The 72,089-nt window shown below is 37.4% G+C and overlaps 2 protein-coding genes, 1 long non-coding RNA gene and 1 pseudogene across 6 annotated transcripts; 3 read left to right on the top strand and 1 right to left on the bottom strand.

Moving 5' to 3' along the window:
- The first annotated feature begins 30,140 nt into the window (after positions 1 to 30,140).
- On the top strand, positions 30,141 to 34,890 carry LOC104886783 (hypothetical protein). 4 transcript variants are annotated; one of them, XM_019247840.3, is made up of 6 exons: positions 30,141 to 30,694; positions 30,781 to 30,855; positions 32,170 to 32,539; positions 32,627 to 32,724; positions 32,957 to 34,324; positions 34,413 to 34,890. In XM_019247840.3, the coding sequence occupies exons 1-5, from the start codon at positions 30,656 to 30,658 to the stop codon at positions 33,977 to 33,979; spliced, it is 1,605 nt and encodes a 534-aa protein (XP_019103385.1). In that variant the 5' UTR covers positions 30,141 to 30,655; the 3' UTR covers positions 33,980 to 34,324; positions 34,413 to 34,890. The 4 variants fall into 4 exon arrangements, with proteins under 4 accessions (XP_019103385.1, XP_048494954.1, XP_010669597.1 ...); XM_048638997.2 differs by having other exon boundaries at positions 30,142 to 30,694; positions 32,170 to 32,724; positions 34,533 to 34,890; XM_010671295.4 differs by having other exon boundaries at positions 30,142 to 30,694; positions 32,170 to 32,724; positions 34,422 to 34,890.
- A 4,510-nt stretch (positions 34,891 to 39,400) lies between these two features.
- Positions 39,401 to 47,849, bottom strand: LOC104886784 (auxin response factor 19). Its single transcript, XM_010671296.4, has 14 exons — positions 47,157 to 47,849; positions 46,556 to 46,668; positions 44,608 to 44,706; positions 44,449 to 44,505; positions 44,200 to 44,355; positions 44,040 to 44,124; positions 43,741 to 43,831; positions 43,402 to 43,566; positions 43,143 to 43,265; positions 42,881 to 42,956; positions 42,648 to 42,786; positions 40,203 to 41,962; positions 39,938 to 40,128; positions 39,401 to 39,801 (listed from the first exon to the last, which is right to left on the bottom strand). The coding sequence occupies exons 1-14, from the start codon at positions 47,212 to 47,214 to the stop codon at positions 39,666 to 39,668; spliced, it is 3,249 nt and encodes a 1,082-aa protein (XP_010669598.1). The 5' UTR covers positions 47,215 to 47,849; the 3' UTR covers positions 39,401 to 39,665.
- Positions 47,850 to 62,156: 14,307 nt separating this feature from the next.
- Positions 62,157 to 63,552, top strand: LOC130590613 (uncharacterized). The gene is made up of 2 exons (XR_008968457.1): positions 62,157 to 62,333; positions 63,371 to 63,552. It is a non-coding gene; the product is annotated as an uncharacterized LOC130590613 (long non-coding RNA).
- Positions 63,553 to 65,779: 2,227 nt separating this feature from the next.
- Positions 65,780 to 69,420, top strand: LOC125494847 (uncharacterized; annotated as a pseudogene).
- The last annotated feature ends 2,669 nt before the right edge of the window (positions 69,421 to 72,089 follow it).

The raw sequence follows: 72,089 nt of genomic DNA, 5'->3' as shown, positions 1-72,089 counted from the left end.
CAATACCCGCTCCGGAGCAATACCCGCTCTAACACATAATGAGCAATATTCGCTCTATGAATGTTGTTCGTCACTGCTTTAACAGCTTCTTCCCCTCATAAAAACGGAATCATAAATTTCATATTTTCGAAGATTCAGATTCATAAATCTCAAATTCTCATAATAAAATCAGTTTCGGGTATTAGATATACCCAATTTAATTTGCTTTGCAAAATATTCTAGTAACTTGGTATAAATCAGTCTTTATGGAAATTCTTTGGCTAAATCCCTTTTAGTACCGACTTTAAAGAAACTATGCTTCATTTCCATAAAGGATTCTCCAAAACAAAACATTGCTTATCAAAAGGTCATATCTCCAAATTAGAGTTTCCATTTTATATATATAACCTTATATCCAATACACAAATGCTCCTTACGAAGAATAACCTTTCCATTTAATCCTATGTAGCAATCTATCAACTCACAAACATCTCCAACATATATTTCCTATTTCTACAAACCCATTTTCAAGGATTCGGAATTCTCCAAAGACTACATCTGAATAATGTGATATATCTTTTAATCCGAGGTTATCTTCCTTCCCAAAACACATTCATAAAGCTTACTTATATTTTTACAAATGCATACTAAATCTAATACCTCAATGATTTATTGTTGGCTCCAATAGCATCATAAATTCCCTACGTATATGAAAGTTCCTTCGAGAGAATATCTAAAGGTGCTTCTAAAGAATATAATTTAATCATCATCTGGATTTCTTCCCCTCACAAATATATATCATGATAATTAGTTTATGAATTTAGAAACTCTTATTCCCCGAAACCGAAAGATACAAATCCTCAAAATTTATATCGGAAAACTCCTTCCTTTTGAAGACTCATCTGATAGTCATAATGAATCGCATCACAAGCATCTATCTATAATTTACATACACAATATAATTTCATAATTTGTCTAATATACATATATATTGATTATCCTCGACATCTCACTCTAGAGTCAAATCCATTTATAACTTACATGTACTTGAACTCATACGCCTAATTTAGTGAAAACATAGTCTAGTTCATGAGCTTGTTAAGCACTTTGAAATTATGGCAACTTACTTTTTCCCTATAATGTATTTCATAAACTCAACTTGAGAGGGTTATATATATATACTAATAAACATGTCTGAACACTCCGTCGTATAACTCATTTATATATAACAAAACACAATTTTACTATTAAATCTCAAAACAACATAACTAATAGCTAATAGAACTTAACATGTGATTTAGTTCTACTTTTGTCTTAAAACTCATAACATGTATTTCATAATCCATATAGTACACAAATCACATTTTTCCTAATACAACATAATTTTAACTTATGAAAACATATCAACATATATAATTTATATGATCAATCGAAATATCAATAAGATATTTGGAAAGTGGAAAGACATGTGTGTACCTCTTTCATTTTCCCCAAAGAATGCTCAATTTCATACTAATCTTCAAGAGTCCAACATTTCCAAATTCTTTATCAATCTCCATAGCCATACTCCAACATTGACCTCAAAGCAATAGCAACAACCAATAATTATTCTCACTAAACTCGAATAAGGAAGCTAACTTGACTAACTTTCTTAATACACCTTTTTTCCTAATTCAAATAGTCCAATATCTCCTCACCCAAATTATATTTGAATTCCAGAACAATTCACCTTATAATAATAATGACCATTAGTATCCATCTTCGTAACAATTCAATTAAACAAATTTAACTTCTTATATTACTTTCTAACTTCTTTTATGAACTAACCACAACCTTTTATATACAATTATTTCACTAATCAATTTACATGATAGCTCTAATTCCCCATTCCAATTTATAGAGAATATAATCAAACAACGTAATTTATATAAATCAGATTTATAATCTTACTTAAAAAGAATCAATTCATACTATAAGCTTCAATGGATGAAGTAAAGATAAAAACAAATTCAATCTTTAAGTTTGATAAACTTTTACCATAATTGAGTTTACAAATCAACAACAAGATTTAATAATAAACTTTTGGTGGAAGTCATTATATAATTAAAAGCATAAAAACCAACTTCTTGATTGATGAAATCACGGTAAAAACTAAAACCCAAACTTTATACATTGCCAAAGGAACTCAAAACTGAACAAAACTCAAAAACAACACACACAACCCCATCAACACCGACTCACAACAGCAGCGACAAAGCGGCGCACAACCACCAACAACACGCCGGCGACGACAACACATGCAGCAGCATTAGCACTACAGAAATAAATTTGAGGAGAGAGAAAGACACATTACCACAACAATGTTGAAAAGAAGATGAAACAAAACAGCAATACGACGACAACTCGCCGGCAAGGAGCATCGAAACAGCAGCAACAATTACAGAGGAGAGAGAAGACAGAACAGCACCGACACACCAGCAGAATACCGGTGGCAGCAACACCGCGACGATGACGGCAACAATTCCAGCGAGGCAGAAAGCAAGGGACGAGAGAGAGAGATTGGGAATTTGGGGTTTCAATTTGGGGTTTTGAGAAACAGAGGACACGAGAGAGAGAGTTTAAAGGGTTTGAGTTTTCCTTTCTTTGATGAACAAACATGAGGGTTTGACACATAACAAGTATGTGGCATTTCCCACATATGCCACCTAAAAGTACATTTCTTTTCTTTTCTTTTTTTTAAAAAAATCTGAAATTTAATTATCAATTTCCAAACATTTCTAATCCCAAAAATTTCCACAACACAATTTAGAATACAATAATAAAATTCTCAAATGATTTCTTATTGATATAAAGTTTAGCTAAATTAATAAACAATGTTACTTAATTTAAAACATGCTTAAAAATACGGACTGTTACAAATGCAGATTGCCTTGTAATCATCCAAAGTTTCTAAAAGAAATTTAATAAGTTGGTTCTTTTTAAGTTCTGATAACTCTTCTTCAATAACATTAAAACACACCTTGGTGTTGGGCAAGTCACCTTCGTCTAGCCTTTCTCCCGTAGTGTTCATATCTACCAGGTACTAGCTCCTCAGTGTGATAAGTGGACTTTAGGTTCACTTATTTGCATTTAGTCTAGGCCATTTAGATTCATTTTAGGCTTATATAGTTTCCTTTTCTTCCCCTTTTTAATCATTTCTCATATTCTCATACTTAGCATTTCGTTTTAGTTCGTTTGCATATTGTTAGGTTGCATATAGGTCATTTCATTTGCATGTGCATCCCCCCTCCCACATCTAATATTTTCTTGGAGTGTTTTGAAGCTAAGATAAGCAAGGAAGAGGCTCCAAACAGGGGAGCGGGCGCTCCTAAGGAAGAGGAGCGGGCGCTCCATATGTGAAGAAACAAAGGCAAAATGACAGTAGCTTGGAGCGGCCCAGGAGCGTTCCAGGAGCGGGCGCTCCATGTTGCAAGGAGCGGGAGCTCCGTCGTCCAGTTTTCCTAATTTTTATCTCGTCTTTTACAATTTTGCCCTTATTTCTACAGGGTATAAAACTAATTTTGTAATAATCCTAATACTGAGCTTTTAATTTCTGAATTAATTAGTGTTAATTAGAGAGAGTTTTTAGAGAGAGAAGTAGAACTTAGAGAGAGAAACTAGATCTAAGCTTTTGAGTGTGGATGATTGAAGCTATTTCAATGGAGTTTTGGATTTGATTTCCATCCATCTTTGAGTATTTCTTCTATCTCTTCTCTTTATTTACTTTTATACTTGTTTTATCTTGCTTTAGTATTGATTAGTAGTAATTAGTTGATGATTAGCTTATTAGATATGATTTTCACCATTGTTGCTTCAAGCTTTTTATTTATTACTTTCCATGGCTAGTGAGTAGATTAGTAGCTAGGGGAAGAGGATGACCTTGCTAATCATGAGTTGACCTTGAAAGTCAAGCTTGGGGGTGTGATTTGGGTGAGATTGTGTTGTCTAGCTAATTTGATTGCCTTGTTTATTTGATTGATCATCATTTGAACTTGTTGTGGAAATCTAAGGTGAAGGATTGAGAAATGAAACCTTAGATATACCTTTAGCTAGGTTTTAGGTTGACTTCACCATGAAAATAGGTGATTGACTCCCTAGGACGTTATTTGGACCACTAGGAGTTTTGGAAATGTTTGATTAATTGATTTTACCATGAGAATAGGTAAAATCGATCGATTAAGTCCTCCTAATTAGCTCGAGAGAGTAATTAGGAAACATTTGAGTGACTTAGTCCCCTAATCGACCCTAATGAATCCCCTTGGCTTGACAATTTGGTTAATTATCCGTTAGCTCGTGAATCCCCTATCCCTAGTGTCCTCTTAATATAGTTTAATTCGAATCATTTAGTCTATTTGTTAGTTTCTTAGTTCCTAATGTCTTAGTGGTTCACTAATCGCAAAAACCCCCCCAAAAATAGGCTTAGCTCGTGGATTCGACCCTTTCTTACCCTATATTAGGCTAAGTTAGGTATTTAATTTGGCACGTGCAACAATTGTGTCACAGTGTTAACTGATTTTGGAGGAACCGGGCTCTGATAGCAATTGTTAGTCTAGTATAAACACTAGATCAACTACAAGAGGGGGGGGTGAATTGTAGTTGGGGAGAATTTCGATCTTTTTGCGGATAATATAATTTGAAACCTAAAGATGAGAAAAGACAATAAGGAAGAACACAAGAAGATCCTTTTAATAAGGTTCACTTCCTCAATTCTTTAGGAAGAAACCTTGCTCTTTTATTTATAACAGTTATTACAACTTATTATAAATCAATTCTCACTCAGTTCCTCTAGGAACCAGTTCCCAGTCACCTTGTTCCCCTTAAGCACGTGATTTTCCTCACTTGACTTCACTAGAAGTCTTCTCTTTCTCTTTCTCTTCTCACTCTTAATTACAAGATTTTGCTCTCTAAATCTCACTCACCCAACACTCGAAAGTATTACAAGAATAATTACTTTGAAGAGTATTAAAAACGAAATAAACTTTCTTACAAACAAGACAAATAAATATGGGAAGTTGTTAGTTTATTCTGGTTCATTGTTGAGCTATATATAGGAGACCACAGCAGCTCCTAATTTCTTTCCACTAAGCAGACATGGGTGTTAAAAGTGGCCTATGATCTAACCGTTGATATAGCAATTTTATCCATGATCTTCTCCCACTAACTCCACATTCAAATCCACGTACAATCTGCCATTACTTCCATATTTAGCGTGAAGTTTGATGTTGAAGCTGAATATTTGGGAGTTAGTTAGATCTCCTGGATTCTAGGAACTGACTAGCCAAATAGTTTCCAGTCTCCCTAGCATCTATGAACTGCAGCCTGATGTGCGTTTCCTTCATTATAGCCCGGTTTGTTATTGGTTTTCTTCCATAGTTTAATTCTTTCACTCCTGTAGAATAACAACAAACACATACTCCAACAAATATCATGGAAATTTTTTTTATTCAAAATAATAATCCATGTTATTAGATTAATTCAAAGCATTTTATAACACATAACATTTCGAGCATATGAACTAATTTATTTAAATAACTTGACTAGGTTAAACTCATAACCATTTCTCCACAATTTATAATTAAATAAATTAAACTCAAGATAATATGAATTTATGTAAAAGAAATTCTAAGTTACATAATTAATTTCCTAGACTCGACTTATTTTCCTAGACTCAATAACATTATTTGTTATCATTAAAACCGTGAATACAACAACATGTTCGATGTTTCTTTTGAGCTAAGGAAAGCCATCAAAGGAAAAGTTCTGGCAGATTTTATAGTTGAGCTTACTCGACCGATAGTGGAGGCATGATATCTGATCCAGCCGGAGGAAGGAAGCACTGGATGGTCATGGTAGATGGATGGTCCATTATCAATGGATGTGGGGCAGGAATCATTTGTCAATCTCCAGAAGAAGATAAGTTTGAATATGCACTAAGGTTCCCGTTCCAGGCGTCCAACAATGAAGCTGAGTATGAAGCGCTTCTAGCTAGGATTAAGACGTGTAAAGCGGCTGGGGCTTTAGAGATTGAGGCCAAATCAGACTCTATCTTAGGCTTATTCAGTCAAGTCAATGGAGATTTTGAATGCAAAGAAGTACCAATGAGCAAATATAAGAGTCTGATCAAGGATAAGATTGAGCCATTAAAACGATTTGTTCTCGACCAAGTACTAAGGTTAGAAAATCACCAAGCTGATGCTCTCTCAAAATTAGCCCGCTCGGCGAATCCTGATGCACCAAGAACAGTATTCTGAGAAGTTAACACGAAAAAGAGTATTGAGCAGGTTATGTTTCTTAGCGAGAGGAAGTTTGGATGTAGCCCGTTATAAAATTCAAGAAGACGGTGGAGGCCAAGTATGTAAAGGCCCAAGACAAGTGGTTTGAACTATGGAATGTAACCCTCTACAAGAAATCATTCAATCATCCTCTTCTGAAGTGTATCACCATGGAAGATGGAATAGAAGTACTCAAGGAACTCCATGAAGGAGCTTGTGCATCCCACATGGGGGGGGGGGGGGGGGCTTTGGGAGAAAAAGCTCTAAGGACTGGGTATTATTGGCCTACACTGAAGGAGGATGCTCTGGTATTTGCAAAGAAGTGTGATAGTTGTTGGAAGCATGGGAACTTGCAGCAAAGACCATCCAATTACCTAACTCCCATCTTATTCCCTTTTCCTTTTGCAAAGTGGGCCATGGATATTCTGGAACCCTTTCCTGTGGCCGCTAGGCAGAAGAAGTTTTTCATTGTGGTTGTGTACAACTTCACTAAATGGATGAAAGTTGAAGCAATGCGGGGTATAACAAAAAATGATGTCAAGGGCTTAATTTGGAAAAACATTATAACTCGGTTCGGCATGCCGCAGTCCATCGTTTTTGACAATGGACCACAATTTGAGACGCCAAAGCTGAAGGATTGTTGGAAGAAAGAGAAATCAAAGCCCATTTTACTACAGTCGCCCACCCACAAGCCAATAGGCAAGTAGAGTCGTTAAAAAAATCATGTCAAATAGCATCAAAAGAAAGCTGGACAATGCCAAGAGACTATGGGTTGAAGAACTACAATTGGTATTATGGTCCATTACAACCACGACCAAGAACTCTACAGGAAAGACATCCTTCATGTTGGTCTATGGTACTGAAGCTGTCTTTCCCATTGAGATTGAAGAACCCACCCTGAGAGTCATGTTTAACACAGAAAAAACCAATTGGGCTGCTTTGCGCACGGCCTTGGACCAAGTACCAGAGGTTAGTGGAAATGCACTACTAAGGATGTAATTGTACAAGCTTCGAATAATGGCTTGGGACTTTAACAATAGAGTCGCTAGACGACCACTCAAAGTAGGGGACTTGAATCTGAGAAAGATGGAAGATGTTGGAAGAGCCAAAGAGTTGGGTAAGCTGACACCAAATTGGGAAGGGGCCTATTTAATCGTCCACGAAGTGCGAAGCGGGACTTTTCATCTCTAAGATATGGATAAACGTCCAATCCAACGCACCTGGAACTCAGACACATTGAAGAAGTATCACGTCTGATTCAGACAATCGACATTAATACTTGGTAGTTTGTAATCTCATAAACAAGTGCCACGACACAAAGAAGAAAGATAGATATGTATACATGTACCTTGGTGTTTAGCCAAGATATGTATTTAATTTGGGGTATTTTACCACCAATCAGTCTAGTGGTTTAAAAGTGACATTAACTCAGAGAAAGAAAATAAAGAAACTTTGAAACGTCCACAATATAATTAAGACATGGACATCATAACAGGGAACTACCATTTCTCTGACGCACATTGCTTCCTCATGGAGGCCGGCCAAAATGTAACAAATCTACAAGATAGATTACATATTTGGGTAAACAAATATTGATAATCTCCAGTAAGAGAAACATCAGTCTCCTAAAGCAAACCAACCAGAAATAAGCAAGCCTTAGTAAAAGAATCTTACTTTCAATTGTAAGGTCAACCAAGTAGTAACAACCTCAGTAAAGGAAAAAATTATTACAAGTTAAATACCACTCTTTAAGGGAAGTCGGCTGAGTTTATGGTCAGCCCATAACTTAAAGGTTGGAAGTCCTGCCCTTATTTAAACTCTCCCAACCACGGAAATTCCACAATAATTCAACATTCTACGACTGTCTTCCTTCTTTGAACCAAGTTGGCTCCAAACATTATGACCAACTTCGTCCCAAAGGGGGGGGGGGGCGGAACATAGAGTGTTCATCGTCCGAGGTCAATACGAGTCACATCTGAACTTATACTTTCCATAAGTTACCCATTCAAAGCTCGTCCAGCCATTCAGGACGAGTTGCTATTGACTTAAATAGTTTAAGGTTTGAAGCTCGTCCATAGTTTAGGACGAGTACCTTTGGTACATGGTAATATTTGAGTGAAGATGAAACTCGTCCACGGTTCATGACGAGTTAATTCCGAACTTATATTTTCTGCAAGTACCCTATTCACAGGTCGTCCAACCATTCACGACGAGTTCCTATTATGCTTAGATTGAGCAAGGTTATAAGTCGTCCATAGTTTAGGATGAGGTATGTTAATACTTGTTAATTGTCGAGTAAAGTTTGAAACTCGTCCATAGAATGTGACGAGCTACCTTGGTACTTGGCAATAATTGCGGAAGTTAGAGGATTGTCTATAGATTAGGATGAAACTTATTTAAAAGTGTAAAAATTAGACAAAAGTCATTCCTCTATTGATTTGTTCAAAAGATTACAAACTAAACTAGGGGGATGGAGAACCAAGTTACAAAATGGCCATTTGCCAATATATAACAAAAAAGGAACCTATAAGGCTAGGTACACTATTCAGCTGGAGGAGTATCTTGACCATCCATCGGAGTCTCTTCTTCATCCTCGAACTCTTCCTCTGAGGAATCCTGGAAGACGGGGGGATCTTCGGCCGCCACCATCGCTCTATGAAGGCTCTCCTGGAAGTCCAACAGTGCTCAAAGCGAGGAATGTCCTTTGGCTCGGCCAGCATCTCAAAGGCCTTCACGGCTCAAGACTTGGAGGTGTCAATAACCTCAATGGGAGCCTCTTTGACATCATTAAAGGCTTTGATCGTCTCTTCTTTCAGAAAATGGTTGTTGGTCCTTAGGATGATTTTTTCTTTCCTAAGTTGGAGGGTGGCCATAAGAGCAGTGCTCTCTCGTCCTTCGGCTCGACCGAGATTGTGTCCAAGGCCAGCTTTAATCCATCCCTTTCTGTGAAAAGGTTATTGATGGTGACGAGATACTTCTTATTTTGAGCCTCCAGCTCGGCTGACCGTTTCTCCCAGACCTCTCGAGAGTGACGATGAAGAGTTTCCGCCATCTAAATAATGGCCTTGTCCCCGACCGTTGTAGCCTGATGGACAAGTTTCTTGTTCTCCTTTCTAAGCACTTTCTCCCAGTCTTCAGTTTTCCATGCTGGCGAGCAAAAAGCTGACAGGACGAAGATTAACTTAGTCAATAGACGACTACAAAAATTAAAAAAGTTACAAGTACAAAACCAAGATGGCAAAGTAAATGTACCTCGACAGCAAGCTGAGACATGTAGCCTACATGCCAAGAAGATGCACCCCTCCAGCCCTAATGTAGGTTTAAGGGAAGCAAATGAAGAGCTCCTGCTTAAGCCTCTCTCAGTCGGTCGTCGTCATCCAAGCAAATGCGGCAAAGGACTTGTCGTCCAATCTTGCCGGAGGAGCTACAGTGGCGCCAGCAGTAGATCCCTTGCCCTTATCTGAAAGAGGAGATGGGTCAGTGTCTTTGATGGGGATGACTACTGCTAGTTTATTGGACAGACTCATCGGACGTTCACCAACCCACACTGTCTGAACTACATTTGAGTAATATGACTCACCCGAAGACAGGGAAGCAGATCTGTAAGACGTCGACATTTGAGCCACCACGCAGGCAACATGGCCGCTATAGGCCGAGCCTTCCTTAGCAGCCGCGTCCGGCTGATCATTTGTCTCCTCAGCCAGCTCAGGATTGTCTCCAATAATATCAGTCGCATCCAGCTGCTTAGCGACTAGAGAAGTGGGGGTTGGGGCGTCATCCCCGATAAAGGGTATGATGGCCGTTGAATCAACCATCTTCAGAGGTTTGTCAACCTTCTGAGCAGATGGACGGTCTGCTTTCTTTTTTACTGTGAAGCCTTTGGATTTCTCCGGACGGGGTTGGTTCCTAGTCGTTGATGATCGTTTCTTTGCGGCCGTCTGTTTTCCTGCCAACGGCTTGGACGTTGGGGCATTTTTCTAAAACAAAAAATAACAAGTCAAGAACATAATCGTCTAAGAGGAAAAAATAAAACAATAAAAATAATCTTGGGCGCCCCTTGATTGCCTAAGGAAGCCGGCCTAGGAAGGGTGATCCCAATTATTCATCTAGCTGGGTCATCCGAAGAAGGAAGATGGCCAAGAATAGTCGTTTCCCTTCCATTAGAGGGATGAACGCCGTCCAAGGTAGGGCCAATTTTCCAAGGTTGGATGAAAGGTGCTCGAAGAAGGAACCCGGTTAAAAGAAATCGGGTCGTTCTAGCCATCTTCCTTCTGCTAGAAACCCTCGTCCTGGAAAATAAATTCGACTCTGGATGAAGGTCCCTCACATAAGGAAATCGGCCTATTCTGGTCGTCTTCCTTCTGTAAGAAGCCTTCGTCTAGAAAAGAAATTCGAATCTGACGAAGGTCCCTCACAAAAGGAAATCAACCTGGTGTGGTCGTTCTCATTACGCAAGGAAGCCTCGTCCATACTAGAATTGAATAACGGCCACGGCTGGCCGTCAAAAAAATATATATATTATTTTAGACTAACCAAAGTATGTGTCTCTTCTCAGAGCCGGTCTTGTTGAATTTCTTAGAGAGAATCACTAGTAGAATGAATGCTTATTGTTGCGATCATTAAATGGCCTATTGCGGCGGTTTTGGCCGCACAACAATTAAAGATGTAGCAATAGGTAATTAATATATTGTTGCGGTTTTTAACCGCAACAATATTTTAACATATCGTTATGGTTTCTAGCTGCTGCGCAGCAATATATTTTATATTAGCAAAATTGAGTATATTGCTGCGTTTTCTAGGGAAAATCGCAACAGTATACTCTATTTTATAATAAATAATAAGCATATTGATGCAGTACCTAGCCAAAACCACAGCAATAGGTACAGGGGTTGCATTTTGCCATTAAATTCGAAAGATGAACAAATTTCAGAAAAATAGCAAAAATAAACTTTTAAGAAAACTAACTACAAAACATAAAAATAGAAAAAAAAAAATGAAAAGACAAACTTAACATTACATTAGAAAAACTTAACATTGGTTCTAACACATAAACAAAAAAATGAAGAGACAAGTTGCGTTCAAGTCATCCCAGTTTATCAGCTCCCATGAGAGGCCGACCAAAAAAACAAACAAAATGAAGAAAAAAGAAAAAAAAAATATCTGAAATAAAGAATAAAAAGTAAAAAAGCATATCTAAAATAATCAAAAAAACGAAAAAATAAACAAATCTGAAACACGACAAAACGAAAAAAAACAGTCCGAGAGTCTTCGATCTGAAATCTTCGAGTCTGAGAAAAACGAAAAAAACAGTCTTCGAGTCTTCAATCTTCGAGTCTTCGATCTAAAATCTTCGACTCTTTGATCTGAAAGGAGGAAGAACGGTCGACGAAGAAGCACAACTGATGAAGAACGACGAGATTGAAGAAGAACGACCGCCATTAAAGAAGAACGGCGAAGAGGCACGGCTGATCTTGACACATTGCATGGAGATCGAGACCATTCCGCGCTGTAACCATCTATCATCCCATATGTGAACTTACCATTACCCACCAGCCAATCCCTTCTCGATGACCCACCTAGCCGAAAGCAGACTCCGCCAGGGCAAAGACATCAATCTTGAAGAACGACGGGATTGTCGAAAAAGAAGAACAAGCGATGAAGATGCTGAGAGATTAGAGGAATTCGAGAGCCGTCATTAAAGAAGAACGATGATTGAGGAGAGAGGAGAGAGATCGCGTGAGAGGTCTGGTTTAGGGTTTTTTATGAGAGTGAGGGAGGCGCATGAGTGATGGAGAACTGAGAATAGGGTTTGGTTTTTAGGAGAGTGAGGGAGGTGTCTTATGTTAGATTTATTAGGGTTTGGTTTATATTGTTGCGATTTCTTTAAAAAACCGAAGAAATAGATTAAAATATAATATTTTAATATATTTCTGCGGTTTTTTAAAGAAATCGCAGCAATATATTTGGTTAAACAAATTTGAAAATCTCTCATTGACATCTATTGCTACGGTTTTCGTCCAGAATCGCAGCAATAGGTTAATTTTCGATTTTACTTTTTTTTTTACATGGTTTGTTGCTGCGTATGGGTAAAACCGTGGCAATTCAGGCGCAGCAATAAGCAATTATTCTACTAGTGAATCTTTGAACCTAGACATACTGATGTCTCCTGTCCAAGATCTTTTCAGGACGGACTTGGCGGTGGCTGCAAAAAAAAGAGAAACCCACACAAAAAATTAGTAAAGCATAAATCCTGGACGGTATGTTTTACTTGGGAAAATTTGTGTTATACCTTTATCTTTAACGATACTGTTAAAGGGAGCCCAGTTAGACGTCCCCTTGAAAGATTAGTTGTTTAGTTTAGAATACTCCGCTATTCTAAAGTATTCCACCAGCTCCACGTCAGAGTTGTTGTCCAGATCCAAGAAGGATGTTGTTCGTCCGGTGTTCGAGGCAGTCCGGCTATTATAGCGATATTGTTTAGCAACGGCTTCATTGAAATCTCAGACAAATAGGAACTCGGCTTTCCACGTATGCATCTTGGATGTCTTATCCCAAGACGTGAGAAAACTGTGACAATTTCATACGCTGAACCACGCCTCTTATACTGTTTCCGGGACTTAGATACATAATGTATCTGGGTAAAGGCTGGCAAAGAAGGAGAAAGCCACGCAACTCACAGACAGCAAGAGGTCAGAATATTCTGCCATGAGTTCGTGGCCAACTGGTTATGGTCGATACTGTAATACAATAACAATCGACCAACAAAAGGGTGAAGGGGAAACCTCAACCCCGCGTCTAGGGCTAGTTGATAGACGACGAAGTGGCCGTTTGGGGCACTTAAAATGGTATCGTCCTTACCCGGAGGACAAAGGTGTAACCCGACATGGGCATAGCGAAAGACGGGTGACTAGGGTCAGTGCCCACTTTCCCTAGCCAGCCATTATTGGTCTATATAAACTGTGGATCATAATGGGGACCTAAGCGTCTTCTAATTTCTAACGAAGTGGTAGAAGGGTCATCCGAGTCATCAGAGGAGTTAGAATCACTCTCATTGTTATCATTTTCACCTATCTCAATACCCTCCCAGACGAACTAGCTTCTGGGATTATCTATTCAGCCTCATATTCCTAGACATTATCAGGAGAAGAATGCTCGGGCATTGGTCGTGCACTCTAAATCTCGCATTCCCCATCCTCGGGGACCCGTCCTGTTGATGCCTCCATATAAGAGCTAGAGGCTAGGAGTACAATTCCACGTCTGAGACGGGCGGTTTGCATGACGTGCGCCAGATTACCCTGAATAGGTAAAGACTGGGTCGTCTGACTTTGTCGTCCAAATCAATAAAAAAGAAATGCATTGCCAGCCAGAATAGGCCTAACCATTGTTGTTAAAATCCCGATCCGGATCTTACGATCCTACGATTCTACGACCCGGAAGGACCTCATTGATCCCAATCCTACGTAAGATCTTAATTTTGTAAGATCTTTCGATCCTACGACTCTACGATCTGATCTTATTGTAAAAAAATCATAAAGTAATTTCACATATTATATTTATCCTATTAGATTTTGGTTGCATGTTACTTCAATCTTATAGTGTTGACAAAATATTACCATTTGTTAATGAAATAAGTCATTATTAGTTTCTATAAATTTTTAACATGAGTTTCTCACCATATTCTAACATAATTATCTCTATTTTGGAATTGTAGGATCTTACCATCCTACAATCTGATCCCACCGATGCGATCCTACCAACCCCTACAATCCAAAGTAGGATTCTGATCCTGATAACATTGGGCCTAACCCTAGTATGTGCCGAAGAAGAAAAGCTATCGGTTCTAGCATCAAGGCAAACTCTTGAATGGTCGGGATCATTTGACGAAGAAGAGGAATTCATTTTTATTGATTTTGTAAAGAATAAAAGAGAGCAAAGAAGAAAAAGGGGATACTTCAAGAGCGATTCGGACGTTCGGTGGAGAAAGTGGAAATTGGACGAATTCACACTCTCTCTAGAAATTCAGAACGAAGGCGGAGTCTCTCTCTAGAAAAAATCTCTAAAGGTGTGAAATCACTAGTAGAATAAATGCTTATTGCTGCGGTCAAAAAGTGGCCTATTGCTGCGGTTTTGGGCGCGCAGCAATTAAGAGGGCAGCAATAGGTAATAATTATATTGTTGCGGTTTTAAACCGCATCAATATTTGAACATATTGTTGCGGTTTCTAGCAAAAACCGCAGCAATATATTTATTTTATATTAGCAAAGTTCGATATATTGTTGCGGTTTGTCCTACAAACCGCAGCAATATACCCTATTTTATAATAAATAATATGTATATTGCTGCGGTTTTTAGTCAAAACCGCAGCAATAAGTAGGTCAAAAAAAAATTTATCATAAAATTCGAAAGATAACAAAAAAACAAAAAAATGCAAAAAATCATAAATTTTCAACAGAATCTAACTACAAAACATAAAAAAAGAAAGAGAAGCTTAACATTACAAACAAAATGGAGACAAACATAATATTATATCAGAAAAGCTTAACATTAATTCTAACCCATTAACAAAAAAAAAACAGAGACAAGCTTAATATTATATCAGAAAAACTTAACATTAATTCTAATACATTAACAAAAAAAACTAAAGAGACAAGCTTAACATTACATTAGACAAACTTAATATAAACTATCAAAATAAGAACTAAATAATGTAAGTTTTTCTCGTTTTCATCTGCGTTTCAGTCATTCCAACCTTCATCAACTTCCTAAAAGAAAAAAAAACAGCACCATGAGAGGCCAACCCCAAAAAAAAAATGAAATAAAAAACAGATCTAAAAGAAAGAGAAAAGAAAAACGAAAAAAAAAGATTTTAAATAATAAAAAAATGAAAAAAATAAACAAATCTGAACAATTGAAAAACGAAAAACGAAAAAAAAAAAAAGATCTGCGAAATGAAGAAAAGAACTATAAAAGAAAAATGATAAAACAGATCTGAAATAATAAAAAACGAAAATATAATAGACGATGAACGAAAAAACCAGAAACAAAAATAAAAACGAAAAACAATGCTGATGAACGAAAAAAATAGGAACGAAAAGAAAAACAAAAATATAAACAAGGCTTATGAACGAAAAAAATTAGAAACGAAAATAAAAATGAAAAATAAATTGATGAACCAAAAAAAAAAGAAAACAGATCTAAAAGCCGATGAAGAAACAGTAAAAAAATGAAAAACATATCTAAAAGCCGATGAAGACACTGGAAGATGAGAGGAGTGATGAGTGTGAGCGGTTGGGAGGAGAGAGAAAATGGCGAGGAGAGGAGGGATTAGTGTGAGAGGTTCAGAGGAGAGAGAGAAAAGTGTGAGAGGTTGAGAGAGAGAGAGAAAACGCGAGGAAAGGAGGGATGAGTGTGAGAGTGTGAGGGTTTGAGAGGAGAGAGAAAATGGCGAGTAGAGGAGGGATTAGTGTGAGACTGTGAGGGTTTGAGAGAAAATGGTTGGGCAAAAAGGGAGGATGAGAGACTTAAAGGAAACCCGCGTGCTTTTTTTTGGTAAGTGAGTAGAGCAGATAATATTGCTGCGGTTTTGGGCGGGAAACCGCAGCAATATATTTTAAAAATATTTTTTTATTATATTGATGCGGTTTCCCGCCCAAAACCGCAGCAATATTAGCTGTCTCCAGGCCCCACATTTTTTTCAAAATGTATCCGTTGAACAATATTGCTGCGGTTTTGGGCGTGAACCGCAGCAATATTGTTATTTTCTATTTTTTCTTTTCTTTTTGCGTGTTATATTGCTGCGTATAGGTAAAATTGCAGCAATATCACCGCAGCAATAAGCATTTATTCTACTAGTGAATGGTTGCAGAAAGGGCAAAGGCACATATGTATAAAGGAGTGGAAAACCTTATACCCAGGTTAAAAGTAAATGTTGCGTTCAAAACTGGTTAAAAATGACCGGTTAAACCTGCGAAATGGCGCGTTTTGCCAATTTTTGAAAATGAGGTAACTTCTTCAAGTAAAAGGGTATTAACCGTCTTGGCGCCACAGTAAAATCCCCTTTTTGGGGCAAAAGTTATTGTAGCCTAAATTCAACGGCTCCTCAAGAGACACGTGGATCCATCCAGAGCGCCCATGTGTCCCCTCCCAAAGGAGTAAAAAGAAAAGGAAGGCTGAAGCTTTGACTTTTACTGAGAAAAGGTACCAGTACATCTTTTTGGCCTGACAAAATATCCAGGCTCAAATCCCAAAAAAACGGCTACATATGATTGGTTGCATTTTACCATCCAATCATTGCCTGCCACGTGTCAAAGTTTGATTGTCTGACCAATCAGCCACCCTCATTTTAGGGTACCTCATTTGGCAGGATTCAAGACCCCAACACTATAAATAGCCCCTGAAAATCAGAAGAAAGATACTTTTTGAACATTGTGTGCCCATACTTTGTGAAAATACTCTCTCACTTTCTCTCTCTATCTCTACTTTTCCCTTTCACTCCTAATACCTGACTTAAATTTCGAAGGGGGAACCACCACCCAAACCTCCAGGGTGCGTCCTTTTTTTGCAGGTTTGGGAACGGAGCTCAGGGTCGGAGTTATCCGACTACGACATCATTACACAAGTCTCCATTGAATTAAGAACATATTAAGGGATAACAGTTTACTTGCCGGTCAAGTAGCTCAAACATTACCTATTCAATTTAATGCAATTCAAGCTATGATTTTTCATTGTTTATGAATAATAATTTTATTGTGTTACTTAGAATTTCAATTTTATATAATTAGGTTTCATCTCTATTTGTAGTAGGCTTTTGATTATATCATACAAATGTTTGTACCATATCATTACTACTCAATTATGTGTCATTATTACTCACTTTTATGTCATTATTGAGAAAGCTTGTATCATTTACACCTATTTTAATATATATTATTTGTAAATTCTTATTTTTGTACAATATTCCTTATTTATGTGAGTATAACTCATATTTATGTCATTATTGAGAAAACATGTATCATTTAAACTTATTTTGATATTATTTGTGAATTCCTTATTTGTCTGTCATTATTACTCATTTGTGTCATTATAACTCATTTTTATGTCATTATTGAGTAAACTTGTATCATTTAAACCTATTTTAATATTATTTTTCAATTCCCTATTTGTGTGTTATTATTAGTCATTTATGTATCATTATAACTCATTTTTTTATGTCATCATTATTGAGCAAACTTGTATTAGTTAAACCTATTTTCATATTATTTGTCGATTCCTTATTTGTGTGTCATTATTACTCATTTCTTTATCATTATAACTCATTTCTATGTCGTTATTGAGCAACTTGTATCATTTAAAGTAACCTATTTTGATTTTTTTGTCAATTCCTTATTTGTGTGTCATCATTATTACTCATTTCTATGTCGTTATAACTCGTTATTATGCCATTTTTAAGAAAAAAGTTTGTATCATTTAAACCTACTTTGATATTATTTGTCAATTCCTTAGATGTGTGTCATTATTGCTCATTTATGTGTCACTATGATTCATTTTTATGTCATTATTGAGCAAACTTGTATCTTTTAAACTTATTTAATAATATTTGTCAATTTCTTATTTTTGTGTCTTTCTTACTCATTCATGTGTTATTATAACTTATTTTTATGTCATTATTGAGCAAACTTACGTAAAAATATTATTGATGCTCATTTTTGTGTCATTATTACTCCATCTTGTCATTATTGACGTACTTCATATCATTTTGGGGTTGTCTCATGTCATTTTGTATACAAAAATTATTCAAAGAGACGGACTAATTTTAATATAAAAGTAGACCTAGTAAGTAAATGGACTAAACTAGTTACCTAAAGAAATTAACTTAGTCACTATTGGGTTAATTCTCTTTTTACACAAACTTTTGTATAAGGCAGGCCACACCTTGAACAAATGGTGTGGCCAGCTAATAAAAGGCTCAAGCTAGACTTTATAATGAAGGGGTTACTTTTGATGAATCTATGTTTTTTCTTCTAATTTTTAGATGTTACTTTTAGTGAAACTATGGGTTACTTTCTCGAATGTTAAGCGGTTACTTTACTGAAACCCGTGATTACTTTTTGTAATGATAAGGGGTTACTTTTACGGAAAGTATGGGTTACATTTTGTAATTATAAGGGGTTACTTCTATGGTAAATAGGGGTTACTTTTACTGCAACTATGGGTTACTTTTCAAATGCTAAGGGTTCCTTTTTTGTAATGTTGAAGGGTTACTTTTTTAGTGAAAGTATGGGTTGCTTTTTGCATTATAAGGGTTACTTTATACAAACACCACACCATTTCTTAATCTCCCTCCCCTCTCTTTGATCAACCATGGAACCATCGCGTTCGCCTCCTCCTCATCACCACCACATCACCACCACAACCACCTACTCAAATAACCAACCACCATCATTGGCCTCTCACCTCCTCCATCAAACTATTTCAAATACATGCCTCCACTTCCATAACCCCACCACCATCATTAGATCGCGAACGAGGTTCATATGGCCTCATCAACTAGCAAAAAGGCGGCACCAAAATCGTCGAATACCTCTCTTCAATCGCCCCCGAAGTTTTCCATCGCCTGCAATCTTCAGTCTGGGGAAATCACCGTTCGCGAACTCAAAGAACTTTGTGAATCTTGTCGAAGATTTTCTCCATCAACGACAATTACTCGTGGTGCTCCTCTTCGTGGTCCGCCATTGCAGCTTTAATGGCAGAAGAAACTTAGGAGAGAGAAAATGGAAAATAGAGAGAAAGAGTAGGATTTTTGTTGGGAGGAGGAGAGAGAGAATGACAAATGTGAGGAGAAGATGAATTGGGGCGGGGAAGGAGGAAGAGGTACAGTAAAGCAGTTGGAGATTTGAGGAAGGAAGGAGGAAGGAGGATGGGGATTGTTTGGCCGTACGGGTTTGTTTGTGTGTGGCCTGCTTTACCAAAAACGGACTGCTCTTTTTAATACTAGGCTTACCATTGCCTAATTTTAATTTAAAAGTATTAGGCGTTATCTTACAAGACAAACTCGTTTATATAAATTTATTTCATGTCATTATAAAACTCTTTTATTTTATTATTTCTCAATTCTATAACCTTTTTAGCAAACTTGTGTCATTTTGGAGTTAAGGTATTGATTAAGTAGAAAAAGTAGAAAAGGAGGAGGAGACACAAAATTGTAACCAAACATTTGAAGATCAACAAATTTGTGAAATTGTTCCTCTAATCTCTCTCCTCATTCTCGTTCAATGCATAAAAATCTCGTTTAGTGTATAACAATCTCGTTCAATGCACAACTTCAGTTGAAAGTTTCTCACTTTCTCCTTCACTTTGTTTCCCCTTCACTCACTCTCATTTTCCTCCCAATTAATTTCTCAATCTTCCTCGACGCCGTCCAATAACATCAATTGTTGATCGTTTCTCTCTCTGCCCGCAGCTCACCACTTCACCGGACTGCAGAAACACTGCGGCGAGAGGAGATAGAAAAAATGTGCACTAGCACCACCACAAGAGGAGGAGCCCTATTGTCGCGTCGCCTCTCCGACGTCTTTGATTCAAATTTGTTCTAGGTGTGCCTTAAATTTGTTCTTGATTCAAAATCTGGAAATTCCTTGGATTCAAAATTGTTTGAACCTGTTCGAATCTAGAACATTATTTTGGCTTTTCTTGATTCGAATTTTTTCTTTATGTACAAAATTTGGAGATTTGCAGGTTGTTGGTTTAATTTCTTGAAAGCATCAGCCTAAATTTGATGAATTGAATTTAATTTCTTGATTTGAATTGCGATCGCTTTTCTGATAGATTTTGAGTTTTGATTAATCGGCATTATTGTAAGCAATTGCAAAATATTCAATCGTCGATTGAACTAGAGGAATGTTGAATGGATAGGAGAGAAAGTGGGAGAGGTACGAGTTAAAAAGGAAACGATGGATGATTGTGTGGCAACTGGCAAGGTATTTCGCACATGTGATTTGACGCCCTAAAATTTGGGTTTTAGTAAACGACGCCCTAAATTTTCCTAGCGCCCTAAATACTGTATTTATACACTTACATAATTGTATTTCTTTTCTCTCTCCTCCTTGACTGACTCCCCTAGGCCCTAACCCTTCCTCCTCCCTTTCAGAAACTGACTTCCCGCCCCACCACCACCACCACGATCTTATTCTCTATTTTTTGACTTTTAAATCGATAATACTCTTTCATTATGGCACAAAACATAACAAAACAGCACCTAATATCATGCTTTAAAGTCCAATTAAATCCACGATCAAGTATCATGGACGCCCCACCACCACCACCACCACCACCATCCTCTCCATTTTCACAAACTCCTCATTCAAACCAAACAAAACCACCACGGACAAGGAGACTGAAATTTCCTGTCAAAAAAAAAAAGAGAGACTGAATTTTTTTTAAGCCTTCACCGGTAGTGGGGCATTTTTCTGAAATTGTAAATGAAGAGTTTCTCGGTGAATTGCGACGTTCGAGGGAGAAAATTAAGAAATCTGAAGAAAATTGTGCATTGAAATGAATGATTTTTGAAGATCTAAGAGAATTGTTTTTCCCCTTTCTTTTTATCTTGACTGTATAAAAATGGATAGAAGAGGGGGAGCAAAACAGAGGAGAGAGAAAAAGAGAAGGGGGAAAAAATAACACCTCACAAGGTTTTTTTTTTGCTGAATTTTGATTTTAATTGTGAGCTGCGACGCCAGTAGCGGTGCGGCGGTGGTGGAACGACGGTGGTAGTGCGACGGTGGTGTGTCGGCACCTATGCCCAGTAGGTAGGGGAAGAATATGGGAGGGAAAGTGAAGGAAGAAGGGCAGATTATCTGAAAAATGAGAAAATAAAGTATATTATACGTATTTAGGGCGTTACTTGGAAATTCTAGGGCGTCGTTTAGCAAACCAGTAAAATTTCCTACAAACGCCCTAATATGTATTTTTATACTGTATTTTATACCTTTTTTCCCTTCTTTTCCTTTTATCTTTCTCTTTCCTCCCCTTCCCTTATTCCCCAATCCTTCCAAAAGATTATTTTCCGCCATTACTGGAGTGAATTGGAGTTTTCAAGAAACTGGAATGAATGGTTGTATTGAAATCAATTCTTCAACTGAATCAAACGGTAGATTTCTCTCTGTTACAACTACAAAAATTAGGATGTGAAATTAAACGCCCCAAAATTTAACAATTTCAGTTTTCCGGCGACGCATGACAGCCACCTTAACAACAATCACCATCTGTGATTCCAACAACCAATCCACCACGCCCCACAGGCCCGCAAAAACAAAAATTAAATCAACAGAATAAATCCCACACAAAAAAATTAAGATTAGAGTTTATGAGAAAAAAAAATTGAATTTTTTTTTAAAAAATATGGTGAGCGCCCATGGTAGGTGTCTGCACCTGTGGTGGGGCGTCTACCAGCCTCACCATATTTTTCTTAAAAAAAATTTCAATTTTTGGATTGTTGGTGAAATGTCAAACTCGTCGGAGGAAATGATGTGTCACCGGAGCGGTCACACTCGCCGAAAAATTGGTTTTGGTGGTGGCTCCAATGGTGCTTTAATAGTGGTGGTGAGATTAGTTTTGTTTTTCCAGTTGAGAAAAAAAAAAGAATAGAGAGATTGTTGCTAATTGAGTTAACATTGTCACAAGGTTGAAGATGATGATGCTTTGTATTGGATATAAATGCACTCAACTTTCTTTTACGCCTCTTCTTGTGTACTTATTGATGATTCACAATTAATTTTGGTTCATAAATGATAAAAAAAATAGTGGTGGACTGGTAATGGAAGAAGAAGAAAAAGGGAAGGGGAAGTGAGGGAAAAGATAGCTATAGGATATACAAATACAGTATAAATATACGTATTTAGGGCGTTGGTAAGAAATTTTAGGGCGGTATTTAGCAATTCACTATAATGGTTACACCTAAGACTTTGAAAAGGAATATATTTTAAGATACATGTGCTTGTTAACTATAATTCTACAAGTGTATATCAAATTGACTTATCATTTTTTTTTAAAAGGTTTTAGTTTTTTTTTTTTTTTTGTGAAAGGTTTTAGTTTGGCTTTAACCAGAAATAAATCAATAAAAGTTTTCGTTTGATGATTTATCCGTAAAATTAGAATCCGATTTTTCTTAGTCATGGAAGAGGGCTAATTGGTTCAAGTTAATCTATTACACTACTGCAACTATTACAAAATGTGCAGCGCGTCTTATATAATTGGCTACACACGAAATTATAGGTGTGGCCACATGCGAGACACTATGTCAGTCTATCAGCTCATTTTCAAATGGTCATATCTCACTCGTTCCTCATCAAAATTGAGCTTTTGACCAGGCGTTGGAAAGCTTTCGAGCCATATTTTCATCTCCAACTTTAATCTTTCCAAAATATTAATTATGCTATGAGATATGATCTTTTGAAGTCGACCCTTAAACACAAACCCTTGTGAACAAATGTAGTTACTCTTCTAAACAAATGGAGTTACTTGTATGAGTACGCGATTATTTTTAACAATAAAAGAGTGTCAATCCTAAAAATAAATGTGGTTACTCTTATAAGAAAAATGAAATTACCTATGTGAATAAAATAAGTTACTCATATAATTGGGGTTACTACTTATGAATGAATGAGGTTACTAGTATTAATAAGTAGGGGTTACTACTATGAACAATTGGGGTTACTAATACGAATAAAAGGAGGTTACTAAAAATGAGGTTACTTATATGATTAAATGGGGTTATTAGTATGAATATATGGGGTTGCTCCTTACGAATGAATAAGGTTATTCGTATTAATAAGTGAGGGTTACTTGTATGAACAATTGGGGTTACTGATACGAATAAAATGGGGTTACTTATGTGAATAAATTGAAGTTACTCATATGATTAAATTGGGTTACTAGTATGAATAAATAGGATTACTCCTTATAAATGGATAAGGTTACTCGTATTAATAAATCGTATTAATAAATAAGGGTTACTTGTGTGAACAATTGGGGTTATTCATATGATTAAATGAAGTTACTCGTATAAACAAATGTGGTTACTAGTATGATTAAACGAGGTTAGTCATAAGATTAAACAATATTATTCATAAGATTAAATGAAGTTACTCATAGTATTAAACGAGGTTACTCCAACAAATTTAAAGGGTTACTCATATCATATTCTTAAGATTACATAAAAATAGAAAATTCATTATTTAGTTGAACCATTTACCATCCTTTGCTTGATCTAGATTTTAGAGTTATTTTCAGTGAACAAAATACAAGGTTAACATACACCACACTATTTTGTTAGCCAACCAACTCCACTAGTTTCAACAGCCACCCTCTCCCCCACCAAACACCATCACCACCACTCCAGCCCCTGTTTTTTTCAAACAAATGGGATTTACTTGTAACCCCACTCCTCAGTGCTCCCACACCACCCTTTACTCCCCTCCCTTCGGTTGTCTCCTCAACACCGTACCACTCCCTTCCCTTCGGTCATTCTCAATCTCTTTCTCTCTCCTCGTCATCGGCAACCATTAACAAATCTTGGCATCTCCTTCACTGCTCTAGCTACAATCGACGGCTCCTTCATTGTTATTGCTCAACATCTTTATTGAGCTAGATATCTTAGGCAAGTAGAATTATGTATTGTATTTATATTTGGGAAGAATCCCTTCCTACTGTTAATACATGTACTATATATATGGAGGAGAATGAATGAGAAAGGAAAGACAAAAAGTTAAACCTAAAACTTTACATGGTATCAGGCTAGGTTAGCCGTCCACCCTACTTTCTCACCATGACAGGTGAGGCTTCGGACTCTGCCAAGGTGGCGCCACCACCTCCACCTACTGTTATCTCCTCCAATTCTCCTTACTTTCTTGGTCCTCAAGACCGCCCGGGTGATTTTATTACTCCCACACGTCTCACTGCTGATAATTATGAGCATTGGGCTTCCGACGTGCAAATGGCTCTCGAAGCTCGCCGAAAATGGTCGTTCTTAGATGGTACGATCACATCACCTTCTCCACCATGTACTCTTTCTGATTGGAGTACCATTCACGCCATGCTCATCTCATGGATTATGAACACAATATCTCCGGAGATTAAAGGTACGCTTTCGAAGTATCGTGATGCTAAAAAATTATGGGACTCTTTAAAATCTCGCTTTGCATGGCTAATGGTCCCCGTATTCATCAATTAAAAGTTTCTCTTGCTCGTTGCGTCCAAACTAAGTCTATGACTATTGCTACCTACTTTGGTAAATTAACTGTTTTGTGGGAAGAACTTCATAATCATGAACCTCTTATTGATTGTCAATGTTGTTCGTATTGCTCGGCCGGTTTATTGCATGAGGAACGTCGTTCTATTGGTAAACTTCATGAGTTTTTAATGGGCCTTGACCCTGATTATTATAGCACTGTTCGATCCCATATTCTTTCTCAAGAACCCCTGCCCTCCCTTGATCGAGCTTATCAGTTACTTGTGCAAGCCGAACGGGTTCGGTTGGCTCAAACAAATCTTACTGACTCCCATGACGTGGTCAGTTTTGCTGTTCGCACAAACACTCGCGGCACTGTTGCAGCTTCTTCATCAAATTCTCGTCCTCGTGTTCGTGAGGACAAATCTCACCTTCATTGTTCCCATTGCAAGAAGTCGGGGCATGAAATGAGTACATGCTTTGAACTTCATGGTTATCCCTCCTGGTGGGAGGAACGTAAGGCTGCTGCTGCCTTGCGTGGGGGTGGTCGTCCTACTGCCGCACCTACTGCAGCACCTACTGCTCGTGTTCGGGAGCCGGTTCGTGCTAATGCCACGGCTGTGGCTACTGCTACAGCTCCCGGTGTGGTTCTTGGGGCTGCTGCCTCGCCATCTTCTCTCTTTACCGCAGATCAGTGGAAAGCTTTAGCAGGTCTACTTGGTAATACTAAGATTCCCGATGACCGTTTGCATGGTATGTTTTCTTCTAATGACTGGATTGTCGATACTGGTGCCTCTAATCATGTTACAGGAGACGCCTCTCTATTATTTGATATCACTTGTATACCGGATTGTCCTGTGGGTTTGCCTAATGGTGCTACTGTTTTGGCTAAACAAGAGGGTTCCGTTCGTCTCTCGAACGATATTATTCTTACTCATGTTTTATATGTGCCTCACTTACATTGTAATTTACTTTCTGTTTCTCAGTTAACTGCGACTATGAATTGTATTGTTCAATTCAATACTAATGTTTGTGTTATACAGGACCCGTTGAGGAATCTGATTGGAACAGCGGTTAGAAGAAATGGACTCTACTACTTTGGAGGTGGACCTTCTGCGCTTCATGTTTCGGTTGGTGACGTTGCCTCCTCCTTGGAACTGTGGCATCATCGCATGGGTCATCCTTCAGAGAAAATAGTCAAGTTACTCCCTCCTGTTCGTCATTTGCAGGGTAGTTTGAATAAGGGTTGTGAGGTGTGTTTTCGTGCTAAGCATCCTCGCACTAAATTTCCCATTAGTGATAATAAAGCTCATAGAATTTTTGGCAAAGTTCATTGTGATTTGTGGGGCCCATATAAACATGTTTCTTCTTGTGGTGCTCGCTATTTTTTGACATTGGTGGATGATTATTCTAGAGCTGTTTGGGTTTATTTGTTGATTGATAAAACAGAAGTTTTTTCTATGTTTATGGCCTTTATTGCTATGATTGATCGTCAATTTTCCCAAACTATTCAAATTGTGCAAAGTGATAATGGAACTGAGTTTAACTGTCTTAAGGATTATTTTACCGCCAATGGCATAATTTTCCAAACTTCTTGTGTAAATACTCCACAACAAAATGGGAGGGTTGAGCGTAAACATCAACATATTTTGAATGTCGGTCGTGCCCTTCGTTTTCATGCCAATCTTCCTATTTATTTTTGGGGAGAAAGTATTCTCACTGCCGCTCATCTCATAAATCGCACTCCTACACCCTTACTCCACAATAAAACCCCTTATGAGCTCTTATTCAACCATCCTCCCTCCTATGATGCCCTTAAGGTTTTTGGTTCTCTATGCTTTGCTTATAATCATCGATCTAAGGGGGATAAGTTTGCCAGTCGTAGTCGTAAATGCATGTTTGTTGGTTATCCTCTTGGGAAGAAGGGTTGGAAATTATTTGATCTTGATAGCAAAGAGTTTTTTGTCTCTCGGGATGTTAAATTTTTTGAAGGCACATTTCCCTTTTGTGATCCCGAAGCTGCTAATATTGATCCTCATGTCTTGGTTACTCACTATGATGATGTTCACATTGATTTCGCTGATTTTGAGACTCCATGTGTCCCTCTGCCCACTACAAATGAGACTCTTTCTACCCAGTCCACTAAAAATGCACCTATTACTACCCAGCCTCCTACAAATGACCCTATTGCTATCCAGCCCACTACACATGAGCCCCTTCCTACCCCACCCACTACAAATCCGCTCATTCCTACCCTACCCACTCCAATTCCGTGTCTCTCTTCCCAACCCCCTACACATGAGCCACCTCTTACCAACTCCAATTCGGCCCAAACTTCTTCTCCCTCACAAAAATTAATCTCCCCTCCTCCTACCCAACCTGAGCCCAATCATGCTCCTACTTCCGCTGCTACACCCGTATCTTCCTTTGTCCCTCCTTCTACTGGGCTCCCTACTGGGTCTCATACTGGGCCCTCTGCTGGGTCGTCTACTGGGCCCCCTACTGGGTCTCTCCTTGGGCCTTCAGATGGGCCGTCTACTGGGCCTCCTACCGGGCCTTCTACTGGGCCACTTTCCACATCTTCTCATTTGGGTCGTGGTCTCAGGTCTCGAACTCCTTCCGTTTTGTTGCGCGATTATGTTACCAACTCCATTTCAGTAGCGAGTCCATCTTCGTCTTCCACTGTTCCACTGCATTCCTCAGGTACGTCCTATCCCATAACACATTACATCACTTGTCAAAGTTTTTCTGTGAAATATAGAAAGTTTATTGCTAATGTCACTTCTATCTCCGAGCCGAAATCTTTTAAAGAAGCCATGCAGGATGCAGGTTGGAGAATGTCTATGAATGATGAGATTCGGGCTTTGGAGGAAAATGGCACTTGGACTATGGTTCCTCTACCACCGGGAAAGCGCGCTCTTGGTAGCCAATGGGTCTATCGTAATAAATTTGATTCTGCTGGTAATTTGGATCGCCAGAAATCTCGCTTGGTGCTGGTTTAATCATCAAAAGGAAGGCATAGATTACACCGAGACATTTGCTCCCGTGGCCAAAATGGTCACTGTTCGGGCCTTTCTTGCTATTGCTGCAGCTAAAAACTGGGAGCTTCATCAGATGGATGTCCATAACGCTTTTCTGCATGGTGATCTGGAGGAAGAGGTTTACATGAAACTTCCTCCTGGGTTTGAATCTTCTCAACCCAATATGGTTTGTCGTCTTCATAAATCTCTCTATGGCCTCAAACAAGCTCCTCGGTGTTGGTTTGCTAAACTTGTGGCTTCTTTGAAAGGGTATGGTTTTTTACAATCTTACTCTGATTACTCTTTATTTACTTATACCAAAGGCCCTGTTCAGATTAATGTTTTGGTATATGTTGACGATCTTATTGTTGCTGGTAATGATTCTGCTGCTTTGGGGGCTTTCAAGGCCTATCTTTGTGACTGCTTCAAAATGAAGGACTTGGGTCCTTTGAAGTACTTTCTTGGTATTGAGGTGGCCCGGAGTGCCTCTGGTTTATTTCTTTGTCAGCGCAAATATACTTTGGATATTATCTCTGAAGCTGGTCTTCTTGGCTCTAAGCCTGCTGGTTTCCCTATTGAGCAGAACCATCGCCTGGGCCTTGCTGACGGTGTTCTTCTTGATGATCCTGAGCCCTATAGACGTCTTGTTGGTCGTCTCATATATCTTGCTGTTACTAGGCCTGACTTGGCCTACTCTGTTCATATCTTGTCTCAGTTTATGCAGGCTCCCCGTACCGATCATTGGGAAGCTGCTTTGCGGGTTATTCGCTACTTAAAGGGTACCCCTGGCCAAGGTATCCTCTTGCGTGCTGACAATGATCTTACTCTCTCTGGTTGGTGTGATTCTGATTGGGCTGCTTGCCCCCTTACTCGTCGCTCCCTTACTGGTTGGCTAGTGTTTCTTGGTGCTTCTCCCGTTGCTTGGAAGACTAAGAAGCAAGCTACTGTGTCGCGCTCATCTGCCGAGGCTGAATATCGCTCTATGGCCGCCATCACTTGTGAGTTAAAATGGTTAAAAGGGCTTCTCTTAAGTCTGGGCATTCATCATCCTGCGGCCATTCGTTTATTTTGTGACAGCCAATCCGCTCTTCACCTTGCCAAAAATCCGGTATTTCACGAGCGTACTAAGCACATTGAAGTCGACTGTCACTTTGTTCGTGATGCTATCACCGACGGTCTCATTGCTCCATCTTATGTGCATACTACCGAACAACTAGCCGATATCTTCACCAAGGCTCTGGGCAAATCTCAATTCGACGCTCTACTTGGCAAGTTGGGCATTTATGATCCCCATGCTCCAACTTGAGGGGGGGTATTGAGCTAGATATCTTAGGCAAGTAGAATTATGTATTGTATTTATATTTGGGAAGAATCCCTTCCTACTGTTAATACATGTACTATATATATGGAGGAGAATGAATGAGAAAGGAAAGACAAAAAGTTAAACCTAAAACTTTACAATCTTCTTTAACGAAATCGTCCCTTCGTCATTCTTCAGATCTCCTGTGTTGGGAATCGTTATTGTCGCGTTCTTCACAAGATTGGGGTTAGGTTGGGCCTTACTCACGTTTGGGATTGCTTTCATTCTCTATACCTTTTATTTTTTCTGTCTAGACCTCATATATGAAACTGGCACACGCAAAATTATAGGTGTGGCCGGCCGTATATAAGATTTTATGCAAGATGTGATATTTCAAGAGTATTTGATAAGAATTTTTTTATTTTAATAATGCAATATTTTAGCCATTCACAACGAATAAGCAAATCTTTTAGTTATTCCTAAATAATGCAACATTTATCTAAAAATTCTCTGAATAGGTAAAAAACGAATGCAACCTAATAAACAGGTTGTCTGGGACACTTGTCACAATTCCATTGGTTAGTTTTTCATTTTTGTTGAATTAAAAAAACAAAATTAATTTTTCTCTCTTCCTTATCTCCCTCCACCAGTACTGAACTCTTCCCTACCCCACCCACCACTACGACCTTACCCACTGGAAAACCCCCGCCCCTAGTCCCCTACCCCAAAAAATCACCACCTCTTCCTTCCCCCACCCCCAAAAAATGCAGACCCAAACCCTCCTCTTCTTATTTCCACCCTCCTCTACAACCCCCACCATCACCACCTTCTTAGCTTCTCCCTCTTTTACGAACCACGTGAGAGAAAAAGGACAGAAAAGACTGGGAAACGGTGGTGGTGTGGCAGTTGGGGATGGGGTTGGCTCGTGTGCGCGCTGATTTGGGTGGCAGATGGTGGTGGTGTGGTTGAACAAGCGTGTGGTGGTGCTGTGGTGGAGTTAGTAATCATAAGACAGAGGGGAGAGAGAGCAAGAGTTTAGGCGAGAGAGAATGTGAGTGAGGGAGAAGGGGACGCGTATTGGGTTGGCAGTTGGTGACGCATAGGATAAGCACTGGTGGATGCCGCGGTGGTGCTGGCAGCTGGCAACACGCAGCAAGGGAGAAAGGGGGAACACGAGAGGAGAGAGAGTGGACAACAGGGGGTTTTGGTGGTTTAAGGGATGGGGTGGGTGGATTTTGGTGGTTTCAGAGATGGGTGGGTGGGTTTGACTGATTTCAGGGAAGGGGAAGGGGAAGGAGACGGGGTGGGGCGAGGGATATGGGAAGAAGATGGGTTGGGCAGCAGAGTGAGTAAGGAGTGAGAGAATTAGATTTTTTTTTCAACAAATTTTTTGAACCTGTTTCGCAGGTTACCAGTCAATTTGACTTGTTGTAAGAATTTTTAGATAAAGATTGTATTATTTAAGAATAACTAAGAAGTTTGTTTATTCTATCCCAAAAAAAAAAAAAAAAAAAAAAAAAAAAGGAGAGGTTTGTTTATTCGTTGCAAATGATTAAAAAGTTGCATTATTAAAATAAAAAAAATCCATTTAATAATAGTATAAAATATATTCTCACACATGACATGAGATGATATGAGGTATTATACGGGCCAACCACTAGTCTCGTCTCCAATGGATATATCGCGTATCTCACCGCTGGCGCCAACAAATGTCTCGCAAAGGCTCGCATAGGAGTACGTTCTATACTCTAGACTCTCGACTCTCGACTCTCGACTCTCGAGGATATACAAAAGCGACATAGCTTAGCAAGAACAAGTATCCATGGCTATGCCATCCATCTCCTCACCTTTCTCCCATTTCGTAAGCCCTTCTCTCTCTCTGCAATTTCTTAATTATGCTGCTTCAAGTTACACTTATTCATTTTTTCTCTTTCTTTGTCTTAACAGAATTTTTGTTTCGGATTCTGCAACACAAGCTCTTCAACTAGCCGTTCAACTTTAAAGATACATAGTAATTTCAAGGCAAGTTTTCAATTTTAATAATTTAACTTTTTTTCTTTGTATTTTCACTTTTTCTTTGTGATTTATTTGATATTGAGTCCTACAATTAGTGGGTTGTCTGTGTATGTAATAGATTGATTAATATTACTTCATCGGTTTCGTTTTAAATACAACAAAGGGGTATTATATATGAGATATAAAATATATATCTGTTGCATTTAAAACGAAACGGATGGAGTATGAAGGATGAAACCAACAAATTAGTTTATTTGGAAAATTCATCAGTTTATATTCAATTGTGTAAAAAGGCCATTATTCCAAGTTCCATGCCAGAACAAAGTAATTCGTTGATCAGTAATGTGGTAAGATCATAAGCATAATATTTTGTTTTCTATTATTTGGACTACTGTAGTTAGGAGAAGACTGAGGAATGAGGATAAATAATCGATTCCGCTGATAATGGAACATATGTGAACTTAGGAGAATGTATTGTCTACTTATTTAGATGCTAATGATGTGTTATAATGGGAGATACAATGAAGAAATGGGAGCCTAGGTGAAATAGTTGATCGTTATTCGTAAGGCCGATATAAGATATTGTTTTGACCTATGTTACTCGGACTCTCCATTAATCATCAAGTACCCCTGTTAGATCCTTGATGCTCGATCATAAGTATCAATACTTTGACACTTCATTTTGGGCCGAGATCATGGAAATTATTGATAAAATAGATGAGTTGGCCACTTTAGCACATACAGGTGTCCAAATTGGGTTAACGAGTTTGAGTAACACTATGTTTCACTAAGAAGGATTGTTGCTTGTTAGTCTTGAGTTTGTTGTAATTGTTGCTTGATGCACCATCGCTTCGTTTGGGCTTCATTGACAGCATGCAAGCTGTCTTGATATAATTTTTTATGCACTGCAATAAATCTAAAGGGTGCTGAAATATATCATGTTATTCTTGAGTACATGCCTCTATAAATTCAATGTAAAGTCCTATTATGTTGAACAGCTAAACCTTGATGGGAGTCATAAATCTGTAGAACAACTAGATGAAGTCTGGAATATCAGATATTTGTATAAGAGAGTTCAAAACTCTTTAGGCTTTTTCATCCTTTGTCGGCTATAGAGAGTTCAAAATCATGGACTAACTTGCTAAAATAACTGCTATTTCAAATAATGTAGTGAAATACTCTTTAAGAAGAACGATTTCAGCACAGAAATGAGGTTCATACCGTTGATGGAGAACAAGCAAAACTGCTTACCTCTAATAGAAATGCAGTCTGTTTTTTCTCCCAGAGGTTGACAGTTGTTTTGCTGTAATCATCTTGCAGGAAAGTAGCATCCTTGAGCAACCGAGTAAGCTAGATGAGTTTACAAATGGAGAAGTACAGACAGCTTCAAACAATGAGTCAACGGCTAACCATCCTGAGATGAGTCCGCGGCAAAAGCTCCCTCCCCTAGTTGCTGCTTTAAAAGCTGCGGCTGGAGAAAATGCTGCAAGTTTCCATTTCCCTGGACACAACAGAAGTAGAGCGGCTCCGTCCTCATTGACTGAGCTCATAGGTCAAAAACCCTTCCTTCATGATTTACCTGAGCTACCTGAGCTTGACAATCTATTTTCTCCGGAGGGTCCTATTCTAGAAGCACAAAAGCAAGCTGCAGATCTATTTGGGGCATCAGAGACTTGGTTTCTTGTAGGAGGTACAACTTGTGGAATCCAATCAGCTATTATGGCTACCTGCAGCCCTGGAGATACTCTAATTCTCCCTCGCAATTCTCACATTTCAGCAGTATCTGCAATGGTCTTGACCGGAGTGGTGCCAAAATATATATTTCCTCATTATGATTGTGACTGGGACATTGCTTCTGCTGTATCTCCATCAGAGGCAAGTTCAAATTGATGATTCGAACTTTGCTGGTAGGATCTTATAACTGTGTTGTTATGCTGCCAAAAGATATGCTTGTTAGTTGTTTTGCTAGTTAGTTTTCATTCTTTTGGGGTGCAGGTGGGGGTGGGAGGGAGAGGTATTGGGCAAGGGGTGTAAGCTCCATGTTTGGTGCAGATTTTACTATTTAGTAGGATGATTATTTTATAAGAAAATTCAGTTTTAATGCCAGGTAGAGAAGGCAATCAAGGAACTGGAAACGGAAGGCCAAAGACCAGCAGCTGTTTTTATTACTTCCCCTACGTATCATGGGATATGCAGCAACTTGAAGGAGATTTCTTATTTGTGTCATTCATGGGATATACCTCTAATTGTAGATGAGGCTCATGGGGCCCACTTTGGTTTTCACCCACAGCTCCCTGTTTCATCCCTCCAACAAGGGGCTGATGTGGTTGTTCAATCAACTCATAAAGTGCTGTGCTCTCTTACTCAATCGTCGATGTTACATCTATCCGGAAAACTTGTCGATAGGGAAAAAATTTGCAGGTGCCTTCAAACCCTTCAAAGTACTAGCCCAAGTTACTTGCTTTTAGCCTCATTAGATGCTGCTACAGCTCAACTTAGGGATAACCGATTATTTGTTTTCAACAATGCAATCCATTTGGCAATTGAGGCTAAAAGTAAGATTGGACAGATCCCAGGCATCTCAATCCTTGATTTTCCCAACTTCTCTGAGTTTCCTGCCATTGACCCTTTGCGGGTGACTCTTGGATTCAATGATCTTGGTCTAAGTGGATATGAAGCTGATGAGTTCTTATACAAGGATCAAAGAGTAATTTCTGAGCTCAGTGGACCTCACTCCATAACATTTGCGTTTACTCCAGGAAGTTGTGAAGAGCATGTCAACAGGCTAGTCCTGGGGGTCAAGAACTTGTCGTCATCTTTCTTTCTGCATTGGAGGAAGAAACAGGGAATGCAGCAAGTTAAAGTAAAGCCCTTTAATGATATCAACATGCAACTCACTCCAAGGGAGGCCTTCTTCGCAAAGAAAACAAGGGTAAATATTAGACACACTATTGGAAAGATATGTGGAGAGTTGATCTGCCCATATCCTCCTGGCATTCCAGTAATGATTCCTGGTGAACTGGTTTCGGAAAGAGCTTTAAATGTCCTACTGCAAGCTAAAGCTTGTGGCGCTACGCTAAGTGGAGCTTCTGACCCAGGTCTGTCATCAATGGTTATCTGTGATGTTTAAGCAGGCCTTACTTACTTCTCAGATGCAAAAAGAGGAAAAGCTGGGGGATACATCAAGTTAAGTGCTGTTCCAGTAAAAATAAATAGAAGAATGCTATGGCACAATTGTAGAAAAAGAGAGGTACTATGGAGCAATTTGATAAACCTATCCTTTTTAGAAGCAAATTCGGTTCCTTCAGCTGTTATCAGCTACTCCATACCGGAAAAGCATATATATTAAATTTTCCTGGACCTGCGCTGATCAGGGCTGTCAAAGTGATCTAGATTACTGCTATGGTGGTCTAGGTCTATTTGAACAATGATCTTCACTTTTCCCATCAGGGATCATCTTATTTCGGCTGTTGAGGTAAATTAGTAGTTTGATAGTAATAAATAATAATAGCTGCTTATTACAAAATAATGCTGATTTGCAACTTTTTTTTTATCATTGCAAGTTTTCTCAGAGTTGCATTGTTTTTTTCGGCTGGTGTTGGTGCAAAAAATACATATGAAGAATGCTTCTTCATCTGCTGAATCTTCTTGTGGTCAACATTCAACCCTTTTAGTATTAACAGGGAAGTATAGGTTGTGCACCGGTCCAAAACCGGACCGGACAGAGACCGGAATCTGGAAATTCCTAGGACTGGAACCGCTTGGGAGAAAAATATTTTCTTGGAGAAGTGATATTTTCATTTTCCTTGTTTGATTTGTGAAGGGTGGAAAATAATCCTCCCAAGAATGGAAACATTTTGTGAAAGAAGAATATGCCACATTTCCTGCCTTTCTCTTCTCCCTTTCATTTCATTTTTCCTTTTTGCTGAAACTTTTATTGTAAGAAGCTTGACAAAAGAAAACAAAATTTACTACTGTGTTTTACGTTGGAAAATGGTTTTCATTGAAAATCAATTTCTATTAAAAATGATTTCCGTCCAATCTAGCATAGCCATTAGTGTTACAATGGCCTTGTTCAAGAGTCATATGCCTTTGCTTAATTTTCCAAATAGTCCATGTTTCTGATTTACTTATGTTACGATATCAGGACCTTTTTTGGTTGGATGAATATCATCTCCAAGGGAAATACACTTGTGAATGGATTTTCTTTGTTTGAATTTCCACAAGAATATTAGAGAGGAAAAGGAATTCTTATAGATGTGAGGATATATGGGAGAAGAGAAAGTGTATGGGTATGAGAAGGAAAAGGAATTCTTATAGATTTGAGGATCTATCGGAGAACTTTTTTTCATCATTTACAAACCAAACCAAGAAAAATGAGAAAACCCTCAACCAAACACTCTCCTACTATGTAATCACTTTCCATAATTAAATTAGAAGCACAGACTATCTGCCTTGGATTGTTAGTTATATAATGTTGCTTAAAACTTCGCAACATAGAAGAAAATTTCACTGCTTAGATAGAAGCTGGATGCTAGACGTCAGTATGGAGATAAGAGAAGTTGGTTGCATTTCGTGAAGATGCATCTTGATTATTTGTTGTCTAGAAATTGCTTACAATCATGCTGCAGGAACCTAGAGACCATGGTCAGAGGGGTAGATGAGGGTGTGCAAGGAGCCCAACAGCACAGGGCCCCCAAAATTATAAAGGCCCAAATTATATTATTTTGAAAATTTTACTTCATATTTGAAGAAATCACCCTTGTTTCCCACCTTTAATAAACTTGTCAAAGATTTATCTTTAGATTTTCAACTTCCTATCTTTAGAACTCTAACCTTCCATCTTTATTTTCTATAAATTTAGGGGCCCAATTTTCATGTTAGAACCGGGGCTCCAAAATCTCCAAAACGGCCCTGACCATGGTCAGGGAATCAGACAGACGAGTGCCTAAATGAAAGGCCTTGAGAACGAGAATGATAAGGTTCATTGTATTTTTTTTGTTTTAAATATGAATATGATTATTGTTCATCTAATAACTTGATCCTCCTTTCCTGCCTCTATTGTCATCTAATAATAGTCTCAAACTCTTAACAATATCTTCCAAATGCAATCTAAGAGGGCTCTGGAAACTGCTTTTTTCGTAATGTATTTGTAATTGTCGGGATCCCCAAATATTTTTGTCATTCAACAATTTCATGGCAGAAATTGTTTCATGCTTGTTGAGGATATCAATTAGTATCGAGAATTTTAGTTGATTGGCTCTAGCAAAAAATATGTTGTCCTCTGCAAAGAAAAAAGATGTCAGATTTCTGTTTCGTTTCGACTTGCTTTTGCTCCATATGAATTGTGTCGTATGTCGCTTCCTTATTAATCATCCCAGAAAAAACGTCTGCTACAAGAGTAGATAGAAAGGTGAAAGGCCATCAAAAAACATAGATAAGGTGAAACGGCCGCAGACCCTATTAGGGAGAAACATTACCGCATACATTGCCATTAATAGCCAAAAAGTAGGAGGCCGATGTCATACGGTCCATCACCCATCTCTGCATAACCCAGCTTCTAGCAAGAAATGACGGAAAAAACCTCACTCTATCATGTCATACGCTTTGCTCATATCAAATTTCATGGCAACAATACCCTTCTCCTACCCAAACTTCCATTAACTTCATAGAATGAAAGAGTTGTACCGCAATGAGGGCATTGTCAATAATTAATCACCCTGGAAGAAAAGCACTCTGATTTACAAGCGTAATGTTACGGAGAAAATATGTTATACAAATTAGTCAGCTTGAATCCTAAGATAAGTGTGGGATTTTAAACTTTTGGGATCAATACAACATTAGTTTTGTTCACATAGACCATGTAAAATTCTACTAAAATGAGACATAACTTCATCACCCACGACGTGCTAGATTCGTTGGTACAATATGCATAGTTGCATACTGTCACCTTCGGCTGGAGGCTTTGTGAGGTTTCATTTGCTTGTGAACCACAAAACTTTCTTCCTTGGTATATGGCTGCTTCGAAACTATACCTTCCACCGAATTCCAATCCGAATCCGACCCTATTCCGCTCCGATCCGAAGGAAAAAATCTGAGTTGACTCCGACAAAAAAGTAATCCGACTCCGACTCCGTTTGAAAAATCCGACTCCGAGTCGGAGGAGGGTCGAAGTCGGATCTCATAAAATAATCCGACATCCGAATCCGACTCCGACGTTGAGTCAATCAATCCTTTTTTCTTATTTATGTAATGTATGATTTATGTATAATCTGATTTCGACTTTCAGCCAATTGTATTATATAGGATTTTCCCATAGAAAAAATGATTGTTAAAAATAATAGTAATAATTAGATTATTTGTACTATATAAGATTTCCATATGATGATTAGAATAAATTGTAATGATTAAATTATTGTATTATAGAAGACTATTCTATTATAAAAATTGGAAGAAAAATAAGTCGGATCAGGTCCGGTCCAAGTCCGCCCCGTTGCCATTCCTACTCACAAGTCATAGAACAGCCTACGAGACGAGTCTCACAATGTCTTCAACCCACTTTCGTCTCCCATTGCCTAGTGTAAAAGTCCCTTGATGGAAGTTATTTGTATTTCTATCTTCAATAAACCTTTTCAAAAGCTACAATTCAAATTTACAAGGTTATGCAAAAACAATTTCTTGACAAGAAGTATCTAATCAAAGTATCTCATTTTAAGGTTACATTTGTTGGGTTACTATGAAGATAAAAAGGGTCAATAGTTACTATAACAGTTTTGAGAAAATATTTAGCCATGGCTTTTAAAACAAATCAAATTTTTGATATTAATCATAAAACTCAAATTATTTCAAACTCTAATTAGTGATTTCCGTTAAACTATCTTTAGGATAAAGTTTTGTTTTGTAAAAAAATAAAATAAAGTTCAATTAGTTTGTTGATTCTTGAGAAGTAGACAATTCAGGTACCTCTATTCTCTTTTATTTCTCCACCCAAAAACTCTTGCTGCTATTGGTGTTGGGTGTCTCTCTCTGAAAGTTCTTTCTCGCATCAATAATAGTCTCTCGTTGTTGAAGAATGTTGTTTTTTTAGATTTATAATTTTTCTAGTATTTGTTGATTGTCTCCTTTTATGGACTTGCTATCAGTCCGATAGTACTTTGTGATTTTTTTTAATGTAATAAAACTAATTTTTATTAGAAGAAGGTTGTGCAAGATTACTAGACCCCATTGGAGAAATCATATCAAGAAACAACGAGATAATGAAGAACAAATTGAGAAAGAGTTCGTCTTGTAAGAGAACGTCTATTTTTCAATTAAAATTAAGCAATGGTAAACCCAATATTAAAAAGAAAATTAGCCCAATAGTAACTAGGTTCTTTCAGTGACTAGTTTAATCCATTTAGGCTCCGTTTGGTAGGGCGTAAAACATTTTCAGTGTAAAATGATTTTTATGGAAAACAATTTAAAGTGGAAAACACAATTCCAAAATTAGTTTTCCGTTGTTTGGTTTCATATAAGGAAAATGATGAAATGAAAGGAAAATGAAAGGGAAAGTAAGGAGGTAGTGAGAAAAGTATACAAGAGAGATAAGGAAAATAGTTTTCCCTTCATTTTGAAAGGAAAATGGTTTTCCATCATTGGGAGAGCAATTTTACCCTAAGGGAAAATGGTTTTACACTCTTTTGCCAACCAAACAATGTAAAATTGAAAAGGGAGGAAAATAATTTTCCGGGAAAACGTTTTACGCCCTACCAAACGGAGCCTTAGTGGCTAGATCTAATTATACATTGAAATTAGACCGTCTCTTTTAATAATTTTTGATTGAACAATTATATTTTATTATGAGATTTCTTTTATTAGGTTTTACGTGTATTCGGTTGATATCGATGTTTACTATAGTCTATAGATGTCATTTAGTATAACTTGAGATTTCAATTAATGAACTTATTTCTCTTCTCAACAACATAATTTAAAAAATAAAACCAAGTAAACATATTAGATAAATATATTAATAGCAAAAAGTAGTATATAAGTTAACCTATAATTTAAGGATTTTTTGCCAAATGCAACCCTTTAAAATGGTCACTTTGTTAGTTGCAAGCTTGCAACCCTTTCATTTTAATCTCAATTACCGCCTCAAATAAACCAAACACTTTCAAGTTGCAGTCCAAACCCAACCTATCTTCACACTTTCTAGACTGCAATTTAAAAGTTTCTGGTTTATTTGAGACTGCAAATTGCAATTGAAGAGATTAAAATGAAATGACTACAATTAACAAGGTGGCTACTTTAAAGGGCTGCATTTGGCAAAAAAAAAAATTCATAACTTAATTTAGTTGTTATGTTTACAATTAGTAAATTTTACTACAATTATAACAGTAACTGAATCAGTAAGTTTGACACTACAGTTAACTGTACGTGGACAAGAACATATTTGTCTCTGAACTAAAACAAAAGCCAAGCTAATTTCCTTCAAAAGATTTGAAGAAATAGAACTTTGATATGAGCTATTGGAAGAGGATAATTCACATTGACTTGGCTGACACCATACAGATTTAAAGGCAAAGGCGCAGACTAATTTTCCTGTAGATCATATAATGTTCCTTACTTTCTTACCTATTTGCCAATTATGATAGATTACAAAAGACTTGCCCCCAAGAGGGGAAAATTGGTTCCTACATCCAGGCGAAAACTTGGCTTGCGCCGTAGAAGTGAGCAATGTATAAAACAAAGTATATGCCAAGGCTAACTCTCTATTTTCTACATCAGTCTGCAAAGATATGGTAGCTGTATAGCTGGTAGAAGCATGGCTCTAAAATTCATACATTTCCACCATCGGAGCTACTACACGCTTGATTATGTAGAGAAGCATTCCCGAAATCACCATCAAGGCTCATTTGTTGGACTTCTTGAGGAGATAGAATTTTTACACAGCGAACACAGTTCACAAAGTCCCTGAAATTAAAACAGCCAATATTGGCAGTGATGAACAAGTAATTCTATTAATAAAAGAGAAGCATTACAATTCTAAGATGCACTAATGATGCAAGGTGCATAACGGAAACATGAGAGAAAAATCAAAGGAACTTACTCCCAAGGGTCATCCCCCACGAGCAAGACATCATTCTCATGGTCCACATATACAAGTTTCCAGCCAACTCTCCCCCGATCTTCCATCTGTCCCTCTATACCAAACATCCGAGCCAGATCTTGTTTAAGCTCCTCATAATCCGAGTAGCGAGTAACATCAATAGATCTACCTACAGCTCCACGCTTGTAAACCTTCAAAAAAATAAGCACATCAATGAAAGTCCTATTTCAATCCACAATAAGAGAAGTAAGTTCTCAGAGTTTACCTTTGTATAAGTCCGCAATCGCTGATACTGTGTAGCTGGGGCCCAAGCTCCCCTATTCATAAAACTGCTATCACTTATAGCAGAATCAATTGAATTGAATGCCACATCTGGCACACCAAATGACTGGGTGACCATTGAGGATGAGAGCTCCTGTTGAGCATCTTTTGAGTTTTCATAAGTACTGAGCATACAGCCAGAAGAGACATTGTTTGAGTATTTCTTATCTGAACTAGGTACATTTTTTGTCAGCATAGCATCAGGAACCAAGGACGCCCCCAGTTGACCATTAATACTTGCCCCTGTGTGAATATTGTTTCTAACATCAGCTTGTACCTCCAAATCTTGAACTGTATCCCCTAAGAAACTTGATTGTGGATTAGATAACAGATTGGTCTGACTTAACATATCGTTTTGAGAAAGAGAAGCTGAATTTGCGGAGGATGTATCCAAGTAATCCATAGGGATATTTGGATATGTTTGCCGGGTTAAATGTCCTTGGGTTTCAACCTTGGTGATGTTGACAGAAGGCTTGACGTCAGCTTTCTGATGCAATTCTTTGAATGAGTTTTGAGCTGCCATAGCTTCCAAACCATTACAACTCATAAGATTAGCAGAAGGCTGATTTATACCCTCTCCCAAGGCAAAGCTTCGGTGACTCCTGCTGTTCATGATTGTCTGAGGGCCATTAGGATCATTGTTTGTCGAAGGTGAAGTAGAACATGATGGAATATCATCAGTCAAAGCCGATTGCCCACCTGCAGCAGCACCTGTGAAGCTGCTACTTGCTGCAGTAGAAGGATGATTTGACATAAGATTTCGTGCAACTCCTGGCTGACTTTGAAGTTCAGGCATCACACCAGACTGCTGCTGCGAGAGCTTTGGTATTGGAGGTGTTTGAGAGAAGTGCAAGTTGGTCTGACTATTACTCCTAATCATTTGCTCTGGTGTGATCTGCGATTGAGGAAGAGATGTCATTTGTACTTGAGGCATATCCAACATTCGCGATGATGGCAACGATCTAGAAAAGCTTTGAGATACATCTAGCAGAGGTCTTTGCGGTTCTTGGAGTTGGTTCATTTGATTTGTCTGCTGCATTGCAGACTGCTGAGTTAAGAGTGACTGCTGTTGCTGCTGAAGCCTTTGCAATAGGTGAAGCTGATACTGGTTATCAGTAACTTGTTGCAATTGATGTAAACTTTGTTGCTGACTGGATCCCGAAGTTTGCTGCTGTTGTAGCGGCAGGTTTCCCAGGAATTGATGGTTCTGAAGAGGCGATGACTGTTGAAGTGAGTTTTGATGTTGTACAAGACCCTGAGACTGCAGTAGCTGCGACTGGACTTGACTTGAAGTTAGGGTTTGATTGATCAAGCTTTGTCTTGGTTGCTGAGTGACATCACATAACTGTTGCTGTGACTGTATAAGAGAATTTAATGGGTTTGAAGAGCCTGATGATTTCTGGAGCTGATCAAGCTGCTGAACTGATTGTACTTGTCTCTGAGCATTGTACTGTGAGTTATTTTGCTGAGGAATCTGTGGTGCAGTAAATCCTAGTTGACGGGATAGATCAGAACCAGGAAGCCCTTGGAAAGCTGTGGAGCCAGGTAAAGTATTCAGAAAATTTGCCTGCATCGAATTAGCCAAAGATGAATTTTGTGGCATGTTCATCCACTGCATTAAGTTCAAGCCTGTCAAAGCATTTGGATCATCTCCAAGCCATGGCATTGTCCTCTTGAATGGATTGTCGGCGTCAGGGTCATCATCTGTCACAGAGGAAGATTAAATCATAACCACTTTAAGAAAAGGTTGCATAAGAACAACCTCAATACAGGTACCACAAAGTATATCTAACATTTGGAGATATTCAAAGAAAGTGGACTACAACAGCAACATGTCTTATTTTCCCTTTTCTCTTCTGTTATGATTTGTCTTGAGCTGTGAAAATCTTTTGAAGGCTTACCACTTCATTTTATGAGTAACAGCGTATATCTACTCACCCTACCACATCACAGACTTGAGTGTCATACTCGCAATAGCCTGGGTTAATGCTTGTAAAATGGTATTTGTATCAATTAAAGAACTTTCTAAAAGAAATGAGGGTTCTACTCAAGCCGGCTAAAAAAAGTATCAGAGAATGACATAAATGTGTACTTACAATCTATGGTAGGATTTGGTTTAATCAAAAAGGGAGCAAAATATATCCCCTTCAATACCTTTTCCATTCTTGTGTCCAAATAAGGGAAAATAGATCTTCCTACTCAACCCCTCCCCTTTCCCTCCAAGTTAATTTTCAAAACACGCTATTAAGGTTCAAGAAAGCACCATTCCAGTACTACAAAGTACTCCTCCGTCCATAGAAAAAGAAAATCAAATTTGAGTTTAATACTAGTTATCGTGTGAACCATTGTAAATGATGGTTGTGAACTGCGGAAGTATATTGATTTGTACCTGGCATTCCTGGTATCCTTGGACGCTTTGGTCTGAGGAATGGTGGAGGACATATGAAAAATGGAGCTGTTACAGGTTCAATCTCCCAAACGGAAACCCTATTCCGCCTTTCTCCAGCAGCTGACTCATCCCAACCAACCTGCGCAAAGATAGGGAGTAATTATCAACAATTTAAGAAATTCACAAACTAAAGCAGCACATAATTTGATATAAAGCAGGCTGCGAATTTTTACCTGTAAATTACGCCACTGTGAGCTCTTCCAGCGTACAGAGTCAAGGTCACTGATACCTGTAATTGTACCCATATACCTGCAAAGTTGATAGATCTGTTCTCAGTTTGCATAACACCAAATGATGGAAGAAGAGGAAAACGTATTATCAACAGAAACAAAACTCTATACAGCTATTTCCAGGATGCATCTATCATCTGAAGTTTACAGCATCATTACTAAAGAAATTTTGACATTCACAGACACAACATTCAACCACAATTACCTTCTAGTTCCTGATTCTTCAGTTTCAAACATCATCCTAAATCGCATTCCAAGAGATACTTGTTGACCATAAACAGCCTTGTAGTACTTTGCAAGCGGAATCACAAACTCCGATGGGCTAGCTCTGCACAAGTTAACCATATTTTAATAAAAAAGGCCTTTGGAATAGAGAATTTTGATCGTTATGATGTAAACTTTTGAAAGGAAAATAGAGGCTTATATCACAGTGGGGTGGTTAAAAAGAATTCCATCATACCCACCTTGGATTATAGAAAACTGTAAATGGACTGTTATTTGCAGCTGCGTGCGCAGCAGCTGCAAGGATACCAATATGCATGCTATCACTAGAGAGCACTGATGAAGATAAATTAGTTGGTTGTCGGTTAGCTCGCCTAATGCCTAAAAGAAGATGCTGTTTCTCGTCTCTGCTCAAAAAACATCACAAGTCAGTAAGATAGTGAGTACAGCTTTCAAGTATAACTCATAACAACAGAGATGCGGACCACCATGGAAGTGAACAGATAAATTCACACTGAAGTCAGAAGCATATAACCCTCGATTAAGACTGATGAAAAAAGTTGACGATTCATAATCTGTACCTGATAAACAAAACTGAGTCACCTGCAAAAAGTCTCTTCCCACTAACAAATAGACTCCATCCTGTTGTTAGAAGGTGCCGTTTAGGTTGTCCTGGTTTCAAAAAAAAAATATAGATTCAAATCCATTGTTGTCAACTGAACAAAATAATTTGCTTATGCACATGTATTGTCCTCTCCACAGTTTTTGTTGTCTATTGATCTATTCATCATATCGCTCAGCGCTTCTCTATAGGTTCCTATACGTTCTTTGATATCCAAGGTAAACAAGATTGTAAAAGACACCCAGAATCTGTACCTACCGCGATATATGTGGCGAAAGGTCCACAAAGTATCATGCAAGTCCCTGGCCACTAGTTCTTGAGCAGGTGGTTGCATAGAGAAATCCTATGTATCCAAATGATGAGCATAAACTCTGAAATCAACAGAAAAAACGAGAGTTTGAGGAGAATGACTTCTTACAAGAGGAGGGAAAATCTTTTCTGCTGCTCGTCGTGGTACAGAAAAGCCTCCATGGGTGCTAGTATCACTGGCAGTCAGAGTTTTGCAGAAAAACTCCGTCTGTGGTTTGTGTGCTTTCAACGAAAGATCAGACCTCAACAAGGCTTCCTTATCGAACTGAAGAAAGGAAAAGAGTAACTTAAGATCATACGAGCAATTGATAGTTTCCTCTCAAAAAGAGTATGTTAATAGTTTCACCAAAGTTCTTACAGAAGGAACTGGTAGGAGTGTCATCTGAGCATATACTTCATCAGTTTCTGGATCTGCCTACAGAAAGAAAACCCGAGTTGCTGTCAGATTACGTCATAGTAAATCTCATCCTTCTCTAGGATAAGAGACGATAAAGAGGAGCGGAAAAAACAATCTTACATGCAATGAGACATTATGAAGTAGGCATAGTAGCTTCGAAGGCAAATTCGTATAATTTGGTATCTGAGTATCCACATCCTTCTTCAAAGATGCTGCCACCTGCTCATTTTGAGATTTGTGTCAGAAAGATCAAAGAGAAAAAGAAACTGAAGGAAAACACACAACAATTAAGAGAGACAAGATGTATATGCACAAGTATTCAGTAGACTTCATTCAGTTTGAAAGGATGCAAGCAGTGCAGCAAAACACAAACGTTAGTTTATGCAGCTCCTTGGGAATGTATATGTGTGTGTACTATAAGAGAGGATCTGCAATGCTGTTTCCCCATAGAACACACCTTGCCAAGTCAACCAGATGGTAGCATCACTTTGATTCCCCCAAAAGAATGGTAATATTACCAAACCATTTGTTATAGTCACAGTTTTCTCATTCCTGTGATACCAATATGCAGTATATGTTTCTTTTTTTTTCAAAAAAAAGGAAGGATATGCAATACCTCCTCCGTTTTTTTAGTTCTACTTTGCACGTTTGCCAAAGTAAAACTGTAAGCATTAATATAGGAATTATACATAAGTAAAAATCATAAAAAGTTGGTATTTTAGAAATATATATCGAGACGAATCTAATGAGATTTTATATGTTTATGTTTTTCCTTATATATAAAGAACACAAGAAGTCAAAGTGAAATATGGGACAGCATTAAAAGTCAACATGGTAGAACCAAAAATCAGAGGAAGTATATGTTATCTCAATAGGTAATAATTTCAATTTTTTAGGAAATGCTAAATGTAGAGCCATAGACACTATGGATATAGAGCTAAAATTAAGTATTTGAAACATGTAATACAATGCATGACCATTCTTGAAACGATATATAACGTTTGTTCACGGACTTTACTACCATATTTTTGATAGATGGTAATAATTAATCGTAGTGGTCAGATATTTATAAGTAAATATTTGTGAGGAACTCATCCATATGTTCATGGTATTGTTTGTCCACCCTCCATAATATATCATTATCTTCATAAAATTCATTATTATCAATTATCACCATAAAGGTGGTATCAAGTATTCAAGGGGTAATGAATTGTGTAGAAAAAATGCATGTTTGAAGGATGAAGTTCTACTACCATACCATGTGCATTACATAAGATTTTCTCTATAATATTACATGTAAATATCATTACCAACTACCATGCGGCCGTTAGGGCTATGGTCAGCAAAACCCTTTATAATTTAATCATAACCTCATATATATTACGCGTCTTTATGTCCAAAAATGAAGAACTATTTTTCTATCTTAGGTTAAGAAACTCAAAACATTCTCACAAAAACAATTTAGCAATAATAATGTAGGAACCTTTAGGTCAAGGTTTTATTCTCATCTTTCCTATCATTATAGTTTGGTGGATATTTGGTAATTTCTAATTTGATTTTAGTATCCAATCTCCAAGCATTAGGCTGGCATTTCCATATGCATTAGGTTGTTGGCTATAATAGAAAATAGCAACATTAATTACATTACCAAGTAGTTCCACAAATTCAAAAAGTACACTTAATTACCAAAAAAGAAGGGAGGATTAGAATAGAAATAAAAGGAAATATAAAGATCAAATGGACCACAACCAAAAGTAAACAAGAAAAAGACTAGCAGTCTCACAAACTCAGATGTTTCCTTATCAATAACACTTGGAATTAGGGAAAGAAAAAAAAGACCATATTAGTACATTCCATTCTCATTTCTACATCATTAAAATTACCAACTACAAACAAACTATAGTAACTTTGTTTGACTCAAATCAAAATACACATCCAAAACAAGAACAACCAGAAATAACAAAATATCAGAATTTATTTACATACTCCATTCAGCAAAAATGTAAAAAAATTGCATGAACATCAAAAAAAGAATGGTAAAAAGTAGAAAAAAAGGGGTAAAATTAACCTGTTCACTATGACCTTGTGGAAAATACACAACGTGGGTCCCAGCTGCCGGTAAATTTACCAGAGGACCTGCACACGCCTGCCATAACTCCGGGTTGATGGTTTTCTTCTCTCCTGCAATCACATCCTCACACGTATTATCACCTTCCTCATTGACCAACAAATTACAACAATATTCTCAATATTTTTACAATTATATCCTTAAATTCAACCTCACCCAAAAAACAAAAAGTAAATCTATCCCAATAATTACAAAAAAAAATAGGACTAACCCAAAAAGTAGAATACAAACATTAATTAACCCATTAAAGTGTAAAATACAAACATAATATCTCCAAATTTATAAGGAAAAAAAAATTATCCTGAATTTAATAGATAAAAAAATTCTAATAACATTATCCAAATCTATGTAATCTAGCTTAGTTGGTAAAATTTACTGGGTGCGAAAAAAATGAATCTCGTCTATATCACTGCGCTAAACTAACGGCAGAAAAGACAAAAATGTGGAAATTTTAGCCAAATAAAGTCTCCCCCAAAATCTCAGGAACCCAAAAAAAAAATATTTGGCTACAAAAATAGCCATTAGAAGATTAAGATCAAACCTTCAGAGGGACTATTAGTAGGCTGTGAAACTGAGTTTGAAGTCACTGTAGTCTTCATTTTTTCCGGCGATCTGAGCTCAGAGGAGAGAGAAAAACAACCAATAAAGAGACTAATAAGATCAATTAAGTGGGAATATAAATGAAAGTGAGCTCAAACTTATGAGCTAAAGATCGGAGCTCCGGTGAAAAGGGTAGTGGGTTTTTCCGGCGAAGTCGCCGGAAAAGTGAAGCAACCCAAAAAAGGTAAAGATAAAAAGTTGGGGATGCCCAAAAAAGTGGCGGAAAACGAGGAAAAAGAGGAGAGAGAAAGTAGTAAGAAAGGGATTGGAAGAAGAGTTGCTAAGCAAATGAGAGACCATATGTTGTAAGTATGCCCCCTATAATCCACTACAAACTTCAGACATTATTCTCTCTCTAAGTTTTCACCTTCTTTGTCTGTTTGTTTGTTTTCTATCTCTAGTTTTTGTGATGTTGTTTTTTTACAGGAATATGAATATTGGGTTGGGAAGAATAGGGAGTATTTTGTTATTTTTTGGTGCTTTTTTTTTTCAGTATTGTATGTGAGAAAGAGAGAGATTGAGTAATGAATATGATGAATGATGAGTTTTCTCTCTCTAGAAAAGGTAGGAGGAAAAAGTTGCTTGGCAGAATTTGGTAATTGGGGGACCAAAGAAAGTTGGTGGGGGCAACAAGGTAAGAATTATTGCTACTACTACAGTACTACTACGAAGTATTAACAAATGGAAAATATTTATTTGATTTGTGTTGTGAGAAAATAGAGAGAGAAGTTATGCAAATATATCAGAGAGTATTGTATTGCATTGATGTGTAAAACTGATTTCTTACACTGGTATATATAGGCAAAGTTTCTACTGTGCACAATTGCAAAATTTTCAATACGGGAGAAAATTACCTGACATGCATTGAATGCACGCAGGAAAAATAGACTTCGCACAATATGTGAACAGTGGACTTCACACATGTGAACAGTGGAATTGCTCATTCCACTGTTTCTCAACACTCCCCCTTGAATGTCCACTTATAAGTCATAATAGACGTTGTCTTATTAAGAATCTTTGTTAGGAAAAATCCGTGGGGAAAAATCCATAACTAGGGAAAGAGTACAACTATTATGTATCCTTATATGCTTAAAATCAACTGCCTCATTAAAAACCTTGTCAGGAAAAACCCAGTGGGATAAAAACCTGATCGAAGGGAAAAAGAGTGCAGCGCATATAATACTCCCCCTGAATCTAGCATATATCATGAAGATGACGCATTCCAATTTTTCGGACTAATTCTTCAAATTTCTTCGCCGGAAGGGATTTGGTGAATAAATCTGCAAGATTCTCACATGATTGGATTTGTCGAATGTTGATCGTCCCTTCCTTTTGGAGGTCATGAGTGAAGAAGAGCTTTGGTGATAAATGTTTAGTTCTGTCTCCTTTGATGTACCCTTCGCTTACTTGGGTGATGCATGCAGTATTGTCTTCGTAGATGATAGTTGGATTTGTTGTTATTGTTTCCATCCCGCATTCTTCTTGGATATTCTTGATCATTGACCTTAGCCATACACATTCCCTTCCAGCTTCATAAAGAGCAATTAATTCCGCATGATTTGATGATGTGGCCGTCAAAGTCTGCTTGTGATTTCCAAGATATTGCAGTACCTCCATAAGTGAATACATATCCGGATTGAGACTTAGCCTTTTGTGGGTCTGAGAGGTAGCCAGCATCTGCATATCCAATGAGTGACGCATTGGGTCTTGACTGATAGAATAATCCGAGATCTTGTGTTCCTCGAAGATAACGTAATAAGTGTCTGACTCCATTCCAATGTCTCTTGGTTGGTGCATTGCTGTATCTAGCTAACAAGTTTACTGAAAAAGCTATGTCAGGTCGAGTATTGTTAGCCAAGTACATTAAAGCCCAATTGCACTTAGATATGGTACTTCAGGACCAAGAATCTCCTCGTTCTCTTCTCGTGGTCTGAATGGATCATCTTTCTCATTCAGGGAACGCACTACCATTGGAGAACTTATTGGGTGGGCTTTGTCCATGAAAAAACGTTTCAGGATTTTTTCTGTATAGTTTAATGATGGACAAAAATCCCATTTCTTAGATGTTCCATTTGCAGGCCAAGGCAAAATTTTGTCTTCCCGAGATCTTTCATCTCAAATTCTTTCATCAAGTATTTTGCAGTGCTTCAAGTTCTCTAGGAGTTCCGATAATGTTCAAATCATCGACATATACAGCAATGATCGCGAATCCTGATTTAGATCGCTTAATGAAAACACAGGGACTGATTTGATTATTTTTGAATCCTTCTTTCAATAGGTATTCACTAAGACGATTATACCACATTCTTCCAGATTGTTTTAACCCATAGAGTGATTTTCTCAATTTTATTGAGAACATCTCTTTGGGCATGCAATTTTCTGGTAGTTTTAGTCCTTCAGGAACTTTCATATAAATATCTGTGTCAAGTGAGCCATACAAATATGCGGTCACTACATCCATCAATCTCATTTGCAATCCTTTCGAAACTGATAAACTTACCAGAAATCTTAGTGTAGTTGCATCGACTACTGGAGAATATGTCTCATCATAATCAATCCCTGGCATTTGCGAGAAGCCTTGGGCTACTAATCTTGCCTTATATCTAGTAACCTCATTTTTCTCATTTCGTTTTCTCACGAATACCCATTTGTACCCAACTGGTTTTACACCTTTTGGTATTTGGGTTATTTGACCGAATACTTCACGTTTTTCAAGTGATCTCAATTCTGCTTGAATTGCCTCTTTCCATTTTGGCCAATCTTTTCTACGGCGACATTCATCAACTGTATTTGGCTCTACATCATTTTCATCGTATGTCATTTCAACCGCTATCGAGTAAGCAAAAATTTCATTCAAGACAACATCTTTTCGATTCCATTGTCTCTTTGTAGAAACATAATTAATTGAAGTTTCATTGTTGTCTAGCTTTCATGTTCCTTTTCTTCTGGAACACGTTTCTCTTCATTTTTGTTTTCATCATGCTCTGTTGGGAGATTTATATTAATTTCGTTCGTTGTCTCCCCTTGCCTTTTCATTTTTCTCGGTTTTAAATCTTTAGAACCGGGTGGTCTGCCACGTTTTCGACGTGCTATTGACTCATTTTCAATTGCCTTATTATTATTAGGAATTTCAATCCGTTCCGGAGCATTCGCAGCAGGTACATGTGACTTTGTCACTTTCTTAGAATCTGTGAATGCATCTGGCAATTGGTTTGCAATACTTTGCAGATGAACAATTTTCTTGACTTCTTGTTCACATGAATTTGTTCTCGGGTCCAGAAACGACATTTGCGATGCGTTCCATGTAATTTCCGATTTTATATTTTGTGGGTCCACTTTCTCTCCCCCTAAGGATGGGAATACCGACTCATTAAAATGACAGTCGGCAAATCGAGCCGTAAATAGATCACCAGTTGTTGGCTCTAAATATTTGATAATTGATGGAGATTCAAATCCAACATATATTCCCATCCTTCTTTGTGGACCCATTTTAGTACGTTGGGGCGGAGCAATAGGTACATGTACAGCGCACCCAAAAATTCTCAAATGTGAGATATTCGGTTCTCGACCAGATACTAATTGTAATGGTGAGAATTTGTGATAGGCTGTCGGCCTTAATCTTATCAATGTTGCCGCATGTAATATAGCATGACCCCAAGTAGTAGATGGCAATTTTGACCTCATTATTAATGGTCTTGCAATTAATTGTAGTCTTTTGATTAATGATTCAGCAAGACCATTTTGTGTATGTACATGAGGTACAGGGTGCTCAACAATAATCCCAATAGACATGCAATAGTCATTAAATGTTTGGGATGTAAATTCCCCAGCATTGTCTAATCTTATTTTCTTTATTGTATGATCTGGGAATTGAGTTCTTAATCGAATTATTTGAGCCAAAAGTTTTGCAAATGCAACATTTCTGCTTGACAGAAGGCTCACATGTGACCATCGAGTAGAGGCATCAATTAATACCATGAAATAACGAAATGGTCCACATGCAGGATGAATAGGCCCACAAATATCTCCTTGAATTCTTTCTAAAAACATTGGAGATTCAGTGGCAATCTTATTTATAGATGGCTGATTATCAATTTGCCAAGTGAGCATGCAGAGCATGTTAATTCATTTGACCGAGGAATTTTGACATTCTTTATAGAGTGTCCATTTGAGTTTTCAATGATTCTATGCATCATTCCTGTGCCAGGATGGCCTAATCGGTCATGCCATAGAGTAAATGATTTCTATTATCTAACTTCTGGTTAGATATCATATTAATTTCAATCGGACGTATATCTATGCGATATAGTCCCGAGGAAATTGCTGGCAATTTTTCATAGATGTATTTCTTGCCGTTTTTCTCTGCCGTTAGGCATATGAATTCCTCTTTGTTCACCGTCATTGTTTCCAAATGGTAACCATTCTGACGTACATCTTTGAAACTTATGAGGTTCCTTCGAGATTTACTCGAATATAATGCGTCATTAATTATCAATTTTGTCCCATTTGGAAATATAATGCAAGCTTTTCCAGAGCCTTCAATTAGCTTGGCTGTCCCAGAAATTGTACTAACATTTGCTTGGAATATTGTAAGTTTTGAAAAATACTCTTTATTTTTCAATATGGTGTGTGTTGTCCCACTGTCCAGGAGACATTGTTCTTTAATTCCAACTTCTGATGAATTCATATCTTCATAAATAATAAATACGATGATTAGTATAAGAAAAATACGTATTTTTATTAATAATAAAGGAACAAATACATGAAAGTGGATATTGAAGCAGTTTAAATAAACTAAGCACATTAATCGATTGTGATCTAAACAAACTTATTTTCAACTTCAGCATCATCCATAAAAAAATCTGAAACATCAAGGCTGGGCATGGATGTAGTGGCTTCATTAACAAAGTTTGCTTCAGCATTTTTTCCTTTGTTTTTTATTGAAGCTTGATATAGATCTACCAAATGTTTGGCAGTACGACATGTGCGGCCCCAGTGCCCGGTCATGCCACATCTATGGCAAGTATCATTTCCTTTATAGGACGTCTGCCTTGATTTCCAGATGATTGTCCCCAATTTTTATCAGAATGTTTAAAATTATTATTTCTTGGGGAAAATCGGCCTCTTCCACGTCCACCTCGGCCACGGTAATTACCACGTCCTCTCCCACGACCGTTGTAATTACCGCGTCCACCACTATGTATAGCATTTGCTTCTGGTGGATTAGAGCTTTCTATAGCATTTATCTCATGAGTGGCTGAAGACCCCGTAGGTCTAAGATTATGATTTTTCAGCAAAAGATCATTATTTTGTTCAGCCACAAGTAGTACTGAGATTAGCTCAGAGTACTTTTTGAAAGCTCTGAACCTGTATTGTTCTGCCAATATGATATTAGAGGCGTGGAAAGTGGAGAGCGTTTTGTTTATCATTTGCTCTTCGTGATGGGATGATCACAATATCTTAACAATGATACAATTCTAAACAATGTTGAATTGTAATCACTGACCGTTTTAAAATCCTGGAACCTCAGATTGGTCCAGTCATAATGTGCCTTTGGGAGAAGCACATTTTTGTGATGCCCATATCTTTCATTTAGGCTATCCCATAGTTCTTTTGGATCATCCACAAGTAGATATTCACTTTTTAAACTTTCATGTAAATGATGTCTTAGGAGGACTAAGGCTTTTGCCTTTTCTTGTACAGTCGCAATTTTAACTGATGCGGCTGTTGTAGTTGCATCCCCTTGTTGGGTTGTCACATCTTTAATTGTATGTTCCAGTCCTTGGGCCTTTAAATTCATTTGGGCGTCCACCGTCCATTCTAAAAACTTTTGCCCAGATAGATCTAGTATGTTAAATTGTCTTTTCACTAGATCTCCCATTCTTTTGACTACAAATAGGTAAATATTTGAAATTAGTAATGATGATAAATCACATATATATATTATCTCCCCTTGATTTATATCATTATTATTATAGATAAATAATACAAACAAAAAAAACTAAAATAGCGACAACAATAATGAAGCTAAGCAAAAAAAAACAAGAAAATACCAAAAAAAAAAACAAAATACAACAAGTGAATAAAAAAAAAACTTCCTAAAATGCACTTAAAAACAAAAAAAATGATATTCATGTGCATTTTTCGCCATTCTTCCGGGGGAAATTTTTTTTTTTTGTCTCCTATTTATGTATTAGGAGATATATCATTAATGCCATGAGGAGGAAAAAGAAACCGGCTATAAGAAATAAGTAGAGTTTTATTTTCCTAAAATCCTCTTCAAAAGAGGAAGATGAGGGTGGAGGACGGTTGTCGTCGGCGTTAAACATGGTGGCCGGAAGGTTGAGGAAGAAGGAAAAAAATTTGTGGGTTTAGAGAAAAAAAATCGGAAGAAGATAAGGGATATGTGGTGAAAATGGGGATGGTAATCCGCTTTTATAGAGGGTTATCCCTAACTGTGCAGTTCATATACAGTTAAAAAATATACAACGCAATAAAATTCTAATATTGACAAATATATATTAGAGCATGCTAGTAAATTGGTAATATAATATATGTAACTATAAATGCAAAAAAGTAGAAGATTAGAGACAATAATATATAATAATGTTCTGAATGCTTGTTCCCTGCATACATACAACATTATTGCATATATAAGACATAATAATGCTATCATTTCACTAGGCCGTCCATATAGGGGCAATAAAAAAATTAACCTGTCCATATAGGCGGTTTAAGAGCAGATAAAATAAAAAAAGTAAATAAAATGTCCTTGCCCTCCATGAAGGTGGCGTTAAAATTATTTGTTTTCTGCGTTAGTAGTATGGTGACGTTTACTACTAGTTTCTTCCTGTTCATCTCTATCTCTTTTATTACTGGGCGGAGGTTGATTTTCAGCTGGTTGTATAGGAGGGTTATTATTGGTGTTGGGAACAGGGGTTTGTGGGTTTTCTCTGGTATGAGTATTTGTACCGTTGTTACGGTTACTGGGTCGGGGCTGTATTACAGTTCCCCTCGCTGGGTTGGTAGTGAATGGCACATTGTTTCGCTCTATCCAAAAATAAATACCCGAGACAGAGACATTGTGTAAAACAATGTTAATCCCGTTACTTTGTTGGTCCATGTTCGGGTAGTAAAAGGTTGGGCTTGGAAAAAAATTTAAACTTAAAAACAAAATGGATGTAAAAATTTTAAAGATACCTTAAAAAAAATTTCCGGTAGAACACTCGTGCTGATAACGTGTTGTGAGAAATAGAGAGAGAAGTTATGCAAATATATCAGAGAGTATTGTATTGCATTGATGTGTAAAACTGATTTCTTACACTGGTATATATAGGCAAAGTTTCTACTGTGCACAATTGCAAAATTTTCAATACGGGAGAAAATTACCTGACATGCATTGAATGCACGCAGGAAAAATAGACTTCGCACAATATGTGAACAGTGGACTTCACACATGTGAACAGTGGAATTGCTCATTCCACTGTTTCTCAACAATTTGTTTGTTTTCTAGAGGTAATTGTCTTCATCTTACCTTAAAATAAAAATTAAGAATACATTTTTAAAGTACTTGGTTCGATAGGAACACTTAAAGTATCGTTATGAAAAATTACAAAGTTAACATTCGACTACTTATGTAATAGAAAGGGTTAGAGCATACCCAGTGGTTGAACTCTTGGGAGTTCATGAGGAGAGAGAGGGAAAAAGTAATAATAAAAAATAGGAGAGAGAGTACAAAGAGGAGAGAGAAGAAGATGAACTGGGCATTGGGATGGACCGTTCATCCCAAAAACTTGTCAGCCAAAGTTATATAAAGGTGGACATGTGGCAAGAGTATATTGGGTTAGTTAATTTGGTTTTAATTTTTTGGGGTATGGTAAATAGGAGAGAGAGTTTGATGATCCTTTAAATCAATCTAACCATTGGGAGTAAAAAAATAAGGGTTTTTGGGTAAGTTGGGCATAAATGAGGTGGAGGAAAGAGAAAGTAATAAAATAATTGGTGACCCCTAAAATTGGTCTAACCATTGGTTATGCTCTTAGGAGATAATCGAAAAGAGATATATAGTTGGATGCTTTAATTGTTTTATGAGAAACGTGAATACTATTACATCAATCAAAGTTGAACTTTGACATGGATTGTGGAACTTGGATATACTTTTTGCAACATTATCACCTTCTATTTCAATATTTTGAATGTGTGGAGAGCGAACAAGATTTTTGTCATTATAAAAAAGGGGTAATTCTGTAACCATTCTGAGAATAAAGTTTGATAGTTTAATATGTAAGCAAAAGTTTGCAGAAAGTTCTCACTCGAATTTCAATTAATTGCACCAGTAGCAGAATAGTCATTGTGTTTTGAGATATCATATTTTAGTTTGAAAAACCAATTGTGGTGGATCCTACTTTCCCAAATATATAACTGATAGTCGAAGGTTTAGAAGACTACGTGTTAGTTAAAAAATGGTCATTGATATGTCTATTTTATATAGAGTTTTTACCCAATCTCTCATTGATTATTGGTCTTAATTACGTTCTTTGGAGCTATTTTTAATACTAATGTGCTCCTTGTAGTGTTTTTGTAGTTTCGGGTTGATCATTGTAGTAATTGGCATGTTTTGGTGCATTTTCTACTCAATTATATCACTACATGATTGACTTTTGAGAACACGAGCATTGATTTGGAAGAGTTTTGAAGGAGAGCTGATACTGAAAGAAGTAGAAAAATAACTACAATCCACTTTTTTGATTACATCTCCATTTCTGCAAATCCAAATTTAGTAATTTCAATTGGTTTTTATTTTGCGCTTCAAGAGCTTTCCAACGAGTGGTCACATGCCTAATTCCGACAAATAACAAAAAATTTATGGCGTGTTGAAGATAGACATTTGTGTAGGCTTATGACCGCCCAGTCGGGCGGAATCCGCCCGGGCGCCTTTACTTAGCCAAATTTTTATCGTTTGGAGAAGATTTTGGAGAAAACAAAATATTTTGTTGCGAACCCGACCGGGCGGGGCGCTATTTCACTTTTGCGGAAAATGACATGACAACCGCCCGACCAGGCGGAATCCACCCCGGCGATCCGGGGGAGGTTGTTTTTAAGTATTCGAAGTGCATTTTGCGCCAGTTTTGGTTTTAATATAAATACTTATCCTTTTTTGGTAGAACACAAGACGTTTTTACTATTATTTCAGTCATCAATTTTCTAAGCACTTTTATTCTCTCAATAACCCTAGTTTTATTCTACTTTACAAATTCATTCATCAAGATTCAATAGAGTAATTGTTTTCAATATTCGTTACTTCAATTGGTATTATTTCTCATCCCTGACTATTTCCTTTTCAATTCTTCTTTGTTATTTCATCATGTTTCTATCTTATTTAATTGTGATCGTGTTTTCGCTAATTATGTGTGAGTAGTTTACTTTTTAGGGATTGGGGATCTATGTATGCATATGAGGGATTGATTGAATGACTGTTTAATTCATTGATTTGTTTGATTCTTACTATTGAGTTATTTAAGTTAATCTAAAAGGTTGGCCAATTGTTTTGATTATTGTTGCAATACAAAGTTGTAGACCGGGATGTAGGATTTTGTATAGGCTCTCAATAGTATGCTTAGCGATCTATGACCATGGGAGAGCGACTTATTGAGCTTCGAGGGAGGTAATGTTCAAGAGGAATTACATGTGTCGTAGTTAGATTATTTCATGGAGGTCTTCAATCATTCTTGATTTCCTAAATTACATACATGTGAACCATTCCCTAGTCTTTGCCTTAATTGATATTTGTTATTTGATTATTTGCTTAGTTCAGTTTACCAACCCTTTTTCATCTGATTTAGTTAGTATAATATTAGAGTTAAGATATAATAGTATATTTATGTCTTTGTATATTCGATCCTGACTTCCCTGACTATTAGTTAGTGGACCTTAGGTTATTTTTGATCAGGTGATATGATTTTAGCCTGTCAAATTTTGGCGCAGTTGCTGGGGAGCCGACTTATTTTTATTTTATCTGAATTATAGTATTACACTAACCTACTCTGAAAAACGCCTGTTCGTTGCAGCATCTCACGTTTGTTTTAGTGTTTTTGGTGTATGAGTAGGAAACAAAAATCTCCAAATCTAATTTCATTTGATCCGGAGATTGAAAAAACTACTTGTTAACTCCGAAAGAAAACTAAGCAAGCAAAGTTGTCTATAGGGACACCTTCCCAAACGACACCTACTCCACCATCATCACCGCAGCAAGACTTCCATGTCACCCCTATTTCTCTTACAATGGGTGAAAATGCTACCCGGACTTTCAGGGATTATGCACAACCATCCCCTGATAATGTACTCACTGGGGTACCGATGCCTACTATCGCTGCTGCGAATTTTGAAATCAAATCTCATGCGTTGAATATGGTTCAAATTTGGTTTACCTTCTGAAGACCCAAGCCAGCACCTGCAGCGATTTTCATAATGTTGTACTACTCAGAAACAAGCTGGTATTTCTGCTAAGGAAATGAAAATTATTCTATTTGGCTTTTTTCTACGAGACAAAGCTATGTTTTGGTATAACAAGTTGTTTGCCTCCATCACCACTTGGGCAAAGTTATCAAAAATACTCATCAAATGGTATACATATCAAAAGACTGCAGATATGTGTCATGAGACAATGACTTTCACCTAAGATCCTGGAGTCATTGTAGGAAGCTTGGGCAGGATTCAAGGATATGCAATGCCCTTTGTCCTCATCATGGTTTTGACAAGTGGTATTTGTGTCAGATTTTCTACGCTAGAGTTAATGTAGATACGAGGCGGGTAACTGATTGAGCCTCTGGTCGGTTTTTCCTGGACAAAGCATTGATGAATGGTATGAACTTCTAGAGAAACTTGCTTTTAATCAAGCGTCTACTGTTTGATCTTCTATAAAGAAAGGAGACAAGCATGATCTTGAGGCCTACTTTCTATTGTTTAGGCAATTAACTGGTTTAAATCAGAAGATCGATTCTTTGAAACTTGGTAATAATGAACCCTCCTCCCACGTGAGTGTAAATGCTATGGCCAATTCTTTGGATACAATGCTCTCATATGTGATGCTTGTGGAATAGCTGGACATAACTCGCAAGAGTGCCCTGCTCTCCTACCTTCTAGCGAGATAGTGCACGCATTGTAGTCACAGCACAAGCCCTAGTTCAATCCATACTCAAATACATATAATCCTAGGATGCGAGATCATCCAAATCTCTAATATATGAGCAATAATGTGTTGAATCCACGACAAAAATGTTATCCACAACCTCAGCAGCAACAACAGTCCATACCATAACCCCGGTTTCAGCAGTATTAGTCACAACAACAAGCTCCTCTTGGATCTCAGAGAAATCAATTTTCGACAGAAACATAGCACACTTACTTCAAACCCAACTATTGTTGAACTAAAAAAATCTCATGTTGTAGATGCATAAGGGTATCCTTTCCTTTCAAGCAGATGTTAGGTCTCAATTTGAGAACATGCATGCTCATAACAAACTACAGGAGACAAATAATAAGATGTTAGATTCACAAATAGCTCAGTTGGCAAGTTCTTCCTCCACTAGACAACCTGATTCTTTGCCTAGCCAATCTGTCTATGCCAGAGCAAGTGTTAATGCAATCACTTTAATGAGTTGTTTAAGAAACGATAAGCCCGCTATGATTAGCAATAACAACACTACTTTCATTGAGGAAGACAAGTTGGCTACTTTTGAGGTTGTTGGGGACGATGGGTTCGATGAAGAGGTTTCTAAGAAGCGAAGGACAAAGAAGAGCATGAAGGTCATTTAAGGAAAGTTTTGGAGATACTTCGAGAGAAAAGGTTGTATGCTAAGTTATCAAAATGTGAGTTTTGGCTTGAGAAAGTTGCATTTTTAGGTCATGTGATTTCGAAGGAAGGTGTTGCTGTAGATCCATCAAAGATACAAGCAGTAACAGAATGGGTGAGACCTAGTAATGTGACTGAGATTAGAAGTTTCTTAGGACTTGCTGGCTACTATAGGAGGTTTGTGCAAGATTTTCAAAAGTAGCTCAACCTTTGACAAATTTGATGAAGAAAACAACTCGATTTCAGTGGGATGAGAGGTGTGAGAAAGCTTTTCAGGAATTGAAGCAAAGACTTACTTCAGCACCAGTTTTGACGTTACCATCTGGATTAGAAGGTTTTGAGGTGTATAGTGACGCTTCTAAGAATGGGTTAGGATGTGTATTGATGCAACATGGTAAGGTGGTAGCATATGCTTCGAGACAACTTAAGCCTTATGAACAGAATTACCCTACTCATGATTTAGAATTAGCTGCTGTAGTATTCGCATTGAAGATTTGGAGACATTATTTGTATGGTGTGTCATGTAAGATTTTCACCGATCATAAAAGTCTGAAATATATATTTACTCAGAAGGAGTTGAACATGAGACAGAGGAGATGGCTTGAACTCATTAAGGATTATGATTTAGAGATTTTGTATCATGAGGGTAAAGCGAATAAAGTTGCTGATGCATTGAGTAGGAAGACTAGTCATTCGATGAACATGATGGTGTTATCTAAGAGATTGTGTGAAGATTTCAGGAGAATGAGTTTAGAAGTCATGGAGCAAGGGCAAGTGGAAGCTCAATTGAATGCACTATGCGTGCAACCCACCTTATTCGATGAGATTCGAGAGAAGCAAAGTAGTGATGAGTGGATGGTGAAGATAAAGAAAATGAAAGAAGATGGAGTTGTCATCGAGTTTGACATTGATGAAAATGGTGTTGTGAAGTACAAGGGAAGATGGTGTGTTCCTAAGGATGAGGAGTTAAAAAGAAAGATTTTGGAAGAAGCTCATAATACGCCATATTCTGTGCATCCTGGAGGAGATAAACTTTATAAGGATTTGAAGCAGCATTTTTGGTGGAAAAACATGAAACGTGAAGTGGCAGAGTTTGTTGCAAAGTGTTTGACGTGTCAGAAAGTGAAGATTCAGCATATGAGACCTGGTGGAATGATGCAACCTTTAGAAGTGCCGAGTTGGAAATGGGAGTCTATTTCAATGGATTTTGTGATGGGATTACCACTTACTAAGTCAGCTAAGAATGCCATATGGGTTATAGTGGATCGATTGACAAAGTCGGCCAGATTTATAGCAATGAAGGATACATGGAGTATGCAACAGTTGGCTAGTGCATATGTGCGAGAGGTTGTTAGACTGCATGGAGTACCAAAGGATATCGTTTCAGATAGAGACTCGAGATTTTTGTCCAAGTTTTGGGAGAGGTTACAACAAGCCTTTGGGACATTGCTCAAATTTAGTACAGCTTTCCACCCTGCAACAGATGGACAGACGAGAGAACAATTCAAACATTGGAGGATATGTTGAGAGCATGTGTGATAGACTTTGGAGGATCTTGGGATGATTATTTGCCAACTATAGAGTTTTCGTATAACAACAGTTATCACTCAAGCATAAAGATGGACCGTATGAAGCATTGTATGGGCGAAAATGTAGGAGTCCTTTGTGTTGGAGTGACATAAGTGAGACGATGACTTTAGGGCCTGAGATGATTGAAGAAACAACGAAACAAGTTAGGCTTATTCAGGAGCACATGAGGGCAGCTCAAGATAGACAAAAGGCTTACGCAGATCAGAATAGAAGGGAGATGAAATTTGAGGTTAGGGAGAAGGCTTTGCTAAAAGTGTCACCAACAAAGGGGGTCATGAGATTTGGTAGGAAAGGAAAGTTGAGTCCACGTTACATTGGACCATATGAGATCTTGGAACGAATTGGGGAAGTAGCCTATAGATTAGCTTTACCAATGGAGTTAGCTAATGTCCATAACGTCTTTCATGTGTCTCAACTTCGAAAATATGTCCATGATCCTACCCATATCATTCAACCTGAAACCATTGAACTAGATGAAACCTTATCCTTTGAGCAACGCCCAGTTAGGATCCTTGATACCAAAACGAGAAGTACCCGGAACAAGGCGGTAAAATTGGTCAAGGTGTTATGGTCAAGTCAAACTTCTGAAGAGGCTACTTGGGAAGCCGAAGATGATATGAAAAATCGATATCCCGAACTTTTTCAGCAGGTACGCTTGAGTTTCGGGGACGAAACTCTTTAAGGGGGGTAGAATGTGATTCTAACTTTTTGTTTGCATATTAGTAGCGAACGATAACGTTAAAGTTCGAGGACGAACTTTCTTTTAAGGGAGAGTAGATGTAATATCCAAATTTTTGTAACTATTTTATAAATTTATTTTGTTATAATAAGATTTTATAAATATAAAATTCTGAAAAATAAAGTAAAATCATAACAAATCAGATTTTTATGAAACTATTTATTTATTAAATCAGATTTTTATGTTTTAAAAAAAAAAAAAAAATTCGAAATGAGATTTTTTTTAAAAATCAGATTTTTTTTGTTCAAAAAAAAGAAAGATAGAGAGAAAAGAAAATTCTGAAATTTTTTAAAATACTTATCTTTTAGTGAAACCCTAGATTTACATACATATATATATCCCCAAACACCAGAAATTCTCACATAATTCACTTTCTTCATCTCTTTGGTAAGTTCTAAATTTCAGATCTAGAATTACCATTGTTATTTTCGAAGGTTTTAAACAGAAAAATGATGTAAATTTTTAAAACCCGACGTGACTCCGGCGACTTGACCGGAGTCCGCGACCGATCTTCTTCTTCTCTTCTTCCTTCTCCCGTCTTCTTTATTCTTTCTTCTGTTCTTCTGGTTTTTGGTGGAATAATGGCTAAATAGGAACAAAGGTTCCTTTATAGGCTTGATGTTTTGAAAAAAAAAAAAAACAAATTAAGGAGTGTGGACAGCAAGTTCACGGAGAGTTGTGACTTGCTGCCACAATCACAGGGTGTTATATTATTGAATTTTGTGCACCTGTTGCACCTGTACGCTTTTCCTCAATTTTTTTTTTATTTTTTTTCTTCTTTCTTTCCTTTTGTTAATTATTTATCTTGTAAACTGTGGTTAATTATTTTCGAGATATTACATTAAGTGACTAACTTTAGGTAATATTATTTGTTGTAGACGGAAACTTCGTAGAAGACGACTTTTAGTTGATATTGCTATATTTGGGACGCGTTTGAGGTAATTCACAATGTCCATCAACAATTAGAATCCCGTTAGGAATTGTATGTGCTATGTGTAATACATGTGATTATATGATTTTATGTTTATATTAGATGTATATATGTGGCATAAATAGTATTAGTATGTGTTATGACTAAAATTATTATTATTATATTTATAGTACCTATTATTCCTACGTATAATACATATGTATCTACAAGTGTTTTATTATTACTTTTGGAATGTAGTGTACATATGTAATCACCATGTTTAAGAAATTATATTAACGTTGGTAATGTAACTTAATGGGTAAAATTAGTGAGTTAATGATGTTTCGAACGGTATAAGTTGATATGGTGACTCTTTGAGGCTCTAATGATGGATGTATTGGTTACTACGAATTATGGACGTTATTATCATGATTATATTAAGTGGTTAAGTTGTGAAAAGTATTTATTGAACTGAAGATGTTCCTGCTAATGTTAATGTGATGTTTGATGTGTCACAACTTTTAAAAAAATCTATTAATCACATAAAGTGGAAATTGAGGGAATTATCCTGTGGATTTGGATCCTCCATAGGTGATGAACAGTACTTGATTTTATTCTGTTACAACTCTTTATTGTCTTCCTCCTAATACTATTGGTGCGCATTGCGGATACCCATTAGATTAGTGAGGGGTGTGCACACTAGGGACGTTCTGCAAAACGATATTGGCCATTACTCTTATTTATCTGGGTGACGACCCATGTTGAAGTAGGTGGTTACTGGGATTAGTCCCGGCCTACTGACGTTCAATTCCCTTCTAATAAATAAAATTGTTGTGTATGACTCATATAAACTTGAATAATTGAAATGGTTAATCATATTATATACTTGTCTGTATTATGTTATACTTGTCTGCATTGTATATATTTGTATGTATGTTATAAAAATTATTTTTAAAATATAACTATTATTACTATTATTTTACGGGATGGAGTTGTAATTACTTAGCTTTCGCTAATTTTTGTGTTTTTGTTTTTCTTTGCTCTTTTCCTATTTATATTGTGCAGGTTGGTGAAAGGGACTACGTTGCAGGAATGAGTGAATTTATAGTTTTTAAGTTCACCTAGTTTAATAAACACTACAGTACTGCCATTTGAGATTGTTTAGTTTTGTTTTGGTATAAAGTAGACAACTTAGTTTGGTTTATTTTGATACTTTGGTTTGTGAGTAAAATTTTTATTTCTAATAATTAGCCTTGCATTCATTTTGAACAATAGATGCGGCGATAACACCCTAAAGGTTTGGTCAGATATTTTAATGAAAAGTGAATATTTTATAAATTTTTAGAACCAAAGTTTTGGGGTGTTACACATGTTGCCCATGACAATGAGAGGAAAAAGGGACTTTGTCGGTCCACCTCCACCTTTGGCTCTTAAACTCCCATTTTCGCACTGTGCGTCATGCTCTAAGTTTGATAAGAAGTTCAGTAATTTCTTGGCTATTGTGAAAAGCCTTCGGGTAACTTTCCTTTCTCTGAATGGATTACGCAGATCCCTATGTATGTTACGTTTTTGAAAGATGTGTTGAATAAGAAAAGAACGTTTGATGAGTTGGAGTTTATAGCCTTTACTGAACATTGTAGTGCGATCATTAGAAAAGGTCCCACCCTAAGAAGAAAGACCCTGGTAGTTTTTCCATACCCTGCACTATTGGTCCTATTTGTATTGATAATGCTTTGTGTGACCTAGGTGCCAGTGTCAATGTCCTTCCCCTTTCCTTGTGTAAAAAACTTAATATGGGAAAACTTAAGTGTACCACTATGACCCTCCAAATGGCTTACCGTTCTATTAAACACCCATTTGGTATCTTAGAGGACAGCCCTGTTCGAGTGGGTAAGTTTTACATCCCTGTTGATTTTGTGGTGCTTGACATGGCTGAAGACCCAAAAATCCCCATATATTTTGGGTAGACCCTTTTTGTACACTATAGGAAAAATGATCGATCTAAGGGCGGGAAGTATCACACTAAATATTAGGAATGAACATGTGACTTTCAATCTTAACATGGCTCATGAAAGCCCTATGCTTGATAGTACATGTTGCAGAGTATATGTCACATATGCCACGGTTCATGAGTTTGCAATCCTGAAGTGCCCGGGGGACGATATGAGACTTTAGAGATTATGGGAGCCAGGTGACAGTAGTACTAATGATTTTATTGAGGAGTTAACTGAAGATGAGTTCCTACAAGTTACCGATGGGTCGCTTTACCCATGGGATGGTGGTGATGATACTAAGATTGAGGAGAAGGGTGTTGTGGCTTTAGTTGAAGAATTCTACCTCCAAGCACCACCTTCACTTGGTAATTGAAAGAGGTAAATGGTCATGTGGGGCCTTTATAAACCAGCGTTAATTGGAAGGCAACCCAATTCTTCACAATTTCTATTTCTTATTTATTTTTATTTTTATTTTTTGGAGTGGTGAGATTGTGGCGTTTTATGTCTTTGGAGCTTTCTTTGTGCAACATTATATGAGAAGGAACCAAAAAAAAAAGAGTATGAACACGTACGACTTTCTCTTTTTGCTTCCTTCGTTGCAATGAATCCATTGTCGAGTTCAGCGTGGGGAGGGAGTTTCTTGTACATATGGTTTATCTCTTTCTCACTCCCTAGATAGTTTATTGCTTTCCTAGTCTTATTTAGCATTAATTAGTTTGTTTAGTTAAAAAAATACAAAATTACGAGCTCATTAGAAAATCAAAGTCAAGTTGAATAGGTGTTTCCATGTGCCCCGTATCATCACATATGTGTTTTGACTTTGGATTATTGATGGACATGAAACAATGATTGATTAACAGAGTATGACTTATTTGTATTTTGATCTATGATAAGAATTACAATTGTAGCACTCCATATGTCCTACAAGCATGTGTATGTTTAATTGTGAGCTTCTGTGCCTTAAAACTTATATATTTCACTTTTTTCTTTTCATGTAGGTATGTCCATTTCTCTAAGGGATTCTAGAACTTGTGATTTCTCTCCATTGATGCATTAACTATATGATGGCTAAACAAACATGATTATGACTGTTGTAGGAAATTACACCACCAAACCAAATAACCTTCCTTACATTTATTTCTCTAGTTAACCACTCCGAGCTAAGCCTATTTCTTTTGATATATATTCATGATATGAGCTCCTCATTTTCCCAAAATACATCCCTCTACCTTTGGTTGTGAAGTATTTAGGAAATGTATGATGGTTAACATTTAGTGGATGAAATTTGTTATTAATGTTTATGAGAAAAAAAGGATTGTGTACATGGAAAAAGAAGGACTCCTCATTATTAATTTCGAGGCCTAATTATTGATTCTCTTCTATCCTTATCGACCAGTAGCTAAAGTATATAACTTTTGAAAATGAGACAAGCAAGGCTTTCAAACAACAATTTGATGAGGTTGCAGATAATATAGTAACGATGAATGAAGATGGAGAAGATAATGTGATTGATAAACTGAATATTCGATTAGACTATGAGATTGAAAAGGAACCTGTTAGGATTGAATTGGATGATATAGAGGAAGAGATTGACTATTGGAATTCTTCGATAATCTGCTATGTTGTGGGAGCAAATCCTCCAGCTCATGTTATGTGAAGCGAATTTGGAGGATTTGAATGTAGATAAGGTTACACTTGTGAAGAAAGGCATATTTCTGGTGAGGTTTCATGCGATGGACTCACGATATCATGTTCTGAATGGCCACTATTTCTTCGATAACAAGCCACTAGTGGTGAAGCAATGGCATTCTTAAATAGATTTTGAAAGAGATGAGGTAAGAACACTTCCCATATGGGTACAATTGAAGATTGGCCTGAAGTATTAGGGGGAAAAATCATTACATAAGATCGTTGCACTATTAGGAGAACCTGTGAAGCGTGATCAAGCCACTCGGAAGCGTGAGAAGTTGCAGTATGCTAGAATCTTAGTGGAGGTGCATATGAATGAAAAATTCCCAGATAAGATTGCTTTTGTCAATGAGCATGAATGCAATGTTAGGGTACTAGTGGTATATGAATGGAAGCATGTGCTATGTGAGAATGGTAAGGGATTGGGACATGAAACTCTTGAATGTAGAATTAAGAAAGTTAAGAAGGTGTGGCAGCAGAAGATAGTGCAACCACCAAGGCAGGAGGAAATAAAACAAAAGGAGGTGCATACAGGAGAGCAAACATCAAATGTGAAATCACCAGAAGCTGTGGATTCTGATGGGTTTCAGAAAGCATTAAAACCCATTAGGGTCAGGGTGAGTCAAAGGAAAGATACAACTGTCATAAATACCTTCCATGTGTTAAATGAGAAGGAAGATGGGGGCCATAATGGAGAACATGAAGCTGAGGTAGATGTTGCTGAAATGGTGCAGGGAAAGGTAGAGAGGGGGACCTCTCTAAATCCAAATGGATAGGATTCTTTGCTGGAATGTTAGGGGGATTAACAGGGCTAGAAAACAGGAGGATGTAAGAAATTACATTAACAAACTCTCTGTTGGTCTTGTTAGTCTCCCAGAGACGAAGGTGAAGATTTCTAACTTAGGAAATCGTTACCAAAGGATGTTTGTTGGGTGGTGCTTTACATCTAATTCGAGTTATCATAAAGGTGGCAGAATCATTGTAGCATGGAAGGCTGGGAGCTTTAATGTTAATATAATAAGTGCATCTAGTCAGTTTATACATTGTTATGTAAAACCTTTAAGTGCTCTTGGTGGATTTTTTTGCACATTCATTTATGCTTACAATGATGGTAATGGTATAGAGGAGTTATGGAGAGATTTGAGAAGATTGAGGACTGAAGAAGCCTGGATGATTTGTGGTGACTTGAATTGTGTGTTGAACATTGAAGAGAGAATTGGGAGCTTGGTTAGAGAGAATGAAATCAGGGAAATAAGGGAGTGTATGCATGAATGTGAGTTGGTTGATATCAAGAGTGTGGGGAACTTGTTTACATGGAATAATAAGCAGGAGGGGATTCATAGAGTTTTCTCTAAAATGGATAGAGTTATGGCTAATCCAAGTTGGCTTGATGCATACTCCTCGGCTGAAGTATGTTTCCAAGAGGAGGGAAAGTTTGATCACACTCGTGCCTTAATCAGAGTTTATCCTAGAGAGAGCTCTGGAGTGAAACCTTTTAGATATTATACAATGTGAAAAAAGGAACCACAATATCTAGAAGTTGTAAGAAGGGCATGGAACACAGGGGTTCAGGGGACCAAAATGTTTGTGGTTATGCAGAAACTGAAAGCTGTCAAGGCAGAGTTGAAGGTATTGAATAAACAAGGCTTTTCTGAGTTACATGCTTCAGAAATAGCAGCATACCAAAAGATGTTAGAAGCTCAAAAGATAATGCATCAGAATCCTGGTAATGAGATATATGTAGATGCAGAACTAGTAGCTGTCAAAGATTACATACAGAAGCACCAAGTATATGTAGAGTTCTTGAAACAGAAGGCAAAAGTGGACTGGATACAAAATGGTGATGATAATACAAGCCTTTTCCATCAAAGTATAAAAGCAAGAAGGCTTAAGAACCATGTTTATAGCATATGTGATAAATATGGTAAATGGGTTGATAGTCCAAAAGAGGTTGCAGCCGCTTTTTTGAACTGGTGAGGAAATTAAACATGCTTTATTCTCTATGGATTCTAGTAAGGCTCCAGGCATTGATGGTTTCAATGTCCACTTCTATAAGTCTTCTTGGCATATTATTGGTGAGGACATTATTCATGTTGTGAATTATTTTTATGATTCTAGCATAATTCCTAGCCAAATCAATTGTGCTTATGTTTGCTTGATTCCTAAATGTGACAATGCTTGCTTTGTCAAGAATTTTAGACCAATAGCTTGTTGTAGTGTGTTATACAAGATTATTTCTAAAGTCTTGAGTAACAGAATGCAAGGTGTATTGGATTCTATCATTAGAGGGAGTCAATCTGCGTTTGTGAAAGGGAGAGTTATCTTTGATAATGTGATTCTTAGCCATGAGCTTATTAAGGGGTATGGAAGGAAGCATCTTTCTCCTAGGTGTATGATTAAAATTGATCTCCAAAAGGCCTACGATTCTGTAGAATGGCCTTTTGTGAAGTATTTGATGTTGGAACTGCGCTTCCCTAATATGTTTGTAAACTGGATTATGGCTTGTTTATGTTCAGTTTCTTATACTTTCAATGTAAATGGGGAGCTCACTATACCTATTGATGCCAAGAAGGGTCTCTAACAGGGGGATCCCATTTCCCCTTATCTTTTTGTATTGTGTATGGAGTACCTGAACAGATGCATGTTGGGTTTACAATACAATAGAGCATTTCATTTTCATCCTAAGTGCAAAAAGCTAAACATTCCTCATGTTTCCTTTGCTGACGACCTACTGTTATTTGCACGAGGGCATCTCTTGTCTGTGCAGCAACTTTATGAAGCTTTTCAGAAGTTTCCTATGGTGTCTGGTTTGGTTGCTAACCCTTCTAAAACCTCAATTTATTTTGGTGGAGTTAGTATGACATCCAAAATCAGATTTTGGACAAATTTGGGTGGACTAAAGGGGAATTGCCTTTTAAATATCTAGGTGTGCCTCTTTCTTCTAGAAAGCTCACCATTATTCAATGCCAACCCTTGATCAAGAAGATTCTGCACAAGATTGATTGTTAGTCTTCTAAATTATTATCTTATGCTGGTAGAATCCAGTTAATTAAATCAGTCTTGCTTGGGGTTCAGATTTATTTTTGCCAAGTTTTTGTGATTCCTCAGAAGGTGTTAAAGCTTATTCAAGCAGCTTGCAGAGCCTTTTTGTGGACTGGTAGATCAGGAGCTACTAAAAGGGCATTAGTAGCTTGGGAAACACTATGTCTCCCCAAAGTTGCAGGAGGCTGGAATATAGTCAACATTAAACTCTGGAATATTGCAGCTATTGCTAAGCTTTTCTGGAATATTGCGCAAAAGAAAGATAGAGCTTGGGTCCTCTGGATACATGGTTATTATATCAAATCTCGAAATCCTACAACGATGGATGCTCCTAGCCAGGCATCATGGGTTGTTAGGAAAATTTTTGGAGTTGTTCAGCATTGTTCTTAGGTTCATGGTGGTGTTGAGCTTCTTCAACAGCCAAATTTCTCAATCAAGAAGATGTATGCGCTGTTAAGAGGTACACATGATAGAGTACCTTGGAAGAAAATGATCTGTAATAATCCTTCCCCTCCAAAATGTGTGTTTATCATGTGGCTTGCTCTTCATAAAAGGTTGTTGACTTGTGATTACTTGCAAAAAATTGGTTTTTACTGTGATCAGAGATGTATTTTGTGTTCTGGTGATGACGAGACTTTGGAGCACTTGTTCTTCATATGTCCTTTCTCCAGGCAGATTTGGAGTGCAATGTTGAAATGGATGGGCTTTCATAGATATGTCAGGAGTTGGAGCGAGGAGCTTTCACTTTGTATTCGACAATTTAATGGGAACTCCACTCTTCATAAGAATTACAGAATGAGTTTAATTTCTCTGTTACTGTATACTTGTTGTGGCAGGAACGTAATGTTCGGAGATTTCAAAACAAGCATCAACAACCGATGGAGCTTCTTAGAAAGATTATGTATTGGGTGTGTTTGAAACAAGAGAAATTACGTTAGTTTTCTCTTTGTTTGTTTTATGTTTGTGTGTTTTGTTGGTTGTAAGCTTGGTTCTTCCTTGTATTTTCTACTTTGGTAATAAAATTTACTTATTTACCAAAAAAAAAACTATTACGTGATTATTCTTCTGCATAAACTTTGATATGAATCGATATTTAGTAGAGGCTAGCAATGGGTAACATGGTTCCTGACCGTGTTCGTACGCTCACCCCCAAACTCAATCTTTAGTTCATTGACCATCTATGGAGGCAGAATGGGAAAATCTACATTGGATAAGTCCCTAATTTGTCCCTACGATTTCCAATATACAATTAGGTTTATAAGTATTATTTTAAAGACTTGTTGGCGATTTCTTTGATAAAACTTTTACAATGAGGTAGTCAGATACACGCTCACCCGTAGGCGAAATAAAAACACGTCTACAACTATATTTTTCAGTATGTAGAAATCACAAATTTTAATGAGAGTGATAAGTGCGAATAATGAAAAAGTCCAATTGTTGTATTTAAAAAAAAAACTGAGGAAGTATTACAAACTAAACAAAGTAAACAATATAATTTTCATAAACAATACAAACAAAAGTTCAACCATGCAAAAAATAAAACAGTATCCAAGGCAATTCCGAGCCACACACTAGTTAGTTTTTTTTAATATTGTTAATTCTAAGATGTCGACTTAGATAACAAATGTAATCCTTAATAAAGTCTTGATATGGTAATCTTATGAGGAAATTTTAGGAGGAAAAATTTGCAATGTCTTCACTTAGGAGTAATAGGAGAAATCACACTTAATAATACAAATTTTGACCAGACCACAATCATCTACAATAACTTAATTATCTCAAAATAATAACATTGACTTGACAACTTTAGACAACTAGTAGCATAATAGCCATTTAAAAAAAGACATGTTCACTTGTGCGAACAAGTGCTTGAATTCTATTAACAACATTGCAACAAGTCTATCATCCAATTTAACTTTCTCATACTAGCACATCACATTACTGGCTATTTTTCCAGACTTTTTTTTTTGGCAACGGTTTTTTTTTTTTTTTCAGACTCTAATGACCATCATGCTTCAATTTAAAATGTTTTCTGTTTGGGCCCATTTCCTGGACCAGCCCACCTATGGCAAAGTTACTAAAATACCCCTGCATCCAGGGAAGCCAATCCTCCACCAGCTGGAGCTGACTAAAATACCCTCATTTATTGGGGCTCCTATCCTCTTAAATAGGGGTTGTCTCATCAGACAAAGGTACGCAATTCTAAGCTACAAAAACGAGAGCATCTCTCTCTACATTGATCCCTTTCTCTCTCTACCTCAATCATCAACTGACTTGAGCGTCGGAGGGGCGATCCCGGGACCACCCCGGGTAGGCTAACCTTGTTTTGCAGGATTCCGACGTACGGACAACGGAGCTCAAACATACCTTCTTGGGGCCTACATCAAGTCTCTTAGCACACATCAGCATTTGTGATCACCCTCAATTTCTAGACAGAAACAGTTTGGCGCCGTCTGTGGGGAAAGTACAAGAAGTTACTTCGCCACCACTCAGCAAGATTCACCTTGTTGCTACTCAGCAAAAATCACCTCATTGCTGCTCAGCAATGGCCCCAACCATGAAGAAATGCTCCCAAGCCAATCCTCCACCAGCTGGAGCTGACTAAAATACCCTCATTTATTGGGGCTCCTATCCTCTAAGGTACCCACTCATCCTTGGGTGCCCACTTGGCGAAAAGAATATGCTCAGCCAGATGTGCCTATTCATCATCAAAGGCACCAACTCATCAACGGTACCTGCTCCTTCGATGTACCCACTCATCCTTGGGTGCTTGCTCAGCCGAGGCATCTACTCGGCCGCAGATGCCTGCTCAACTTATGAGAAATTTATCTCAGCTTCAAAGGCACACTGTCAAAAGCCTTGCATCACCCATATCAGCCCAGCAAAACTAAGACTATCAAGCCAATAAAGGCGAGCAAAAGGAGACTCAAAAGGTGAGAATTTCGCCATGACACCTCCTCAGTCAGGTGGGGGAAATCTCATTAACATAGCCGAAAATGGCTAAGTACAGCATACCGGAACATTCATGATGTCAAAGTGGTGAGGCTCAAATCGACCCA

This window comes from Beta vulgaris, chromosome 2 (assembly GCF_026745355.1).
Source record: "Beta vulgaris subsp. vulgaris cultivar EL10 chromosome 2, EL10.2, whole genome shotgun sequence".
Classification (NCBI taxonomy): domain Eukaryota; kingdom Viridiplantae; phylum Streptophyta; class Magnoliopsida; order Caryophyllales; family Amaranthaceae; genus Beta; species Beta vulgaris.
Note: the sequence above shows the minus strand (reverse complement) of the source record. Positions and strands in the feature narration are given on the sequence as shown.

What these genes read in the sequence shown, in the direction of transcription:
- LOC104886783 (XM_048638997.2), top strand. Translation starts at nt 30,656, where the DNA reads ATGGCTATGCCATCCATCTCCTCACCTTTCTCCCATTTC. An exon ending in AGATACATAGTAATTTCAAG is followed by an intron (nt 30,856 to 32,169) that starts GCAAGTTTTCAA and finishes ATCATCTTGCAG; the next exon opens with GAAAGTAGCATCCTTGAGCA. An exon ending in CTGCTGTATCTCCATCAGAG is followed by an intron (nt 32,725 to 32,956) that starts GCAAGTTCAAAT and finishes TTTTAATGCCAG; the next exon opens with GTAGAGAAGGCAATCAAGGA.
- LOC104886784 (XM_010671296.4), bottom strand. Translation starts at nt 47,214, where the DNA reads ATGAAGACTACAGTGACTTCAAACTCAGTTTCACAGCCTACTAATAGT. An exon ending in TTCATAATGTCTCATTGCAT is followed by an intron (nt 44,506 to 44,607) that starts GTAAGATTGTTT and finishes TTCTTTCTGTAG; the next exon opens with GCAGATCCAGAAACTGATGA. An exon ending in CACAGTGGCGTAATTTACAG is followed by an intron (nt 42,787 to 42,880) that starts GTAAAAATTCGC and finishes ATCTTTGCGCAG; the next exon opens with GTTGGTTGGGATGAGTCAGC.